At 34.7% G+C, this 63,035-nt stretch overlaps 3 protein-coding genes and 4 pseudogenes across 6 annotated transcripts in view; 3 read left to right on the top strand and 4 right to left on the bottom strand.

Moving 5' to 3' along the window:
• Positions 1–2,316: 2,316 nt before the first annotated feature.
• On the bottom strand, positions 2,317–7,094 carry LOC120198887 (annotated as a pseudogene).
• Positions 7,095–7,932: 838 nt separating this feature from the next.
• Positions 7,933–17,719, bottom strand: LOC120198886 (annotated as a pseudogene).
• Positions 17,720–21,025: 3,306 nt separating this feature from the next.
• On the top strand, positions 21,026–24,784 carry LOC120198885 (annotated as a pseudogene).
• Positions 24,785–27,041: 2,257 nt separating this feature from the next.
• On the top strand, positions 27,042–39,257 carry LOC120198883 (uroporphyrinogen-III synthase, chloroplastic-like). Of its 4 annotated transcripts, none has more exons than XM_039200127.1 (10): positions 27,042–27,343; positions 28,815–28,902; positions 29,313–29,382; positions 29,496–29,602; positions 30,015–30,110; positions 37,308–37,363; positions 37,893–37,978; positions 38,220–38,354; positions 38,734–38,799; positions 38,882–39,257. In XM_039200127.1, the coding sequence occupies exons 1-9, from the start codon at positions 27,116–27,118 to the stop codon at positions 38,780–38,782; spliced, it is 915 nt and encodes a 304-aa protein (XP_039056058.1). In that variant the 5' UTR covers positions 27,042–27,115; the 3' UTR covers positions 38,783–38,799; positions 38,882–39,257. The 4 variants fall into 4 exon arrangements, with proteins under 4 accessions (XP_039056058.1, XP_039056059.1, XP_039056061.1 ...); XM_039200128.1 differs by having other exon boundaries at positions 27,043–27,343; positions 29,316–29,382; XM_039200130.1 differs by lacking the exons at positions 38,734–38,799; positions 38,882–39,257 and having other exon boundaries at positions 27,044–27,343; positions 38,243–38,347.
• A 262-nt stretch (positions 39,258–39,519) lies between these two features.
• LOC120198881 lies at positions 39,520–44,678 on the bottom strand (annotated as a pseudogene).
• On the bottom strand, positions 42,232–43,058 carry LOC120198882 (importin subunit alpha-9-like). Its single transcript, XM_039200126.1, is given in 2 exon segments — positions 42,232–42,293; positions 42,296–43,058. Coding segments are annotated over 2 exon segments (825 nt in total).
• Positions 44,679–60,838: 16,160 nt separating the features above from the next.
• The window catches only part of LOC120198880, a 3,973-nt gene continuing 1,776 nt past the window's right edge, over positions 60,839–63,035 (top strand). The window contains exons 1-7 of the mRNA XM_039200125.1: positions 60,839–61,268; positions 61,372–61,455; positions 61,879–61,983; positions 62,082–62,198; positions 62,400–62,631; positions 62,732–62,889; positions 62,972–63,035. The exon at positions 62,972–63,035 is cut by the window's right edge and continues 298 nt beyond it. Of these exons, the coding sequence (XP_039056056.1) occupies positions 61,396–61,455; positions 61,879–61,983; positions 62,082–62,198; positions 62,400–62,631; positions 62,732–62,889; positions 62,972–63,035 (736 nt within the window). The 5' untranslated portion in view covers positions 60,839–61,268; positions 61,372–61,395. The remainder of the gene's footprint in view (positions 61,269–61,371; positions 61,456–61,878; positions 61,984–62,081; positions 62,199–62,399; positions 62,632–62,731; positions 62,890–62,971) is intronic.

Here is a 63,035-nt window from a genome sequence, read left to right as displayed (position 1 = left end):
CCTATTAGTTATATTCTATCAATTTGTCCTATTTTAATAAATTAAAATAAATTTAATCATCAAACTAGATTGTGTCATATTTCATTAGTGAAGATAAAATAATAATAATATATATATATATATATATATATTTGTATTAAAAAATAAATTATATTTAATAAGTTAAGACAAATAAATATATTTTAAAAGTTAAGATATATAAATATTATGAATTTAAATAAATATTATATACTAAGACACATTATATATTTATTTGTTGTCACTAAACCAATTGGGAGCCTTTGTTCAATGGTTGACACTTAATTCCTTATCTAGTGATCCTTGGTTTAATTCCCTTGCCCCCATTTGTGTGTTGTTGAAAATAAATCTTTTAAAATAAATATAAATTAAAACAGATTTAACCCACTAATCAAATGATGATACATGGCATCATCTAATTCAAGAGTTAAATTTATTTTAATTTATTAAATTAAGACTAAATTAATAGAATATATAAGTAACAGAGACCAATGTGTAATTATATCAAATTTTTAACAATCACGTCATTTTCTTGTTAAATTTTAACAATGAGTGACTTGATTGAGGATTCAAATAGTTAGATGATTTGATTGCCGAATCAAAACATTGATAGTCAAAACGAATGAGAGCTCAACAATGTCACCTGTTATCTTGCATTAAAATGATGTCATTGAGAGGTATTAGCTTAGGCCTCGTTTCATGCCCGGTGGAGTTCAACACTGCTTCAAGTCCGAATCTGCTACTTCCATGGTTCAACTTCAACATATACGTTCTTCTTTTCTCCGTTTCTTAATCAGTTTCATATGCATTTTTACAAAATCTCATTGAATGGACCCGATTTTACATGCCGCTTTCGATATTTATAAGATGAGTTTGAATTTTTTTATCAATATTAAATAACGACTCATGGTCCAACACAGAATACATGTTCTGCAGTTGAGAATTGAGTCTCTGTTTTAACTTTTAATAGATCAGTATAAATGCAAATGGTTTTAATTGTTGAGGCAGAGATGACGAGCCCGCCATTAATGCTTGATCATAAACTAACAAGGACTGGCTGTGACAAGCAAATTACAAGCAGAGCAGCATTGTTTGGGGCAAAGGTTCTATTCATCAGTCAATTTAAGAGGAAGATGGGCCATCTGCAAATAGGTCTGCAAATGATCTCGTGACAGCAAGTTTGAAGCGTCCGATTAAGCAGAGACTTAACACAGTTGGGTGAGATGTTTGTAGACCCCACGCACGTGTACAAAGGTGGCCCCTTCCAAAACCAGCAGCCCATGGGGGAATTTTGTTCATTTTCTTAAAAGGTCAACATCTCAATCATGGAGGCATTATTTTGGAGGCCCGACAGACTCATCTTCGCCACTCAATAATCTCATCCCATCTCTCCAAGGATAATAATGGAAGGGGGAGGACAAAACGAGGCATAAAACAAATATTTCACCTTCAAAACCCATATAATTAAGGTCCTTTATCAGTATTCATTGGGTCGCTTCTTTTTTCTGCTCTTGCCTCTGCCCACTCAATACCTTAGTAAACAGAGGACCTACCTTCTATATATGTTTAAGAATATCCTAAACCCTATTTTAGAAAAAACCTTTGGTTATATGTTTTGCTTTTGGTTTCTAATAACGTGAATAATAAAGGAATTGGGCACTTGCCCTCTTCGAGAACTTGAAAGCGAGTTTCACATGTTTGCTTACTAGAGCCGAACCCCTCCAACCAATCGTTTTTCTACTCGTCCCTACAGCAATACTGGCCCCATCTGTAGCACACGAACACGCAATTCCACTGCGGTGTTCAACATATCTATACTCAGACACAACTTCCAGCTACTAGTTAATACTATCCTTATCATAAAAGATCAAGCTATTACAAATAAATTAAGCATACGTGCACTTCTGGCTAAACGTTTAATCAACCACAGCAGAGCTAATTAATATAAAGTTATCAAAACACTGGAAAATAATACTGAAATTAAGAAATAATGCATTGAATTGGATCAGGAAATAATATTTTTTAATAGGAACAATTATCAACAAGAACAAATTCCATTCAGCAAGCTAATTATACAATGTTTTGCCTAGCTTCCGACAAAAGTGTATAGAGTACTCAACAATTCCCTATATATTATACGCATTACACTTTTAAGTCCACTATCATTTGGTGTTAGTTTTATGATTTGGAGCGACTGGTATACAATGGGATGAACACATGAAAAAAGAATTACCTCATAAGCATGCCACTATGCACTGCCGAGTGCCGAGACTGTGAAAACTTCAGCATATCTTCTTCTTTTTTTTCATTTTCACTCGATGTAAACACCATTCTTCTTACTCAGAACCCAGAAAACAGATATCTAAACACATGTTTGAACTCTGATCTTCTTAATTGGAGTATAGATCTAAATGAATCCTCAGTTGCAAGTGGACCAGAATGCTCCATGGCCCCCAATAAGAATTGAATGAAATTACAATAGTATATGATTGTGATATCTTCCCATTTACGCCCACCTCCGAAACAATTGTTAGTACGCATAAAACGCCACAGTAATTTGGGAGGTCTAGCTAATCACTGTCACTATCATGTCTATCTGAAAACAGGGAAAACATGCAACAAAAATTTTAAAAATAAAAATAAAAGTTCAAAGAGATTTTAGCATAAGTTTGCAACGAACAAAGAGAGGAATGTGAAAATTTTGTCATTACTTCCTGAAGGTCTTTTCCCTTCCATGGCTTCTTTCTTCTCCTGGCAACTAGTGCAGAGGAAAGGACCATTCCAGGGACGCAACTTTACTGAATTAGATGTGCCAGCATGAATTGAAATACCCTCTCCAGGTTTCATCTCTAATTGACAGACTGCACAAGTGAACAACTTAAACATGTTGCACACAGGATATTTTGTATTAAACCTGCATCCAACAGAAAGGTTCCTAATAAGATAAAACTATAAAATACTTAATACGCTCCTTATTCATATCAACCTATATTCCCCACAGAATGGGTTGAAAGGAAAGAAGTCTACAGGCCTGAAGCTTGATCTGACATACGAAGAACAAATAATGAATTATCATGTGCACAAACCTCTCTGAAAGCATAGCAGATCCCTCCTCAAATAGTTCCTCCACCACGTTTTGCTCCATGTATTCTTTATCAGAATGAGAAGATGATTCAGAAGGCTTCTTGCGAAACATGGCCTTCAACTTACCTTTTAATTCCTTCTTTGGGGTGGCAGAGGAGGAGGAGGCTTCTCCAGTGGTAAGATATCAACAACAATGCAGGTTGTATCATCTCGAAGACCCTTTGCCTGTACAGCTTCCTGTTCAGTGGAGACCAAGGAGTCAGAAGTCATTTACAAAGAAGACTGATATTGACATATTGCAAAACCAGAAGGGCATAGTTCTCCCAGTAGCAACATTTGAAGAGCATAGTATAGACTAGATGTGTCCATGGGCTGGACTCGGATGGACATAAAAATCCTTGCACGAGGTCCACCCAACCGTCAGACCTCCAGTAAGATTTTAAAATTTTTATTTTTTAAATATATTTACAACAATAAATAAATAAAAAAATTATTAATAAAGAAAGACCCTTGTCCAATGCCCAGTCCAAATAAGGTCAGGTTTACCAAGGTGCATGGGACAAGTCCAGTGTTAGGAAAAAAGTAATTCAGGAGTATACTTTCACAATCTGTGCAGCTGCAGCATCTGGTGGCATTCCACGACAACAATCAAGAGCTACTTCAGCCGATAACACATCCCAAACACCATCACTAGAGATAATTAGCCTACCACCATCTGTAGACAACTGCAGAAAATAAACCAGTAGGTCAACTAAACTATTACTAAAAATAACAATTAAACAAAAGGTTTTCTAAATTCAGGGGAGCGGTGTGGAACTAGATTGCTTAAACAGCTAGCACCTTTCCAAAGGAAACTGGTTAGGGTAAAAACAAAAAAAAACAGAAAAACCCAAAGCTAAAGCACTTTAATGGGCGAGTGTAGCACTCCAGCTATCACGAATTCAGAAAAGATATTAGCCCCGAGTTCAAGGAAGTCCATTATAGCCAAGTATATAACCAATTTCTCAGCAAGTTGCATAAGGAAAAATCAAACTAAGAAGGTGCTATGAAAGGAAATGTAAAGAACAATATTTAAGAACAGAAATAAAAATAAAGAGACAAAGTTAGGCTAATAACAGACATCAAACAGCATGCAATCAGAATATGAAAGACGAACCTTTACTTGCTTTACATATGGAACAGGAACAATGTACTCCCCAACATCTATGTCGCCAATAGAACGTGAAAGACACAAGCCTCCAGGCCAACATCTCAAAGGACCAATCTACAAAATATCGTTACCAGTCACCACTTCGATACATAAGAATAATCAAATACAGTTCTGTTCTTGATTGCAGATACTGAATTTCTCTATAAAGAAACAATTTATCAGCATATCAATACCATGTTTTTAAATCTGCATTGAAACAAGATAGATACAGAAAAAGATGTTGTCAAATATAATTGTTACAGCTACTGTTAGTTTTACAGAGGAGTCCTCTGATAGTCTGATTCACATCAATTATCTTATAAGTTATTCTAGGTACACTTTCACTATAGAGTAATGTAAACTCTGAAACTAGCTTCTATATTGTGTTTTCCAAATATTGTGTTAGCACATCCATTCACCTGAATATATTTTGAGGGAAATATGGTTCACTAATGGAAAGAAATGACCAAGAATCTAGAGAGTTTTTGTTAATGCACTCAAAAATAAGATGCATGATTGTAATGGGAGTGGAGATACCTGCGCACCACCACCAGTATTTAACCGCCCAACCTCACCACCACTTGCTGTGATTCGCTCCCTCCTAAAAAGATGAAAATAGAAAGTAAGAGATATTGATATGTAGAAAAACTCTTAAAACCGGTAAAACTATGTTAATAGCTTACTCCTCTTGATTGCATTCAAGCCTATGATCAGCTGACAAGTAATATATATCACCTTCAGCTGATTCAAATATACAACGGGAATCACCAACGGATGCAACTGTTACAACCCATCTTTCTATTATCACAAAGGTTACAGTAGTTCCCGAAGTTTTTGCTGGAAAGAGAAACATAACATGTATAAAAAAAATGTGGAATTCAACCCAACAAGAAGTTATTACCCAATTTTTTAAGAATTAAAAGATAAAAGAAAAAAGATACCTACTTGACAATATGTCTCTCTTCATCTCAATTCCCACTTAATGGGTGAAGAAACTATGTGCTTATGCACATAAAAGTATATGCTTAAGTATAAGCATCCTAAATAGGCAGAAGGGAGAATGGTCGTAAATTAAAGATCTTCAGTAATAAGATCATACAAATATAGGACAAGCTGATCTATACATAAATATCTACAAATATGTTTTCTGCCTTTCATCATACAAGAGAAAGTAAACAGTTCTAATGTAAAATACACAACCAAACAGTCACCCCACTTACATGAACCTCACGTAAAACAAAGCAGAGGCAAAAAAAAATTGACAGGGAGAATATTAAAATGTTAGTGGTGAAATAGGAAACAGTGAGATGCAATTTACATGATAGCAGCATCAACCACTCGCAAAATAAGTGTACAAATTTAATAAAATTAACTTTTTCTTTGGAAAAATACTCCGTTGTGATCCAAAGGTTATCCATTAAACTTATAATCGGATATATTTACACACAAAAAAGAACTCATACCTCTCTCTTGAAAATCTTTATCTGTTTTGACAAAGCCTGCAACCAGAGCCCTTGGCAGCGCAGCAACCCATTCATCCTTGTTAAGATCCGCAGGAATAGCACTTAGGACATTATTAAGGAGATTCTCCTTCGTGTAAATAGCAGCAGCAGACCCATTGTGTCCATCAAAGAGCTATAAAAGAAGAAGAAAAAGTTTTAGCAAGACAAACTATAAAAAAGGGTTTCCAAAATCGAAAAGTTGAAGGACAAGTATATTTGCACAAAACCAAACCAATTGTACAGATAATAACACCAATATACCTAAGAGACAAAAGCTTTTAAACATTTATATTCTACTGACGCAAACTAAAGGTTTTTATTTGGAAGTTAGGTGATTTTGCTCGAGCATTTAGAATCTGGTTAGCACATATATAATTAGTATGAGAGACAGAAAATTCATACCCCGAACACTGAGAATGTGGCAACACCATCTCGCATTGCTCGTTGGCATTCTGTTTTTAGCAATGTAAAGTCTTCACCTTTCTTGCTCTGGTTCGCTTGTCCATGTAAAATATCAGGATATTCGATCTTTTCGCTTTCTGATTCCCGTTTCAGTAGAACCGACAGAGGAACCGTTTGATGTTCACCTTTCGAGGACATTGTAATAAAATTTCCAAATCCAATAACCACTCCAGTAGCTAAAACTCCTCCTAAAGCAATGTCTCTAGTTCTCCATGAATTCCATTAACCAAATCTGAAAAACACAATGTAGCTTCAACGATCAAATCTCACCGCGAAGGAATCAAAACAAAGAATTGAATCGATCGATGATCAACTTTGAGATATACAGAGGCAACGGCTGGGGTAAAAACCGAGATCTTCGGTAAAACATTAGAAAATAAAACTAACATGAAATTTGAACGATCAAATTTACATCAAAACCGAAAAAATAAAATGAAAAAAAAATATAAAAAAATGAATCCGGGTCAATGTAGACAATAACACGTAATAAAATATTCTACAAATCAGTTAAACATAAATTAAAAAAACGAAACGAATCTCAATTCGTAAAGAAAATGCAGAAAATATATATTAAAAGGAAAAGAGAAAGAGAAATTACAGCGTGAAGAAAGAGAAGGGAAGGAGAATGAAGAGAAATCGATTGATAGCAGAGGAAGGGGGAGATTACGCGCGAAGATAATGAGGAGACAACGACGCGGTGTTGAACTAGACGCTGCGGTCGAGAAACGCAGATCCCGGCATCCTGCAAAATTTCCTTTATTTCTCGATTGAAAAAGAAAAACCGAACTCTTGAGAGAGAAAAATGAGAACAGAAAGAAAAACAATTAACGCCCCTTGAACTCGTGATTTTGCCTCTCTTTTTTTAATTATCTGACGTGGAGGAGACGGAGCCGTTTTAAGCCGAATGTGTTTTGTTATTTTTATGCTCCTAACCACGAGCTGCGGGGTATTTCTGAACCGTCCGATCAAGAGAGAATAAGATTCGAAAGATATATGGAAAGGGTCTCGGCCTACAACGAGATATATTCGTGGGCCACACTTTTACTCATTTCTCCATTTATTATCTTATCTATAACCATTTCATAATTTATGTAAATTTATTTTTGTAAATGTTTTTAGCATATTTATTATTATTAATTTTTTAAAAGAAAATTGATTTTTTGTTTACTTTTTGTATCTACTTTTAAAAAAAATACGTAAATCATCATTTTGTTACTACAGAAAGTCCCTCTACTATTGAAATACATAATATAATTAGTATGCAAGAATGTTAAATCATTTAGCACGTCAATATTATATTTATTCGTTGTAATTGAATATCATTGGATTGAAATCATATTAAAACTTCAATACTTCAATTTCATTTGAAATACTTAAATTCATTTTCGAAAACTTATCTTTTATGATTGTATTAAATAAGTTATGATCGATTTGATATTTAAAATTCTAAAATAATGTAAAAAATGGATAAATAAATAGAAATAGATAATTTTATTTCAAATGTACGTAAAAATATTCGTATGATTTTATTTTAGATAGAAAATTTTTAAGTCTTAAGAGATGATAAATTTATAATTTTTAGGAGATGAAAAGATATTATTAATAAAAAATATATAAAACTATCTAAAATATATAATATTTTGAATTTCTTAGGATGACTTCCTTTGACCTCTTCACCTTAATCGCTCCTGAATGTATGGTTTAAATTTTCAATTACAATTGAGGGAATGTAACTACCAATTTTTTTATTTTTATTTTTATTTTTTTCATGCGTAGCAGGCTGGAAAAGAAAGTAAGACAGGACTCCGCACCAATAATACGACTTGAGTTAATAATTAATATAAAGTTCTAAAGTAGACAAGAAAACAATAGAATAAGAATATTGACGTTCCTTCACAAGCCTACACAAATTTAGCAGTAGCTCCAGCTATCACCTATATATCTACAAAATTCAGACCACAACAATCCTACCCTTATCCAACATGACTCACTATGTAAATCTCTTGCTAAACAAGCTTAATGGAAATTTCAAGCACCCCAATTTCAGGCACATGACACAGATAACATAGCTCGGCAGGGTCTTCGGTTCCTAATCTCTTACATTTACTAATACGCCACCATGTTCTACAACTTGAAATGTCAACAGAGTCGAGAGTGAAGAGACAAGGTGAATGTCTCGTTCCTAAGAACTTTAGAGGCCATGACCAGCGTTCTTGAAGTAGACCCCGATGCTTGAATACTAATAAACAACAAATTGCAAGTTACGATAGAAAAAATGGATAAGGATTCCCAAATGGTTGTCCTTATCAAGATAGTCAAAACTATGATTAAACATAATTATCGAGAAGGTTTTTAGGTTTTAGCAAAAGTTAACTAAAATTATTATTAAACATAGTATTATTATGGGTAAATTATATTGTTCTTAACTGAACTATACTCTCTTTCTATTTTCTTCACATAACTTTTAATTTTTTAATTTGTTCGTTGAACTTTACAAATTGAATCATTTTATTCATTATTATATTATCTCTCTAACATCGTTAACAAAAAGACTGAGGATGCTATTGTTGACCACCGCAGATGGTGGTAGTTCGGTCTCAAATTTTATGGGTTGCTTCACCTCGACACCGTGAGTCCGAATCCAACTTCCATTTTGTCGGGACTTGCTTCGAAGTCCACAATTTTGAGATTGAAAGTGAGGAAGCGGAAATGTTTCATTCTGGATTCTCAGGTTTTGAGATATTTTCTGGTTAAATAACCATCAGATTCGGACTCATGGGTCGATATGAACCAACCCATGAAATTTGGATCGAACGACCACCATTAACGATGGTGGAAGGTAACTGAAATGAAAATAGTTTTGTGGCCGACGACGTTTCTTGTACTATGTCATAACACCGATAAATAGTTAACGACATAGTGAGAAATATAGTTCAATTTATAAAGTTTAGTAAGCAAATGGATCAAACCTTCTTTTTGTTCATCTTGCACCGACACCGACCCGAAACCTAACAATTGCCAAAATGCAAGTTCAACAAGCTGAAACAATATTCTCTCACTCCCACGTACACAAAGAGGGAGCCAAAGAGGGGGGGGGGGAGCAAAACAAATAATAATAATAATAACGAGGAGGGCAGGTAGTCGTTTTAAATTTTCTAAAAATACAAAAACAGTGCACCTGACAGATACTCCATATAGATGCAATTCCTGAACACTAAGGATCTAGAACACGACCGTGTCAAGCATAGTTCCTAAAGTCTGAACTATGTTCGAGTACATCAAGTTTGAGACATGTTCCTATAAGCTCTTATTGGCATCTTGTCGCCCAACATTTGCAATTGCCAGCTTCTCAGGGGGTAATTCATCTTCCTGCTGCACTGCCTTGTTGTATTTTATAGCTAGATTCAGCATTTCCTGCATCATAACTTATGGATCACCATTTTCTGTATAACAAGAAATTAGTTATTTGGAGGTCACAGTTAAATATTTTGAGCAAATATTCTAAATGCATTTTTTTTAACGAGGGAACTCATTGTAAGGGAAGTTTATCACACTTGGGTCTCTCCTCATATCAATGAGGGGCAGCATAAATTCATACTATACCTTACAAATAAACAACCAAGGGTTCAGCACCATAAAGTGCACATTAAAGCCCTCACTCACCTGAACAGTCTGCTCTTTGGTTTTCGAATGGGTATCAAAACGCCGAACTGTCAGTCCATCTGTCCACTTCTTCTTATGAAGATTCAACAGCATCTTTTCTTCAAGTTCATTCTTTCTGTCAGTCCATCATGGCTTTGTTCTGATGAGGGAATTGAAATGTAAACGTACCATTGTTGGTCATTTTCACTTATTATCGAATCTAGTTCTGAATACCACTTGTTGGAATATAGAGGTATGAAAGTTAAACTTGTAGAGAGCAAGACGAAAATATAATAAGAAACTTTGAAATTGAATTTTTTTATTTACTTCATCACTTATGATCCTTTATTTAGGATTGTGGCTATTAGAATGATTACAAAATTATTAATAATACCTTTTCATCATACATAATCATGTTTTTTCACCATGAATAGTCATATTCATTCGTAATGAATAGTTAAAACTATCATTATAATAAACCAATGAAAAGACATTTATTCACAGAAATGTTTAAATTAAATATTCAACAGTACCATGCTCAAATGGCAGCAAAATGGGGTCTCTTGGGATGGTTTACTTGTGAAAACTCCACCCCGCTGATCGATGTTTTCATGCAAGCAAGCAGTAACATGGTCGACTTCCACAAATCTACTGTTTTCAAAGCACTTTAATCTGAAAATTATCTCCGTATTCAGGATGATACACTAAGTGGATCAGTGACATCTGTCGATATTGCTACAAAAGAAAACTTGGAGAACATTGAAGTTGGGGAAGCTTTGCTGAAAAAACCAGTTTCTAGGGTGAACTTGAAACTTGGAGAACCTTGAAGTTGGAGAAGCTTTGCTGAAAAAACCTAATAAACCCCACTTAGCTGCCTTTGTCGCTTTGTATCTCTTTTCGGCTTTGGAGGGCCAGTCCTCGAGGAGATCACCAGAAATCTTCAAGTCTTGATCATAATTGGATATTAGAAATAACTAAAAGTACAGTATACCCTAGTTGAGGCAAGATTTTAGGGTAGTTGTTCAAGTAAAAAACTTCGATATATTTGGCAGCAAATAAAGGTCGATTGTTTTCATTTGGACTAACGATCATGGCAGCCACCAGGCCGCCCGTGCTAGTCTCTACGATCACATCAAACTAACCTGCTAGTTTTGTATCCTCCCCTCCCAGCTTCTGTGTAATAACCAAGACGTCTATACCAGTTGGCAATAAAAAGATCATCAAAGGACAATGTAACCATTGAAGTCTGTGTGTATTTTCTAAGCTGAACATTGGTAGATATATATAAATAATTAACAGGAAAAGGGATTGATGGAAAAAAAACCCATTTTTCTGGGTTGCTTTGCTTTAGACCCAATATGTGCACCTGAAGTTGGATTCTAGGAAAGCAAAGACGATTCCAGGGATGTCCCTTAGAGATTGATCTAAATTTCATTTGTATATGCTATTTATATATATTAGAGATTGTGCTAGTCAGTACTACTATTAGCTGAGCATTAAGCATTAAACATTAAACATTAAACATTTGGCATCTAAACAACTATGACGTTTGACGTATATATAATTTTTTTTCATTACTGCCTAATTTTAACAATTAGAATGATGTTACAACAAAGAATCAGCGACTAACTGACCCGTTACTTGACACAAAATCAGGTTTCTCATTTTGTCTAATAACAAATTGGTCAACAACCCTGACAGTATTCACTGGATCCTGCTGTCCTGGTGCTGCACTCCACTTGCTAGGGTGTTTTCTTCGATGGCTCAACTGTTGTAGCTGTTTGGGCTCCCCGTCCCATTCGGGATCTAACTTCCATTCCCTGGGAACCTGCAATGTTAAAGGGATTAATGTTCGTCTCAACGATGAAGAAGAACAGAAGAAATGGATAGCAGCAAGTGTATAATTATCAATTTCTTACCTTATCTACCGCAAGAGTGAAAACTTCAAGATCACCATCACTATTGATGTGGAACCGTGTGAATGACTTGTAATTAGCAATTCTAAGAGAAGAGAAGGCCTCGTCAAAGTGAAGATGAAACCAGTTAATGCAGATATATAAGTAGCTCCCGAACACCAAAGAAACCACAGGGGTTGAGAAAACCCAGAAGTAGAGGAAGACTGAAGCGTAATATATGACAGCACCGCCTCGGGACAGCGACTGTATTCCATTCTTGCAAATATTGCTCCGGGTGACAGCCATAACCTGGCAATGTTTACTCCGATTCATCAATGTTATAGTTCACCAGTGACAAGGTACCCATATCTCCCAAACAAGGAAAGGTTTCTTACCTCTGGAACATCAAATGCAGACATGAGATACTTAATACAGGCTGGATAGAGGCCAAATGTCCATTGCTCCATACGAGCTCGAAGTCCGCTGGGATCTGGAAAATGCTCACTTTCCACTGATCGGTACCACTGATACAAGGAGTGATAACCTGAACACAGTAATAAATCGTCATTTAGTTCCACTAAAAGGACCACCTTAAGGCTGGCATCAGCCAAGTTACTTTTACGTGTATTATTCTTGCCGAGCTATTAGATTTGTTTCAACTCGGAAAATAAAAGAACATAAACTAGGACATATGGATTCGAGTTATAGTTACCACCTGAAAGTAAAAAATCTAGAACCGGGTTGCATATAATTGAAATTTTTTAATTCTCCTTCAAAAATATTAAAGGCAAGAAAATGGTAGTTCCAAGTATACTCTTTTCATGATGTTTAGAACAAATTTAAATTTAAATTTAGTTCAGACTTGAGGTGATCACAACAACAATACTAATGATCCCTTGCAGAAAAGATAATTAGAATGTAACTCACCTGAAGTTGCTAATAGTTTATGCCGGATACATGTCTGCAGACCTAGTTCCATGAGCAGCATAAGAATAAGGGCCGCAGCTAGATGTGCTGATACATGAACTACTCCAATCATTGCACGTCTCTTCCGTGATAATTTTGAAGGAACAAATGCAATTGCCATGATCAGCAGCAGCACCACACCAGTTAATGATACAAAAGAATGTTCCAGCACGTATACAAAATTATTCCATACTGTGCCAAAGAAACTCCCTAGATGACCCGAAAATGAATCACGTTGCAATATGTGATCCAGCTTACACTAAAAGAAGAGAAACAGATCAGTTTCAGTAACAATGTAGTTAGCCTGCCCGACAAAGAGTCGAACAATATCATAAAACATGTAAGCATTCCAATTGAAAAGGTTTAATAGAGAGAAAGAGAGAAGGGGATCCTGATAATTAGGCCCTTTAAGATCCAATGGCAGCTAACATTAGAATAACCAAGTTGTACTTAACCAATTTCAAAGAACTTAAAAGATTTTACCTGTGGAAACGTAGAGAAAACCAATATAAAGTATATAACGCCACCAATGAAATCAAACTGCCAGTTCTTCTTCCGAAACTTCAAGATATTTCCTAATGCAATCTGTGCGTCAATAACAACCCCAATAAGAATGAGAAGTCAGGACACGAGAAATGGAACCTAAGGTGCATTAAAGAATTGGAAGAGTACCCTGCTTGAATCATGAAAAGAAGGGTAAGCAGCTTTACACTCGTATGTTTTCCCATAGAATTTATTAAAATTACTAAACACATGAGTGGGGTGTAAAAATGCCCCTCCACACCCATTTACAAGAAGATGTTGCACATGAACTGGACCTTCTGATGGAACACATGAATGGCGCATATAGTGATGCATGTCTCCAGCAATCCGAAGTTTACACCTTCCATTTAGGTAATCACATATAAGGTGAGAAACATTCTGTCCGGAAATATCATCCCAGTACCAATCAAGAAGCCACTGTGGTTCATGTGTCATAACAATCACAGAATCATTTTCTCCAACCTGGAAAGGAAAATGGAGGAGATGGAATTAATTTCATCCATCATTAAGATTTCAACCAGAACTATATGAGATAATAATAAAAAAGAAAAAGAAACTATAAGAGATAAGCAGACAAAGCTAAGCCTCGGAACAGCCAATCGCTAACTGTATCAGACTGAAAACATTATCATATGCTTAAGGTATGCACTACTACAATGGAACCAAAATTTATGCTCCATTCAATACATATGATATTGATCATTATGTATGTGCAACAACGGCAGAATGCTCTACGCATCAAATGCAGGATGGGACACTCAGGTAACATGCACCAGTGTCATTTGAATGTGGATTATCAGGAATGCAATGGTGAAAGAAAGACAATATGACATCAAAAAAAAAAATAGACGAGTCTTCATTAAGTTACAAATGTATCCCCTCCTTTCTCATCAAATACAACTCAAAATGTAAGATCATAGCAAGCATAACAGAAAAGGATAGCTCTTAAATGTAAATGATACCTTGTTCTTTACTAATTCAGAAAAGAACTTGAACTGGTACACATCAATGTCATTATGTAGTGATAAGTCAAGACCAAATACCCACCATCGTTTCGGCAGCTGCAAAGCAAAATAACTCTTCTTTTGGGGCATAAACCACCACCCAACCAGCTCTTGTGGCATATATACCTCATAAATGTATTAAGTCCATCAAACCAATCTGTAAGATGCAGCAAATTTCATACTAGAACTTTTAAATAGAAACAAGAGTAGCAAGAAAAAAGGTTCTACTACGGAAATGCGATCATTTTCAGACGAGGAGAAAATTGCAGCAATATGTACTTGAAAATATCAGTAAATGTTCCTTTGAAATTTTCTTTTAAAAAAATCACTCAAGAATAAATTGTGGCTAGAAAGTAAGACCTACCATGATTTCCAGGAATAAGAAAACACTGAGGTCCATCATATTCCTTGAGTTCAGATACCCCTTCCGGTAACTCAGGCTTGTTTACAGCAATATGATCATGTTTGTACCAAGCTGGAGGCTGAAGAGCATACTCAAAAGGAGAAAAAAGGCGCTTTTCATATGTGAATCCTGATGGATTAGGATACCTACACATCAACCACAAGTTTTGACTACTAAACCATGAATATGAAGTGCTAGTTTATGGTCAACTCATCAACCAAACATTCAAAGAGCTACAGAAGATGCCCAAGCTTCATTAATAATATGCCATCAATATGAAAAAAATGATTTTGTTGACCCAAGCTACAAATTACACACAAGACATAGCATCAACTTACGCAAGATCTCCTCCAATAAGTAGGAGGTCCCCACGTGGTAACTTAAGCACAGAATCCTCTCTAGATAGCCGAATGGACGGTTGAGCAAGCAGCCGTGCTACAGTATACGATGAGTTTCCACCATCACCAGTATCAGCCATGAAATCAAACCATAAACCTTCCTTTTCACTCAAATGATCATAAAAAAGATCATCTTGCTGAGCTCCTTCCTGAACCCTGCTCATTGCAGCCTGGCAGAGGCAGAAAGAAAAATATGGAAAGTCGATCCTCGATGGAATATTTATCAAGAAAAAATTGAAAAGTAAGCTAATGTATAAACAAACCAAATTTAAGAACTATAGTCTATACCTGCATCATGCGCATGTCAAAGCGGCCAACAAACAGAGTCACCGAAACTAGGAGGTCAAAAGCAGTCTTAAACAAGTCAGCTGATGTTCTACAAAATTAGTGATAAGCGCTCTTAATGTCAAAAGACTGAAATCTTTTCACTCCCATCACATTTTGGGGGTGGGTGGGGGAGAGAACATGAGATATCAAAGATAGGGAAACTTACCCTGAATACCAAGGAACCATACCCAAGAAATCTGGTTTCATTTGATTCTTTTTACGGCTCTCATATTCTTCAACAGATAAAGGATGGGTAAGGGCCCACCTGGATTTGATATAGGAAATGCAATGATAGATGAGGATGAAGAATAAGAGGATGAAGGCATAAAGAAGCAATAGTAGCTCAATCCCATAAAAGATAGGATCTTAGACCCAGAAACAGAAAAGTGTCATACACATGATGAATTATATAGAAGCTTGAAAATGGCAATCCACAGAAAATTGTTCATTTAAGGTGCCACAGCAATGAGAATGAACCTCAATGCAAGAATATAGAGAAATCCGAACAGAGGATCCCATGAAAGATATATTATAATTCTCATTCTAACATGGAACAACACAAATATTTCACATATTTAAAGACAAGGTAAATGCCACTACTCACCCTGTTGATCTTTCCACTACGTAATTGGCCATGTAAAGGCCAATAAATGTAGCCCACAGTGAAAATATGGGGGAAATTTCATCTGAAGAACCTGGACATGAACCATTGCAAGCTAACTGCAAATGACATGTAAGAGAAAAAAATGTGGTAAGGAATAAAAAAAATCAAAGCAAACAAAATATTCTCTTACTTGTAGCGGATCAGCGGCTTACCTCACCATAAATGACCCACTTGGATAAAAGAGGATAATCACTCGCAGAGCCAACTGGAGCAAACCAAGATGAGCAGACCTGGTTTTTCAACTCATTCATACGAACAAATTTTGCTAACCATGTGTTTCTCTCTTCTTTCTTCCAAAAGGAAAACCAATTAGAAGTTTTCCGTTCAAAAGGTCTCTCCCTTAACATAGCACGATTGCCACAATGACTATAGAATACACAGCAGGCTATACTAATAACCTACAAAGGCCAAGAGTAAAAAAACACCCATGAGGAAAAGCATCTGCATAGAAGCTAAAACCTGCATTGCGAATATGAAATAATCAATTTTACATTCAACACTTACAGCACAATTCTGGAGAATGGTCAAGATTGCTGGTCGCCTTCCGGCCACACGAGAAACAAGACCAAGATACCATAGGCCAATGAATATAATGTGGAAAACAAGGAGAAAGAGAATCGAAGAGATATATATTGACAAAAACAAAGACAAGTTCATCCTCAAATCCACTCCCATTGACTGAAAACTAGGAAGATGATACAAAGCTGCAACTAAAATCCAAGCTATGTACCTGCAATTACAAGTTATATAATCACAAATAAGTCATGTCTTGCTCTTAGCTTACTACTGTAAATATAAAAAGATCATTTAAAATGCATTTAAGTCGAAGGAAATGACAATATAATCAATCAAGTCACCAGGTTAAAACACTCACCATCTACTGAAATTTGAATAACTTGGTTTAATTGTCTTCCCAATAAAAGGAGATGAAAAGAAATAGAAGAACCCAAGCAAACAGGCATACATAGACCACCATTTGATATTCTTATCCAACTTTTCTATCAAAGTATGCATGTTATCTGATGAGATAAAGAACAGACAACCCACAGCTACTGCAATTATGGCATGACGGGAGTGTTCATGAGGGTAAGGGTATTTATGAGTTAAAATCGTCCGAACCCTCTCCATTCTGAGAGTAGGTAATAATCCAGCCGAGTGCTTATCAGAACCCATTGCTCAAAAAATAATAAATCTTCTGTTAGCTTCTCCAATTTTGCTTAAATTCGATGTCTTAAAAATCGCCCCCTAAGAGCTCAACTTCACCTGCAGGGATAAGTCCAAAAAAAAAGCAGAAAACGGATCAGCTCCAAGGGAAAACATTAGCATTAAATCAGATCAAACTAATTCATAATTCAATAAGATCAAGTAAAGTTCTCCAATCTAGCTAAAATGGTCTATCAAAAAATAAATATGAATAGAACATAACCCATAGGCAAAATTCACAACACTTCTCAGTTAAACCGTAAATTGTCACTTCATCATTAAATAATTAATGAAAACATAAAATCAACATTCAAATTGTACTTGCCTAATTATTTCCTTGATTTTCCCCTCAACAATCAAACAGGCAACTAGGGTTTCGCAACAAATTTATGCTAAAAAGGCGCTAAAATAATCATAACCGCCATAAAGCATAAACTTCATAATTAGAAGACTTTAAAAAGCAACGGGATCATCGTCAGGAAAAGAAACAGGTAAATGTAAAACAGCGCCCATAAAAACCGACTTGATAAACCCGGGAAAAATTAAGAAATAATCAACAAATTCCGTGAGAGAGAGAGAGAGAGAAAGAGTACCTGGATACAGAAATAGAAAGTTTGCATGTGGAAGCAGGGAAAAAGGAAAGGGGGGATATGCAAGGCTTGAAAGAATATATATGGAAGTTTAGAAAGGTAAAAAACGATGGCATCTGAGAGTAGGTATATTCTCTTTCACATCTCTTATTAATTGCATAACTTACCCACTGTTTTCTTTCTCTTCTTTCTTAAGAAATTTAATTGACTTTTGTTTCCAAAGAAATAACAAAAAACTGCGGTTTAAAAGTTTTTTTCAAGCAACGAAGGCCGTTGATATGATGAAGACGGTGGAATTTGCTTGACGTGGATGTTGTGCTGCTGTGGTGAAAGAAAGAGAGTAGATGAACAACTGATGTGTCAATTTGTCGAATGTAAGAAGAATGATACTAAAGACTTGAGGATGTGAGAAGATTCTGTGTCTGTCACTGATCTTGTTTTTCATTTGGCTTTTCACTGATTTTGGTAGAAGATTCATTTTGTTTTTTTCGATTTTGATTTGAGTTGAATGTTACATTTGTTAAAATTAAAATGAAATAATGATGACTTTACTTCTTAAATAATTTTATTATTTTTTTAGTTTTGTATATATTTTTAATCTCTTTTAATATGTTTCTAATATTTTTTTTAAATAATAAAGGGTTTTAAACAAATAACATTTTTAATCTCTTTTAACATGTTTCTAATACGCCAATAAAAAGAAAAAGTTGCAAGCCAACTATGGCTACTGATAATTCTAAATATTAATTGGCAAGATAGCAAGCGTAAGAATCATACTTTGTCACCTTATTTAGGAATATTTATTAAGACCGACCGAATAAAACCTGATTTTAACAATTGGGATAATAAAATTGGAAGCCGTCCCACGAGTGTCACGATGGTCGGATGTCAATTTCGGATAATATGACATCATTTATCTCAAAGTAGGCAATTTGCAATTTTATCTTCTGCCGAATTCAGCCGACCAGACTAGTCGAAACCGACCAATAGCAATCAGCTTTTAATTTACTTTTGGGTTAACTTCGTCAGCATCCTCAAAATATGTTATAGATTTTAATATAGTCCTAAAAAAAATTAAAAATATGATTGAAACCTCAATGTATCAATGTATCAACGTAAACATTAATTGTATCAATGTATCGACGTAAACATTAATTGTTAATTTAAACCTAATGCGGACTTGTAGGGGAGTGCAAATTCGGGTAACCCGATTTTCGGATACCCGATTTTCGGGTACCCGGAACTTCCAGGTCGACGATTTCTCGGCCCGTGTCCCGACCCGGATGTTACGGGTATTCGGTAATCGGGTACTCGGAATTTATGGGTATCCGGTTTTTAATTTTTTATTTTCAAATTATTAATTTAAAAAAATATATACACAAATTTAAATGTTCGAAACTTTGAATTACATACTCTAATATCCGAACATAAAATTTAAAAGTTCGAAATACAAAATATAATAATCCATAATATAAATAATTTATTATATTTTATATAATTATATATAAAAAAAATAAAAACTAACCGGGTACGCGGGTAACCGGGTACCCGGAAAAACTAGATTTTGTGACCCAGGCCCGACCCGGACGGGTAATTTTTTTATAGAGAATTATCTAATTTTTTTAGATCCGGGTCGGCGGGTCGGATCAACCGGGTCGAGTAATTTTACACACCCCTAATGCGGAGTGCATTTACAACCTATAAAATCATATTTTAAACACGTTTATACTTAAATTTTAAATACATTATTCTTTTTATAACAAATCAAATTTCATTTAATATATATGATCTAAATCCATTTATACAATATAAAACTTAACAATTAATTAAATCATTAAATTAATCAGATCTAATAATTAAAACTAAAACTTTCAAATTAAAAATAATTCACTTATTTTTTTAATAAATTAAAAAAATATTAAAATTTAGTGTATCTTCAAGATTTATTTATCATTAACTCTTTTATTTACTAACATATGGAGTATAATGGAAACAAATAAAACCTTAAAAAAGTGACATGATGACAATTTCATTTATATTCTGTCACATCTTTCTATTGTACGAGTAAATAAATATAAAGATGTGGGTATATAATATGTTTACAATTTAACAAAAATAATTACAGTAACCATTCATAACTATTCAATTTTCAATTTTGATTACTGTAGTATGCTGTAGACCAATTGTCTTGAAAATTGAAATTTGGTAAGGGATGGAACCTATATAACAATAATACACTTGAGACCGACAGTGGCGGAACGAGTTCCATTATGCCCAACACTTAAATATTCACTCCCTATTTCTTTTAGCTCATATCCAGCTAGACTTCCTCAGGAAGAAACCAAAGCATCAACCAGATATATTCAGAACCAAAGCTCGTTAGTTTTGGCCCATTAGAGTAGTCTTTCCAAACTATCTTGCAGGGCCGGCGGAGCAGCTCTCGTCTGTTTAGCTTGACCGGTCGCCATTAACTTTTGTTTCGTTTAATACTTAACATTTTTTTTTCATTTTGATAATTAAGTTTTATCTTTTACAAAATTATATTTAGTATTTAATTTGTGTTTTAATTTAGTACTCTATTATTGAAAAACAAACAAAATTGTTGATATGATATTTATTTAATTTTTTAATGATGATGTGACGTTATCTTATGGTGATACGTCAATATCATTATTAATTTTTTAACGATAAGATATCAAAATAAAACTTAAACTAAACATTAAGTATAATTTTAAAAAAAAAAATTATATACTAAAAGAACAAAAAAATAATTTAAGTATTAAACTTGTAATTTATCCTAACTTTTTTACTAATAGGCTTTTAAAGTTCGTAAAGACTATTTTATTATTATCCGAAATCTAACAGGAGATTAACCACAACAATTTCACATACAAATTCTATCTCGTTTTATCGATATGAACGGTTGTGATCAAATCATCCAATCCGAGTATCACATATTCTCATCTAACAATTAAAACTACAACCGCGTTTCATGTTTCTCAGCACCCATCGTTAAATCCTCTGCTTAGACCTAGCCCTACTATCTTTTTATCTTCTATTCTTTTTGTTTCACTAGGAACATTTAGAAGCTAAAACTCATATTCAATTATAATAAACATTGGATTTAACTTTAAAAAAAAAAAAAAAGTAGTTATAGTAATAAAGAGATAAGGATGCAGCAAAATAGTGGTTCGAATCCGCAACCACCAGCGCAACCTTCGCAAGAACACAACCAACGCCAACAAACGCCACCATCGCATCCGCAGTGGGTGGCGATGCAGTATTCGACTGCATCTATGGTAATGCAGCATCAGATGATGCAACCGCAGCACTTCGTGTCGCCGCCACCTCCACCTCAGCACTACCTGTCATATCACCCTCATCATAATCAGTTCAGCACCACCAGGGAAACGCGCAGCAGCAGCAAGGATACAGCGTTGGCGGAGAGAACAAAACCATTTGGGTTGGTGATTTGCACCATTGGATGGACGAGAACTACCTTCACAGCTGTTTCGCTTCTACCGGCGAGGTTCAACAAAATCTATCATAAATATATTTATTTTAATTTGCTATTATTTATATTGAACTCTTCTTTCTTTCTGTTTTTCTTTTCAATGATATTGGTTATTACACTGTCATAGTCGTAGTTTCTCTGCTGTCACTGCATTATCTGATATTGATTTAATTAGTTCGAATTATTGATTAATGATCTGTTGTCTTCTTTAACCCATAAATACACACGCTGGAGTGTGATTGGGACACTTGTATAGTTTATGTAAATATTTTCAAATTAAATGCATCTCAATTGACATTTAAGAAAATCATTGTCGAAATTTACTGAATGGTAAATATTTCTTTAAATAACAAGCTTAACGAGTTCTTCAGGTCTCAGGGGAAAAGATAAGTTTTGCGCTATGATTAAGGCATTTTGTGCCCTTTAGACGGTTGGCACATGTGGCAGTATGCTTGTATAATTGATTGCTCATTGAATGCCACGAATGAGATGACCGTGAACTAATAAACTGATTGACAGGATGTGGGCAATACCTTAATTTGCTATTTCAGGCTTTTATAAAGAAATAATACAAAGAACTGAGTAGAGCCTGAAATAAGCTTGGAACTTGATTTTGACGTCTGAACTTATAGTCTGGGAATGTCAAAAAGTTTAGAGAAGTCATTATTTTAAATTTTATGAATGTTAAGGTAAAATTTAGCGTCAAATTGGGGATAAATTAAAATGATCTTTTTCTGGCTGACCTGAATTAGATGTATCATGTACGCAAAATGTTTGTTGCATTTGAATTAAATGTGAGGTTAGCACATAGTAGTAGTGAGACTGTATAAACTCGAACCAAGCATGGTTGACTTGAGAAGGCAGAGGAACTTGTGTGAAAATAAAGTTAAAGAAATATTGGACTTTGTTTTTAAGTGTTTTAGTTGCTTGCCAAAACTTAAGTCGATTTGGAATATTTTTTGAGCAGATTTCATCCATTAAGGTCATCCGCAATAAGAAGACTGGCCTATCAGAAGGATACGGATTTGTGGAATTTTTTTCTAATGCAACAGCAGAGAAAGTTATCCAAAATTATAGTTGCATTTTGATGCCTAAAATGGATCAACCTTTCCGTCTAAACTGGGCAACTTTTAGCGCAGGAGACAAGCGCTCAGCGAATGGTCCTGATCTTTCTATTTTTGTCAGAGATTTAGCTGCAGATGTTACTGATAGCCTATTGCGTGAAACTTTTGCTAGTAAATATCCTTCTGTTAAAGCTGCAAAAGTCGTAATTGATGCTAATACTGGTTTTTGTGAGGTTTGGGGATGATATTGAGAGGTCAAATGCCATGTCTTAAATGAATGGTGTATATTGTTCAAGCAGGCCTATGCGTATCGGTGTTGCAACTCCCAGGAAATCCTCAGGTTATCAGCAGCAGTATTCTTCGCAAGGTATTTGATTACTTAACTTGCTCTCTCTTCATGCGCATTTTGCTTGAGCTTTCAAGCATTGGTATTTTAAATTCTTAGAACATTGTTTAAAGATTTTCATTTATTGCTTAAGTTCTTACATTTACCACCTTTTTTACTTGTCACTGGTGTATCTTCTAGATGACTTGCCCCCCCTCTTTGAAGATCCCGTGTAATTCTTGATGCAAAAGTTAACTTCACTCTTGCCCACCTGCTCTGACTTAATTTTTGCTCTGATGAAATATCTGATTTCTTTCTACAGTTTACAATTGTCTATTCTGGCTCTTTTTGACTGATTCTTTTTTGGTTATTAGAATGTGTTAGATGTGAAATAGTAGGTTGATCGGGCAATAAAATACTAATTTTCTGTTTGGGGGCAAATTCCAATTTCCCCTTTCCGTTGGGCTATTAGGGTTTAGCTTCTTTTGTTAGTGCTTTCTAAAGTTCTGTTTATAATCACTGTCCTTTTGTTTTGCAATCATGTAAATTGTTTTACCATGATAAATTTCTGAAGGGGAGATTTCAAATTTCTGTGGTTAGCAAAAAAAAAACCCCAGGAATTATTAGAAGAAACTAAGTATAGTTCATCCATTGCTTGTGGTAATAACTAGTATTATGAAGAAATCGTTACAATGAACTGCAGATTTGAAGAAGTGTATAACGGATATTTCATCTACATTGTTTTGTAAAACAGAAACCACCTTGTCATTGTGGTTACAGGCTGTAAACTTCTTGCTCACTTTTTCTTTTTGTAGTCAATCTTAAAATTGTGTAATTTCACATTTGCATTGTAGAAGAATGCCAGTGTAGAGAACACTGCAAACATGCAGATGATTATTTACATCGTTTATAACTGCAACCTTACCCAATTAATTTGGGGTTGCTGTTGTTCACTCTTGTCCCATGAATTTTTTTTCTTGTTATGGTTTAAATCTTTCAAGATTTTACTTCATATTTGCTTTCTTTTATTCTTGGAAGGTGGCCATGCATCAAATGGTGCTTCAACCCAATCTGATGGAGATTCTTCAAATACAACCGTGAGTTTTCATTTCTTTACGCTTTCCCTCTCGGGGTTATAACCATTTGTATCCCTTTGCTAATCAAAACTTATTTTAGATTTTTTTTGGAGGGCTTGACCCTAACGTGACCGAGGAAGATCTCAGGCAACCTTTCTCCCAGTATGGTGAAATTGTCTCTGTTAAAATACATGTTGGAAAAGGATGTGGGTTTGTACAATTCGCTAGCAGGTACAATTTCTAGTTATATTGGCTTTGTCATTAATTTACCGTTTGTGCTATGTATTAGAGGTGTAAGATAAGTACTATTGAGTTACAACCTTTATTGACACTTCGAGTCTAATCAGGAACAATGCTGAGGAGGCGTTGCAGAAGTTGAATGGAACTATACGTGGCAAGCAAACAGTGAGAGTCTCTTGGGGTGGCAATCCAGCAAATAAGCAGGTATCTTTTTTTTTTTATCACCAGTCCCCCAATTTACCCTCCCTTACATTGTTTATTGCAGCATTAAGAAAGCTGTCACTACATGCTTCGCGGAAATGGACGACATCTAAAAAGTCGAGTGGAATTTTATTTTCATTTGTTAAGTCCTCGGCTCGGAGTTTATCTGATGACATTTTCTGTAACACACCTTTGAAAAATCGTGTTATCTATTATTTGAATAAATTACCTCCATTTGATCTTATTATTTTGGGATAATGAAGTTTAGAGCCGATTATGGTAACCAGTGGGGTGGAGCTTACTACGGAGGAGCTGTGTATGATGGTTACGGATATGTTCTGCCATCACCTCACAATCCGGCCATTTATGCAGCTGCATATGGGGCGTATCCATTCTATGGCAGTTATCAGCAACAAGTAAACTGAAATAATAACTGTAGAAAAAAATAGCTCTAGTAAATAGACAACTCACACTGTAGAATTCTTATATAAATCCCTCCAGATGTGGAGTAGAGCTGAATTTTGACCCCTTAAGTAGGATATTTTAGGGTTTGGATTCATCATTTGTTTGATTTTCTCCGAGTTTAGAAGGGAAACTTGGTGATTCGAATATATGGCTTGGGTGAGGTGTGCGGTAGCGTGCTTCACGAATAAATGCGAACAATGGCTACCGGTCGATCAGTTCGACCATATTGGGTAGTCCGAGTTTAATAATCATGATTCATATTTGTTGGGAAGACTGTGTTGTTAACTTGTATTGCTTTTCAGCTGTCTTAAATAACATTATTAAGGGTGGTTTAGTTTTTGGAAAGTGTTTTTCCAAATTATTTTGTTCAGAAAGTTTTTGGAACATATTTTTTTACAGAATTTTCAACAATACTCTTAATCCAACAACAGAAAAATAACTGGGCCTAAATTTATTAGGTTTAAATATTTTGTCTACTATTCAAGTTTAAGTGTTTGATGAAATAGTTTCCGTTTTTAAAACGATAAGTTTTTTTTATTTTTATGAATAGTAAAACGATAAGTTAACAGTGTAGTTGAAAGATTTAGAACATATAAATAAATTTGTGGGTGCGTTAACTAAATCAAGGTGAACTTAAAATACATCCTTTTCTCTGCTCATTCTTACCTTAACCTTTTTATGTTGTTTCTGAATGGACATTTTCCATTAAGTTGTTACTTTTTTGTAGTACAACTCTTGAATGCTAAAAGATATTTAAAAATCATCCGTCTATTTATGGTAATTTTCATCATTAATATGTTTTTTGTTTTTTGTTTTCCACATTCTAATAAAAAAATTACGTATCATTCTTTAAATAATTTAAATTGAACACCTTATCAAAGAAAATTGTTGCGTTCATGCTTTTCTTTTAATATATATACATATATGTATATATTTCATATACTAAAAATTCATTATTTGCATATATATCAACACACTATATGTATATATAGTGTTTGTATTGTTTTTAAATTATAATTTGTAAGAATTTTATATTAAATTTTACGAAAGTCAATTGTATATACCCACATATTTGGTTTACTTAAAATAAAAAGAAGTACTGAAATAAATTATATATATTATTTAATTTTTATATATCAAAATATATGAACGTTTTCTTCAAAATAAAAATTTATATTAATAAAAAAATTAAAAATGGAAGATTTGATGATTTTTTTTTAAATTTTGGAATGCTTAATAATTTTTTTTGAAGAGTTTGAAACAAATAATAATTTCTTTAAAAAAAGTAAAATATTTTAAAATATTTTTTCCCAGAAAATCAGAGACTATAGCCTCTTTAGGCCCTCGCTACGATCTGCCCCGGATTATAATATGCTTTGTATAGCTTTGTAAATCATAATGACGACCATGGCCATGAGACGAGCGCATATAATCACACCAACATAACTACAATGATGATGGGTGTTCAGGGACATTGCTACTCTTGTAGCCCTATGGTGAAGCGAGGAGACAAAACTAACAATCTCCACGTGGTTCCCAATCTATACACCTGACCCCACTCATTCATTTTCACCCACTTACCTCTTTTATGCTTTATAATTATGACCATCCGATATGAATACCGAATCAAAAACCTAGAAACCTTTCGGTCTTTACAATGTCATCCATGAGGAATGATGGAGCTTCAGGGATTACACAACCGAAGAAAAAAACTTCACCGTCTTATTATATGAAATGCTAGTCAATATTAATAGAGATTATAATTCCAATTTTAAGTGGCTTGATTTAAAAAATATGATATAACTCACTCAATAAAATATAATTTAGAAGAAAAATAAAAATTTACTCAATTACAAATAAATACATAAAAATTTTAGTTTTAAAAATTATATATATTAAAACACGTTTAGAATTTATTTATACGTTTCTTATCTTATCTTTTATATTTTGTTGTTTGATATAATAATTTTTTAATATATTTTTAAAAAATCAAATAATTTTTTTATTTTACTATAGAGAATCATGAGTACCTAATACCAAATTCTAGGATGCGACGGCTTCGAATAAAATGAAAAGGCGAGATGCCATTGTGTCGGCGGGAATAAGAACAAGGTTGCCTTGCCTTCCACAAAGCACTTAAACGTGGCGTCCAGTATCTTCTACAGGTGTACCCACCAGAAGCGTCGGTATTATTTAAATCCCGTGAAATAATTAGGGGACTAGCTATATTGGTTAGCGCAAAATAATAATATTTAATTATCATGGTAAAGCGGTTAGTGAACTCAGTAACAGCTGGCCCCCTTTTAGCCCATTCCTTTCACCTCTGCCCAACACGTTTCAATGGCGTTATTTTCTCTTCCCCCTCTCTCTCCTCTTCCTCCGCCATGGCCGCTTTCTTCTGCCTCTCTTCAACTTCAAACGCGAATCTCTTTCTCTCGTACGAGAATGGGAGCTTCTTCAACTTCGTCTAAGTCGACTTCGCAAGTGATTCAGCATGTTGCTTCTTCAAATCCGAAAGTCGTCGTCACCAGAGAACGAGGCAAAAACACCAAGCTCATTGACGCTCTGGTTTATACTTTCACTTTCTTCTTTGATTTCCCCTTTTTAAATGCTTCTGATGATTTTATTAAGCACCATAGAGTTTAGCTTTTATCATTTTTTTATTTGGAAGTTGAAAGAAAAATAGTTCATTTTTTTACCATATATTGAAAATCGTTCACTGGAGTTTGAATTCAGGATCGGTTTATCATCTGTTTGATTAAATGCTGAAACTAAAGCAACTTCTAAGTCATTTTTAATTGATTTAAGCTGCGCAAGTATTTTTTAATGGTTTTTCCCTTATATATTTTCCTTTTGATTTACTTTTCTTTACAGCTCAATACTGTTACAATGAACTTCTTAAACTTCGAGCCTGGATCGTACCAAAGAAAAAAAAGCTAAAACTAAAAAAAGTATTAATGAATCTAGAGCACATGCCGTTAGTATTTCGTAGGATATAGCTGCATTAAAAAAACAATTAATTTTACAATCAGTCGTGTCAAGATATATTTAGGTTCAGAGCTCGTTTGGAATAAATGAATTTTGAAAAAAAAAATTAGGGAATAATTTCTATTTCGCATATTGTGGAATAAAAATCCATAGGAATTTTTTCCTCGGTAATCCTAGTTTATATGAATAATGATATTAGAAGGGGAAAAAGTGATTTCTTGAAATAAGACTTCCCCCTTCCAATATGAACGTTGATAAATTTTAATCGAGTTTTTTTTTTTAAATTTTTTTGAACCTTTTTCACAAACGATTTTTAATTCAAATGCACTATGTATATCTATCTAGGTGCACTCAGTTATCTGAACTTTGTTTTGTGGATCCAATGACACTTATTTAGCTGTAGGAAGTTGAGATTTATGACCTTGAATGGTTGAAAAATTGGGATTTTACCTCTGAAACTATTGGCTGTTCTACTTCTTACTAATGCAATCATCTCTGCTTTCTATTACTCTGTCAGAAGCTGCTAATTTGGATATTGAATGTACGACGTAATGAACTTAATGATTTCTTGATCTCTATTACTTTCAGTTACTTATTTTACCCTTAAAAATGCACAACTTCTGTTGTCATATTTTCTGTGCTTATTTCTCAATGTTCCGATCAATATATATCTGTCCTTTTTCACCTTAGCTTTCATTTAAATATTTGAAAACGGGAAACGTTAGTATACTTAAATGCAAAATTAATTTTTTTATGTCTAGTTGATTGTGCTGAATTATAATTAATGAAATTTCTTCCTCCAATTTATGTTCTATGGATCCTTTTCTGTTTGATTTAATACTGATCATTAATTGTTCTGCTTGCTGATGTTAAATTGTATTGCTGATTCTTGTGTCCCACTGATGCTGTTACCTATAATCGTCCTTAAACATGTTTATTAGGCATACAGGAATGTAGCTAAATCTATCTAAGGAAAATAAACACTGAACGGACATTGCTGTTATATATTCAGCTTAACATTTATTCAAACTAAGATTTAACTAATTTACAGGCTGAACATGGGATCAATTGCTTGGAGCTTCCCCTTATTCAGCATACACATGGACCTGACTTGGACAGGCTTGCTTCTGTTTTAAGGGGTAAATTTGAGAACTTTATGCTTGATATTGACAGTTGTACATAATTTAGTATAGTGAATGGGTTGTCAGTGAATTTACATGGATGTTTGACAATCTCTCTATGGAAATATAAGTCTAGTTAGTTTTAGGATGACGGTCTTTTTTTATGCTTGCTAGATATGATAAACAGGTGTAAATTCATTTTCTGCTAAGCTGTTGCTTGTGTAGCTTGTTGGCTCACAAACTAGACCATGGTATTTGAGGTTTTAGCTTCATTGTACTGCTTCTTCACTTGTCTACCAGTGGAATATCTTGGGAATGGTTATATGTTTATCGAGAAGAATATTATGATTGTAATCAATGCTCCTAAGAACAGTTGGTATTTGAGGTTTTAGTGTATTGTTTGTAAAATATATTTTTTGTTTTGGCAGCAGAAACTACGTTTGACTGGATTGTCATAACTTCACCTGAAGCTGGTTCAGTTTTTCTTGAGGCATGGAAGTAAGTGTTAGAACTTGCAAGCAAGAAACTATCTACTTTTCGTGTTAAAAAGTTGATGAGCATTAGGAATCTTTACTGCTTAAATGAAGCATGGATTTAATTTGTTTCTTTAGGGCAGCAGGATCCCCAATCGTTAGGATAGGTGTCGTTGGTGCTGGTACAGCAAGTATTTTTAAGAATATAAGGCAATCTCTTGATGTCGCTTTTGCACCATCAATAGGTACTGATCTTTCTCCACATAACTCTATTTATGTGTCATATTTGTTAGTGTTTTCATCTGGGCATTTTTATATTTTAATGAATGTATTTTATTTTTTTAATAGTTTGTTATTAGAGGAAAAGTAATATAACTTGTACTTCAAGTGGATCGATTCTTCTAACCAACAAATGGAACACATGGCATAATTGATTTTGTTCTATTCGTTTCAATGCATTACGAGTTTGTGTCATTTTTAGTTTAGAGTATATATGAAAGTCTATAGTTGCTTCTCAATCTGAGATATTTTTCCTACATTTGCTTGGTGCTGCTGCTGGAACATTATCCATCCCTTCTTTTGTGTGGCTGACATGTATTATACAATTGAAATCACGATGCTAATTGCACTATCACATTTTTACATTCAACTCATCAGCAACAGGCAAAGTTTTGGCTTCTGAGCTTCCAAAGGACGGTGATAAGAGGTGCACTGTCTTATATCCAGCTTCAGTGAAGGCTAGCAATGAGATTGGTATGATAATTGCTATAGTTTTCTGATATCATTTTCTTGATTTTTTTCCTGGAGATATTTGGCCCTTGCTTATTTTGAGAACTTCGTTATTTGAAAATATCTTCCATCACTCTGATGCATTAACATCTTAACAGAGATTTGTAAGCAAAAAACATCAACTTATATGTAAATTAATTAGTTGCATTTGATTTGATGTTTATAGATGTAAGAATCACTTGTAGTTAAGGCATAGCATATGGAGTAGTCTTGCTTTTCATTGAAATCAAAAGCCTCAAATTTGATCCGTTGAACAATAAATTCTAAATTTAAAAAATAAAAGGGGAGAAGGCCAGAAGGGAACATTTCCTCGAGGTTGGAGGAAAAAAAGTTCTAAGCTTGAATAAATCCCATAGGTATTGGTTAAAAGCCGCAAACCCCACGTAACAAAGAAATCTATTATTTTATCAATATGGTCAAGTTGTGAGGATCTTCATTCCAAATTTTACAGAGAAACCAAAATACAAAACATCAACTTTTGCCTTTGTCCAGTTTGTTAATGAAGAAGGTCGAAGGAGGGCAATACATCATGTCAATGGAACATGGATTGATGGGAGAAGAGTTACAGTAGGGGTAGCAAAGTATCAAAACAATCGGAAGGGAGTAGCAGTTGAAGGCAGGTCACAGAAGGATGTCATAAAGCCAAAAAGAGTCGAGAAACCAAAAGTAGGGGGATGATGAATCTGTGAGAAGTATAAGGGATGGTAGATCATACAAGGACGTGCTGACAACAGATATCAGAATGAGAAGTGAACCAGTAAACGGGGAGAACAGGGAGAGGTCAGGGAAGGATGCAAATGGGTTGAGGAATGTCTGGGAGATGCACATTCCCTCTGAAGATTCGGACTGGGTGAAAAGGGATAATTAAATCTTCCTTTGAGCAGGAATTAGTACTGAAAGCTTTGGCGAATGAGGGAGTGGAAGTAAAAATAGCGAGATGGGATTATGCATGGAATGCTTGTGTTGTTACATTCAAATCAGTTGAAGATTTTTCAGAAGTATGGACAAACACACATGAGGAGTTACTCTTTTGGTTCGATTGGCTGGCCTCATTGCTGAATGATGAGGGTGTGCCATTGGCGTTTTGTTTGGTGGAATTAATTGGAATTCCTCTGTTATGCTGGAATGGAGTGTTTCTGGAGAAACTTGTTGGGAGGTGGGGAAAGTTCATATGTATAAAGGAGGAATCAAAGAATATATTGGATTTATCGTCGGTGAAAATTCTGATCAGGGTGGCGAGTCCATTTGATGTTCCTGAATCGCTCATGATAGGGTCCTATGGTAGATCATTCAAAGTCAAAATCATATTTGGGTCGGTTATTACAAAACCTGATGATTTCTCTGGGGAGGAGGTGGAAATTTTTCAAAAGAATGGTACAGTGAAGATGGTTTTTCCGAGGAGGAGGACGACCGTCATCCATCTCTGGAAGCAATTGAAAGTCAGAAGCTATCAGAGGATTCAAGGCTTAAGGTGGATACGTGGCTGGATCAAGGATAGTTGAGTAGTTTGAATGGAGTTGGTGGGGGACAATTTCTACAGAGGAAGTCAAACAAAGAAGCTTCTAATTATGGGCTGTCAGATTTCTTTGAAAATGGGACAACTCTTTTAGGGGAACATGTGGGACTTGGGGTGAGGAAAGGAGTGGGCCCAGAATCTCAAGCCCAAGTGGATGATAATTTGGGTTCTAATACACTTATGCATAAAATAATTCCTGTAGGCCCTGTTTACAATTTAAACTGGACTGTTGGTGAAAAAGAAAATATTAAGGGCAGGTATATTCATCAGTTAAATAGGGAATTAAATATTCATGATGAAGATGTGTTACAGGGAGAAGTGGAGTTAGATAAGGTAGTTAAAAGTGGGGAAGAAGCAAAGGTGTAAATTGAAGTCCCTACCATGGAGTTCGTTAAGAACAAGCTGCTGGAGGAAAATCTTGAAATCTATTCAAATGGATCCTGGCGTTGGAGCCCACTATATCCTTTGTCTAGAAGTATAACTATCAGAAGTTTTTCGGTTGGGAGATGGAACTGAGGAAGGTTTTCGAGAGTATATAGAAGATCAAGTGAAAGACGGGTATGGTTCAGTTCGGGTAGAGGTGAAACGTCGAAGAAAACAGAGGAGTTGTGGAACAAATAAGGATGTCGATATTTCCTAATTCAAGCCTTCATTCATGTCCACCTTATTCGGGGGAAGAATCCAATTGTGTAGCCAATGAAGGTATTATTCAGAAGTCCCCAGAGGATCGAATTCAAACAATTCGATGTGTAGAAGATTTTAAAGCAGGTTGTCACTGGTTCAACAACAGAGAAAGATAATAAAAGGAAGAGAAGGATTTTGATTAGGGATGCATTGGATTTGGTAAGCTGTTCTACTGTCTCTTCGTCATCTTTATCAACGTTTTTGGAGGAAGCATTGGCTACGTGGGAAGTGAAGATGTTGGGGATTTCATTCAAAGAGGGTAAGAAGACTTTTATTGAAAAAATATTAAGTCTAGAGAAAAGTTCGGGTGATAAAAGAGATGGTTGAAACCAGTGGAATAGGATTTTTATTCTTTTCAGGTTTGTGGTTTATGGTTTTAATTTGTTTTCATGAACAACCTTAATATTATACCGTGGAATATAAGGGGTCTCGGGAGAAAGGAAAACTCCAGAGCAGTAGCTAGAGTGGTCAAGAAGAATAAGCCGTGTATTCTTCTTATTCAAGAAACTAAATTGGAAGATCGTTCTCTGTCGATTAGAAAAAGGATAAGGGGAAGATTTCTGAAGGGTGCAATTTATTCACCAGCGGTCGGGTCTGTGGGGGGTTTATTGGTTATGTGGAACGAAAATGAGTTTGAAGTCTCAAAAAGCCATATAAGTGGCAGGTTCATAGCGATCTTTGGGAAATTTAAGGAGAATATTTCAGAGTGTGTTATTATCAACGTATATGGCCCTCTATAGAAGCTGAAAAGAAGTTTTTCAGGGAGTTGTTGGATTTTTTTGGTAGTTTAAATCATTCAGTTTGCATTGGGGGTGACTTTAATGCATATCTAGATCCAGCAGAAAAGTTGGGTAAGTCGCAAAATTGGCATGCTATTGATCTTCTTCGAAACTTTCTGCAGTAAGCCAACTTATTTGATCTTTCTTTGGTGGGAGGAAGATTCACTTGGTGTAATTATAGAGAATCTTCAACTTGTGTCAGACTTGACAAATTTTTAATTTGTGGGAGTTCCATGAAATGTTTCCCGAATATGGTGCAGCGGTTATTACCCAAGTCCTTTATGACCATAATCCGATTTCATTAGAGGAAAATTGTTTAAATTGGGGTCCCAAACCTTTCAGATTTTTCAATTGTCTTTTAGAGGAAAAAGGTTTTGAGAATATGGTTAATTCTTCAGTGGCTGATATGTGGAAGAAGAACAATAGAAGAGGTATTTTCAGCATTTTGCAAGGAACTAAAAGGGCAATCAGAAATTGGTCAGGCAGCAAATATCATGCGGTCTCAAGACTCTATTTCAGAGTTGGAAAGTAAAATTACTGCTTTGGAAGTAGAGGCACAGGGTGGTACTCTTTCTACTCAGGAATGGGATCAGTTGTTGAGGTTTAGAAAGGATCTTTGGAGGCTGTATAGGATTGAAGAAAGCATTTGGTTTCAGAAATCAAGATCGAGATGGATCATAGATGGGGATAGAAATACGAGATTCTTTCACCTTTGTGCTCTGAATAGGAATAAAATCAATGTCATTTCTAGCTTGAAGATCAATGGGATGGTAGTTTCAGATCCTCAAATGATTAAGTCCCATATTTCTAATTATTTTAGGACAACATATAATTGCAAATCAACTATGGAAGTGGAGGATTTATGTTTAGATTTTGCAAAGTTGTCGGTGGATCAATCTTCACGTCTTGAGGAGCACTTTTCAGAGATGGAAGTGTGGCAAGCTATTGCATCATCTGACAGTACAAAAGCTCCTGGTCCGGATGGTTTCACAATGGGTTTCTTCAAGAAATGTTGGCCCAGTTTAAAGGAGCACTTACTGAAATTCTTTTCAGATTTTCATTGTGGAAGGGAATGGGAGAATGGGGTCAATCATGCTTTTATCACCCTAATTCCGAAGAAGTTAAATCCGGAGTGTCTGGATGACTTTAGACCAATCAGTCTTGTTGGTAGTTTATATAAAATTCTTCCAAAGTCTTATATAGCAGACTCGGTTGTTGTGTTAATGATATTATTAGCCCTTCCCAGTTTGCTTTTAGTCCTGGGAGGCAGTTGATGGATTGTGCTTTCCTTGCCAATGAAGGTATCGATTATTGGAGAAAACAAGGGCTTGAAGGGGTTGTTCTCAAAGTTGATTTTCGTAGAGCTTATGACACTGTTGAATAGCCAAACTTACTTAGAGCTATGTCAGAGATGGGCTTCGATGAAAGATGGTGTTCATGAATATCACAGTGTTTTCTTCAGCTTCAATTTCGATTCTTGTTAATGGGTCCCCCTGAAGAATTTCCAATGGCAAAAGGGCTTACACAAGGATGCAGTCTTTCTCCGCTTTTGTTTAATATAGTATGTGAGCTGCTTAATTTGATGTTGTCTAAAGCAGTTGAACTGGGTCTTTTTAATGGATTCGTTATCGGAAAGTCTGAAGATCCTTTTCGGTTATCTCATCTCCAGTTTGCCGATGATCTCATTATTTTCTGTCAAGCTTCCCTTTCACAGATTAAAAATGTCATAAGAGTTTTGAGGATATTCAGTCTAATGGTAGGGTTACATCTAAATCTTGCGAAGAGAACTTTTTGGGGTTAATGTTGAATAGTCCATCTTAAATGATTGGGCGTTGGCCATAGGTTGTTCAGTTGGTTCTTTTCCCACAGAATATCTGGGCCTCCCTCTTGGTGCTAAAAGGAATTCTGAAATCCTATAGGATCCGGTCATTAAGAATTTTAACTTGAAACTTCTTGGGTGGAAATCTTCATGTCTTTCCTTGGCAGGCAGGTCAGTACTTCTGAAATCAGTGTTATCTTCCTTGCCTATTTTTTCCTTTTAATTTTTAAAATGCCTAGCAAAATTGACAAGAAATTAAACTCTTTGATGGTCAATTTTATTTGGGGAGATTCTGAGGAGAAATGGAGTACAGTTTGTCGGCCATTAAATCATGGTGGGCTTGGAGTTCTGGATCTGAATCTTACTAATCGAGCTCAACTAGGAAAATGGGTGTGGAAGTTTGCCAATGAGAAGGATTCGTTATGGGGAAAAATGTTGTGCAGTAAGCATAAGGTCAGTTGCAACTCCATGTCTATTTCAAAGGTTTTTTTCTCCTCAGGCATCATGGATTTTGAGAGGTATTGCTAATAACTACCTGAAGAATGATGCGGAGGGAGAGTGCCTAAGATCGAATTCGAAGTTGCAAGCGGGTAATGGTAAGTCCATCTTTTTTGGACGGATGTTTGGTTTGATAACACACCTCTCAAAAATCTGTTTCCTAGAATTTTTGCTCTTTCTCCTAATAAATGGGGTAAGGTAGCTGAGTTCAGTAGTTTTGAGTTGAATGGTTGGGTGTGGAACATATAAACTAGGAGAAATTTGTGTGATTGGGAATTGGACCAATGGGTGGATTTGTTGTTTAAATTGAACAACATAAATTTGACCGATTCAGTGGAAGATTTCCTATCTTGGTCTGCATGTGGTGATGGATTGTTCTCGGTTAAATCTTTCAGAAGGGCCCTTAATGAGTCATATGGGAATAATTATTTGTGGAAGAAATGGGTGTGGTTGGGTTTAGCTCCTCCTCGTGTTGAATCTTTCATTTGGCAGTTATCTCATCAGAAAGTGACAGTTAGAGTAGAGTTGGTTAAGAGGGGGTGCCCATTGGTGAAAATATTCTCTGTCCTCTTTGTAGGTTGTATGAGGAATCGGTGCAACATCTTTTTATTTCATGTTATGTCGCTTGGGAACTATGGAATAAGATTATCAGTTTTTGGAATTTATCTGTAGTTTTGCCAAAGGATCCTCCTTCTCTCCTTAGCTTGTGGTCTGAATTGAGGGTGCATTCGATGATTTGGAAGTTTATTTTGGGTGTTGTTTTTTGGTCCATTTGGAAAGCTAGGAATGCAATTGTTTTTGATAGATCCTCTCTGGACAAGATATCTCTTTTCTTCATAGTTAGATTTAGGTTATCTCAGTGGTTTCTAGCCAAGTGTCCTCAAGATATTATCCAGGAGGATGTGCTGATTGGAGATCCTTCCCTCGCAGATAGTGTCTCTATTCCCAAATCTAAGAGATGTCTTCTGCTTTGCTGGCTTCCCCCTCCATGGGATTTTCTTAAGATGAATGTTGATGGAGTTGTAAGGTTTGATGGGTTGGTCGGAGGTATAGGTGGTATTTTAAAAGATTGGAATTGTTGCACTCTAATTACTTTTTTGGAAAGTATAGGTTAAGGGCCCCTCCAGCTGCTGAATTAAAAGCTATTAAAAGAGACATTGAAATTTTTCTTTCTTCAGTTTGGGTTTCTGTTGGTAGGTTGATTGTTGAAAGTGATTGTAAGTCTGCAGTGGAGTGGATTCAGTCTCCGTCTTCGGCTCCTGTCTTCTTTAACTCTCTAGTTAAGGAGATTTTCTCTTTTTTCTGATAAGGTGTCTTTAGTTAGGTGGATTCCAAGGGCTTCTAATTGTGAGGCAGATAGTTTAGCAAAGGAAGGGATTGGATGAATGTTAGGTTTTGGTTTTAGGCTATTTTATTCGTTTTTGTAGTTTTTGTTTTCTGGTGTAATTGTTAAGTTTTATGTAATGCTATATTAATAAATTAAGGTACTCTTTTCCTCCTTCCGCTAGTTGGTTCTTTCTTTCGAGAAAGGAACCACTATGAGGGAGGTTTTTAATGAGGTCTCCTATTTCTATAAAAAAAACAAAGAAATCTATTATCTATTAATAAATGCACATTAAATTGTGGTGGCATTCTTTATGATGAAAAAATTATCAACCTCAAAAGTCCTTTTTTTTGCGCTTTTGTTCTTCCCTACCATTTGGGTATTACTTATTTGAAAGTTTTATATTGCTTTTGTTTTACCTAGTACATTGTTGAATTTTTTCTTATATTTACTGTATTAAGTGTCATGCTTGACGTTTTATTATTATACTAGGAAATAGTGAGAACATATCTTGACCCTTGGTTTTGTGTATCTATTGCAGAAGAAGGCTTGTCTCGCCGTGGATTTCAGGTTGTTAGGCTAAATACATACACAACTGTGAGTATCTTTGTATTGGTACTTCTAGTTTCAGTTTCCTCTCTAGGTGTCATTCCATTAATGTTTACATTTTTTCACCTTATCCTACCTAATATGAAGTTGAATTGCTTTGTTTTTCTGTTCAATAAAAACTTAATAATGCCTGCAAAGTAATCTGTCTATTGTAATGTTGAGCGCAACACATCAACATAATCCAAAAATTCATTTTACAAGGTCTGGGAAACGCCCCAGATGCATGAGATATTTCAAAGAATAACTATACCCCAGATTCATGAGATATTTCGAAGAATAAATATACCATAGATGCATGAGATATTTAGAAGAATAACTATCTCCTGCAGAATGCTGTTGGACTCTGCTGACATCCCATGAGGGTGGATTGTAGCGTGCAGATTAATCTTGGAAGTAAAAACAAAAAGAATATATCATGCAATTGGACCATGCTTCAAGATTTGTTCCTGGTTCAAGATAGTAGCTTGTAATTGAAGACGGTTTACAACTGTCAATTGACAATGCTCATTCCTTTCAGGTACCTGTTGATCATGTTGATCAAATTGTCTTGGAGAAAGCCCTATCTGCACCGGTTGTTGCTGTTGCTTCACCTTCTGCAGTACGGTATGTAGTTGATCCTTTTCTCAGCAACTGTAGACTGTCTCAAAATATTTTTCCATTTGTTAATCTGTTATAGAGGATGTTCTTCTATTGAGCTTATCTTCAGCCAGCTCATTATCAGTCCTGTAGACACCCTCTGATATGGACGACTTGTGCCTGCTTGGGCCACCTGATTTGGCAAGTCTCTTGTTAGGACAATTTCTTGTTTATGGTAAACTTAGTTCGTGCACCTCCATTGTTACAGAACATGGGTCAATCTTATTTCAGAGCCTGATTCTTGGAGCAACGCTGTTGCCTGTATTGGGGAAACAACTGCCTCTGCTGCAAAGAGATTAGGTCTGAGAAATGTGTATTTCCCTATGCAGCCTGGACTTGATGGGTAACTTTTTTCCGTCTCTAAATTTCTGCATGATGTTTCAGTATTAGAATTTACTGCTCTGCTAATTTGTATTGGTAAGCTTAGGTAACTAAGAGTAGGTTGTGTTTGAATTCCATCTGCTGTTGAAGCAACAATTGTTTTTTGCTTCAATAGCCAGGCTTTGCTAGCAAATCCTGTACTCTATTGAGTATTGACCGAAGTTATCTTTGAGATGAGCTTCCTTGACTTGGCAAAAATGATCTGGCTAGTGTCTTCTATTATGGTCACTTTTCTCTCTTTAATAAACCTTTTTAATCATTATTATTTATCAAGTTAGAATATGTTTTGGGTTCTGACTAAATTAAAGAATCTGATTTCTTGGATTTATATGGATTACCAGATGGGTTGGTAGCATCCTCGAAGCCTTAAGAGCTCAGGACAGTTTTTAGGATTGAAAGATGTTAAGGTATCCATTTTTGCCTCTTTTCTGTAGTCGTTCCTGGAAGTAGTCTCATATTTTCTAATAGAATAAATGAGTTTTCTATTAGGTCCCTGTGGAAGCTTCGACACAGAGTAAAGCAGATGTAGAACCGCAAGCATTTTTAATTCATTGAGGCACAGGCCATAGTAAGTAAAGAAAGATTTGCCAAGTAGAAGGGTTGGGATTTGTAGAAATTTAGTATTTTGAAGGTACATATCCATTTGGAGGCTGCCGCACTGCTTTTCAATGTCAGTAAGAGGAGGCTATTCAATTCACATGATCAGAATTTGTACATGCATTTTCTCACTGTAAGCCCATTATTTTGACTCAATGTCAGTTGTGTTGAAATTGAATGTGGTGCACTTCCACTCCATGAAATCTGATAAGCAGTTAGGAAACTATCAATTGAACTTGTAATCATAGTTACCGTGCCTTTTATGCTGAATTGCATTCCTTTGTGATAATAAAAAAATTTCTTAAAAAAACCTTGTCTAAAATTTCCACGTGTATGTTTATACTGAAATATTTTGAATATTGCTGTCAAACCCTGCCTTGTCAAGAACTGGATGACCTGATAAGGTCAATACTGAATTTTTGGTTGTGAGGGACGAATTCCTTGTAATTTGTCAAGTTGCAATAGAGAGGTTTTGGCAGTCATTATATGAGCTCTGTACGCATTTGGCCTAATTTGTGCTTGGTTGATGCACTGTAAAGTTTGTCTTTATTAGATAGTTGCTAAGATGGAAACATAACAATACTTGTACATACATGTCTGTAACTTTTTTTGAAGAAAAAACTCCATCTGCAGAGAAGTGGTTCAGCTTCTTTATCGTCCATTTTATAGATACGCCTTCTCCTACATGAAACTATATATAGAAAGCATAGGAGCTTGGCAGTAAATTTCTGGAATTTCAGAATAAGATGATTCCCACGCTAAAGTACATACCGGGAGGGTTCCTCTTAGGATGAAGGGCGACCTGGAGGCAGTTTCCCCTGAAGGAAAGATGTGATCATGGTAAGCACTCTTGCTGGCTGGTAGCTTGGAACCGTGTGTCCAGCTCCCCGAACTGTCGTGAAAACCAGTCCCTTGTAGCCAACGACATATCCTCCAATCTGCCACCATTGGCCATGAAATATGATTAAAAGGTTTTGGCCTTGATTCATTGAATGTCGGGAAACAAATCCATATTACCTCACTCGCAGAGTACCATGGCTGCCAAGCAGTCTCTACCGGAAGCTCTAGTATTTCGATGGCATAATGAGAGAATGTCACTGGAACTCGACCATCTGTATCGCCACTGCCACCAGCATGTTTCAGTTAAAAAAAACAGTATATATAATTCTATACCTTTAGTAAATTAATCGAGTTTTTAATCTGTACCTGTATATCCACACCCTAATCACTTTTGCCAACTCTCGTGTTTGAGGAAGAGTAGAACTTGTGCTCTGTCCATCCAACTTCACTGAGCATGGTACATAAGCAGACTGGCCAGAGATATTTGTTTCATCCTCCATAGGATCTTTGATTTGGTATAAATGTTTTTCGTTCGATTAGCTGTATATAATGCAGAAATACTCCATGAAAACAGTTATGTTCAAGGCAAATCAGAGGAATATTTTGCGAATGTCTTTGAAAGGAACAAACAGTGGTCGTGCTTACCCGCATCCTGACCATTTTGTAGTTTTGGCATGAAGGGCTGCTTGTATCTCGGCAACCTTAAGGTAGGACTCGACGTGAATACCAGAGCAGGGATCAAAATTCAAAACCTAACAATTCAATACCATCAGAGAATTTGGTAGGCGTATTTGGTTTGAAAAAAAGCCTTCGTCTCAGATCCTGTACAAGTTTGAATTGAACCAATAGGACAAGTGGGTAAAAGCTTTTGTATCCTACTCATTTCTTCATTGTTTTCTGCAAGACTTGTCATGAAGCATGATTATGCTTACATTACCATCTGAGCCAGGTTTTATGGCCGATAAGTTGCATATAGGGGAGTAAATGCCATACCAGTCAATGTCTCCCATCTCCATTAGTCCCTGATTTTGATACTTATCACATTGGTCCGCAGTGTTGCCTGCATCTTCCTTGTTGGTAACCAGATTTTCACTAGCAAAGTCGCAGTACTTAATAATTCCTTCTTTGGTTTCATCCGAGTTGAGAGCATGTGTCCATAAATAATCAAATATCCCCTTCGTACAGATGTCATCAACTATCCAAGCATTTCTTATCTGCAATATGTAGCCATTACAAATAATCATACATATAGATAAGATTTATGGTGGTAAAAGGGTGAATTTTTGTAGTCAACTTACAGCCATTCCTTTGAGATGGATAATGGTTTGATTTGTGCCCTTGATTATCGAGACAATATAAGAAGCAAGCTGAGGAACATAATGACCGGCATAGCTCTCACCAGTTATGAAGAGATCTCGTGTTTTATACTGTGGAAATCTTTCAAGCCAGTTGGGGAGAAAAAAATAAGAGTCCTCTGCTGTTCTCTTGTCGCCTACATCAGTATAGTCGTTGGAATTTTTTGAATAAGAGAACCCAACTCCTGCTGGTGATTCCAGGAATAACACGTTTGCAACTGCAAAATTTGGAGGATGTTTGAGTAAAATAATCTAGGAGAATTTGAGATTGTGATGGTGTCAAACCGAAAAAGAGGTTTCATGTACAGGTGTTCCATGCATATTCATTTCTGTATAGTGTTTTCCAGTCACTGTTTACTCTGAAAGGTCCTAGCTCTTGCATGGCTCCAAATCCGAAAGATGAACATCCTGGACCTGCACAACAAGGTCAATCGCCTCTTTTCTCTTTAAAACAAAGTCTAAACCCTATACTGCTTGTTAGGAAACTGGTTAAGCATGATATTCAAGAAACATTGAATACTTCTCATTCATTCCAGTAAACGGATTACATTGCTTTATAGCAGCTAACAGAAGCTTAGTTCTAGTCTAGAAGCTTTGTAACTACCTTAACTGACTACTAACAGCTCTAACAACTCTTAACTGACCTTAGCTACTTAGCTATAATATTCCCTCTACTTTCTCCTCCTCCTTCAACAAAGTAACAAGCACATCTTTGCCCTGAACAATTGAAAAGATGAACAATTGAATCGAAAGTGCGGATGCTTCCTTCCGTTCACTTGAATCGAAAGTGCCGATGCTTCCTTTCGTTCTTCTTGAATCGAAAGTGCCGATGCTTCCTTCCGTTCATTTTGAATCGAAAGTGCTGATGCTTCCTTTCGTTCTTCTTATTCACCTTCATTTCTTTCTTCTTCACCCTCTTTTACAAGGTTCTTTGACATATTTTTTTTATGGACTCTTGGTTGTGAAGTCCCATGACACTTTGAGATAAAAGCAACAAAATGAATACAAAATTAAACTTCTGTTTACACACACAAAAGAATTATACTACTATGCTACTTCAGTGGCCAGCTCCTCATTCGCTTTTCGTAAGTGCAGAAGAATTGCATCAGTACTCCATCAACTTTGATAAGCTATGTTGCAGCTTTAGGATCAGGTCCCTTGATAAGGTTTGACAATGCCCAAGCTGTTGTTCTCACAGTTGAACCGTTGTTTGGCAACATCATGCTTGCAAGAGGTGGCAAAGCACTTTGAGATAGCATAACATTTCGCAACTCCTCCCCTTCACCAGCAAGATTGCCTAATGCCCAGGTACACTGCTTGGCAACAGGCAAGTAACTCTTTTCTCCAAGGTGTGCAATGTGGAATGGTAATGCAGGCATCAAAGCTTTTGTTTCTTCCGGTTTTCCTGCTGCAAAATTTGTAAGACACCAAGCTGCCTCGAGCAATTGTTCATCCGGAGATCCAAACGAAAGGCATTGCACAAGCAGGGGAATAGCTCCAGCTTTAAGAGCAGCTTCAACCGGAGAGAACTCAGATTTTGACAATAATCGCCTTAACTCACGTAGTGAATTTACCCTCTTCTGCATTGCACCTTTCCCCTGGTAAGCAACAGCGGATTTTAACTCCTCCACAGCTGTAGAAGTTTGGGCATCTAAAAGAAACCCTGCTTTATCAGTTATCATATCATTTCCCTCGACGGGAACATCGCCGTCACCAGTGGCTCCCACTCTACACAACCGTTTCGCTCGGACCAACGATTCTCTCCTCTCTTTCCCCACCGTCATCGCCTTTTCCCGCCGTCTTTGAGCCGCTACGTTCCCAACTGATGATTTAATGGGATCTCTTCGATGGGAAGTGGAGGAATCATCGGCCATTCAGAACTACTGAACAACCACCTTCTACCCCAACAAGCACGATGAACTAACAAGAACGCCCGTAGCAAGAAAACAGAAGGCTCCAGGAACTTATGGCGATTGATACCATGTTAGGAAACTGGTTAAGCATGATATTCAAGAAACATTGAATACTTCTCATTCATTCCAGTAAACGGATTACATTGCTTTATAGCAGCTAACAGAAGCTTAGTTCTAGTCTAGAAGCTTTGTAACTACCTTAACTGACTACTAACAGCTCTAACAACTCTTAACTGACCTTAGCTACTTAGCTCTAATACTGCTACATACTTGGCAGATTGAATACGAATATGTATTCAATTTCAATTTTTTAGTTTCTTATATACATTTAAAATATCACAATATTCATATTTGTATTCAAACAATATTAAGTACAGATATCAAACAATAATATTTAAAAGAAAAATTAAGAATCTGACTAATATAGACCACGAACAATTCCATGTAACTGCTAATATATTTGTTCCGTTGGGAAAAGTAGGGGGAAAAAGTCCACAACTCTGTTGGGAATTATTTGGAGATAATCTGCATTATAGCTGTTTCAAATTTCACCAATTTCATGGATAGAGGTGTAGATTTTTCCTAAACTCACAGTCCAGGGCGAATGTTATGGAGTTTTCTAACGAAGCAAATGCCACTGTTTGAATCTTCCATTTTCCAGCAGTTTGAAAAGGATTAATGAAACGAAGCTGTCTAGGTACAAATACTTTGAGACCGTACTCCAAAAAGTCGATAACGATATATTCAATTAGTGGGGGGAGCCCACTCAATTATGTATCGGAATGCTGCTTTATTCATCATCAAGCTTCGAGATAACGACAATCATTGGTCGGTTTCGCATCTTTGGCTAATTGTTTGAAGATAAGACTCGGGTGGGATATTATTGTTTCAAGCCAGTGGACGACATTATTTCTGCCCTGAAATAATCGACCAAGGACTGATTTGTGTGTATGATAATCTACCAACACTGATACAATAAACAACGGTTGCAGCGGCATATTCAGGTACGATTTAATATGTATTTTTCTATAACCATGCAAAACAAATGTAAAAATATACCTGTGCATACGGAGTCGATAATTATAGATGAGTTTGAGCAGTTAAATTACCTCCATTTAACCATAAAAGGAGGGGCTTATTCAGAGAATTCACTGATGACTACACAAAATAATAGAACAATGCTCGGTCAGCCGCCGGATCTACTGTTACATAGCCAGCATACTGATCAAAATCTACGCCTCCAGGCTGACCTGGCAATTTGTCGATCTTGTCAGCTTGCATCAACCCTTTCTGAGATCCTACATACACTGGAGAGTTATGACTGTTTCCCACATCATCTAGCCGAGCCCACAACTCAGAGCGAGGTGGGCTCGAGGATCTGCGAGATGCAATCAACCGGTTGAGATTATCAATCTGGTTTCCCATGCATGACGAAATGGGGTAACCAGGAAAGTAGCAAGGAAGTAGCAGCAGCAACCATATTACGATAACTCTCATTGCCGATAACGTAAATTTCAGTGCAGAGTTTGTTGCCTGTGAACTGAAGAGCTTATGCCGACTTCTAGTTCCACACTAGTGTGTCCGTATGTACGTGTATATATATATATATATATATGGAAACTAATGATTGTATATTTGATATTTTTCTCTTCCTTTTTGTTGGTAAGTTGAAGTTTGCAGCACTTGGCCAGGCGAGGGACGGGACCTATAGGGGCCGAGTTGATACTGCCACTTAGGGTTGAATTTTAACCCACTTTTGGATTTGAGTACTTAACCTTATAGAATGGCTTCAATTTGAGGAGTGGTTTTCAACACCCCCAGTAAATTCTAATTGCATGATTGGTCCCTAGAATTATTGCATCCAATCTTTCCCAAAATTGATGAGTGCAATGTACAGCTACTATTTTTTTCTTCAGAGCGATGTATATTCCAATTTTGTTAAGTTGGGTACTTTTCACATGAAAACCTGACATCATCCTTATCTATATTGTTAGTGGTATACATGTGCTGCATGTTGCAGGCAAAAGGAAAGGCACCATCCATGTCATCACTGCAATAATTTAATTAAACATGTCTGGAAAGCACTTAGTGGAGCCACTCCGGATACCTCTTCTTTACTATCTTTATTATATTGCTTATAGGATAAAAAGGAGGAATCGTATACAAAAAATACATATACATGGAGTGTAACATCCCAAAACTAGAGCAAGCGACTAAAATGGAAGTTTTGAAAATTTGAAGTCTGATTTTGCAATATTTGAAATATTTTTTTATTGCTCAATAAATAACTGATGGAATAAGGGGTATAATGGTCATTTGACAAAGAATTTTTTTTTATTTTCCCTTATAAAAGAAGTAGACACGTGGAGAGGAGAAGAAAAATAAGAAGACTCTGGAGATGCTTGGCTTTCTTCTTCCTTTCTTCCTGTGGCTCCATCGGTAAGATAAGATTATGTCAAGTGATTGTTTCCTTTCAATTTGAAGTTGGGTTTAATTCTTGAGATGATAATTAAGCTTAAGGAAAGCTTAATTTGTCTTAAAACCATAAGATGAAGGAGTTAAGAGAGATTAAAGATTAGAAGTTTTTAAATGAAATTTTGGAAAAGAGTTGATAAGTAGAATTTGAAGTTAAATTTGACTTGTCAATAGTTGAATTAAGAGATTTGGAGTGATAGAATTGGATTTAGAACATATAGAAAATTTGGTATGATTCTTGAATCTCATTTGGAAGATAAGATTTCGAGGATAAAGATGTGATAAATGAGTTTAAGCATGAGTATGTAAGTTAAGAATAAGAAAGGGGATGATATATGAAGCAATTAAGATGAAAAGAGTGAATTTTCGTGCATAAAATGGAATTTCTGGGTTGTGTGCATCGATGCATCTTCAATGTGTATCGATGCACTCAAATAAATAAACATCGAATGCAATTAGTGCATCGATGGATAAGGAGTACATCGATGCACCCCCTTAAAATGAAAACATCGAAGGTGATTTGTGTATCGATGCATGGGTAGTGCAATGATGCACATGTTAAGGGATGCATCAATACACTGTAGAATGTACTGATTCACTTCAAGGGGAAATAGAATTAGACATTTCTTTCAGTCTAAGAAGTGATAGATTATAGTATATCAATTGGATATTGATAAGTATCAATACATGATTGTGTAGACATTGATCGAAAGCAAAATTCGGATAGGTCGTCAGAGTAAGATTCGCAAGAAAGAAAAATAACTTGGTAGTGTTCATTGTGACCAGGTGAGTACATGATATTAAGTGTATGTTATGATAAGGAATTAAGACTTGCGACGAGTCTAATTTCGACATTATGTTATAGGGGTGTTGAAGCATAAACATGTAGTGATATGGTGTTAAATGTATTGTATATGAGTAAATGCATATGTTTAATTGTTGAATGTATCTTTATATGTGAACTATGTAAATGTATGTATGTGTGATAATAAGTTATGTGAATACATGTTAGTGTAATAAACTAGATTAAATGTTATAATTGAATGAAGGGATTGTATGAGAACATGTATATGTGAACATGTGTTATGAGATAAAAATCATGACTATAAACTATGTGAAAAGGAATACAAGTAAAAGTGAAAAGCTATGTGATAAGTGAATGTGAATTACATGGAAATATGCTATATGAAAGTGAACTATGTGCCTACGTGAATATGCGAAAAAATATAAAAAGTAATTGTAACACCCCCAACCCATACCCGACCCGGATATGAGTCAGAGATACTACATTGACTTTAAAACACAACTCTTAATAAATAATAGTAAAATATTGGGACTTGTATTAAGAAAATACAATAATATACATACTGTAATATAAGTTTACAAAAATATTCAGAGCATACACAACTTAACTCTTTAATTACATGCCAACTGCTATTTACATAACAAAATAACCTACTGATAAGTTGCTTCTGATCTGATGGTTGCAGGAGTAATACTGTCAAGCTGCTTCACCTGTCTCTTCTATTTTCCTCGGATCCTACGTGTGAAACACTCACACGCTAAGTCATCGACTTAGTGAGGCAACAATAATAAGGCAATGTATTGTAATGAATATGTCAGTATCATATGAGATGAGATGCAAACATGTAACTAATCAATGTAATCAATGTAGTATACTTTAACAATATCCATACCTGTAAGCGTATGACTGTAACATTCATTATTCAGTATTAATAAGTTTATTGGCCCATGATAGCATATTGAGAACCTAAGGTATTTGAGTAATGTGAGGTTGTGCACTATGCTGTCACCACAGCTCGTATAAATGCACCGAAGTGCCCGTAGAATTGCACCGAAGTGCCCGTAGAATTGCACCGAAGTGCCCGTAGAATTATGTCCATAAGGACCACGTAGAATCCTTTAAGAATCATATACATATACTATGGATCAAGTATGTGTCTTTCAAGACTTCACACAGGTTCCAAAGGATATACATATGCCCTAAAGAACCGAGTATACCCTCTACCCTTGGCATGCCAACTATACCTATAGTTCTCATCTACATAACATGGGCTTATACATTTCCCGTAGTTCATATCGCGTAGACATAGTATTTCCATACCTTTAACACATAGGCATATCATTTACATACCTTATCACATAGTGCATAGAACTTTTCTGCATATTCATGTCATGTAATACATATAAGATGAATTCATGTCATGTAATACATTTAATACAAATTCATGTCATGTATCATAATATGGAATGTAATCATGTGTCAAAATATGGAATCTAGACTTATCACAAGTCTAGAACTGAATATACTACTATATTCATGCTATGCATATGCACTCACCTATACTTCTTTGCCTTTTCCTCGATCGATTCTACTTGTAGATTGTTCCCGAACTCGAGTAGGCTCGGTATCTACACAAACATAATTTTTAAGATGATCATCAGATGTCTATGTCTTGAAATTAAGCTTTAATAGCTTACTAATTAAAAGAATTAATAGCTTAGTCTTGCTTTCTTTTCTTTCTTCTTCTTTTTCTCATGGGGGAATCGGTTCCCCCCCTAGGGGTATCGATTCCCCTCAAGCAATCTGGAATTTCATATACGATGAGGGGGTATCGGTTCCCCCCCTGGGGGTACCGATTCCCCTCTAACATTCTGGAAATCATATTCGTTGAAGGGGTATCGGTTCCCCTTGAATGGGTACCGATTCCCCTAACCCAGAATTCATAATTTGAGCTCGGAAATCATCCCATTTCAGCTCAAACATACTTATTTCAATCCCTTTACTACTCTTAGCTCTCATACACTTACTTAAACTAATTATTATCCATTAAATACCTCTAAAACCTAGAAATCTAATTCTCCATATAGCATTTAAGAATCCAATCAAATTTCCAATATGTTCTAATTTGAATTCTAACCCCTCATACTTCTTAATTAGCTTATTGACAAGTCAAAATTCTGATTCAAACATCAAAAACTCATCCATATCAAAATCTCATCTAAAAACTCATTTTCCAAATCATTCTCTAAATCACTTATCTTGTTGCTTTAATGTCATATAAGCTTTCCTTTAGCTTATATAACATCCAAGCTTTCATTTCCAATCTTAAAACATCAAAGAAACTACCAAGTTCAGATTCTTACCTTAATTGCAAGCCCAACGCTGAGAGAAGGAAGAGAAGAAAATAAGGAAGAAGGGAGAAGAAATGGGAGGTTCTGGAATACACGTGTTCTCATATACCCCATAGCATTTTATTTTAATTAAAATTCCCTTGCAAATGACCATTTGGTCCTCACCTTAATCTCATATTTACCAACCTTTATTTTTAAACTATATAACTGTTCTACTTAAATCACCAAATGTTGAAACTTTGCAAATTAATCACTTACCCGACATGGAGGATGTTACAGTAATGGCCATGACATGTGTTATGAGAGTTGTAGGCATAGTTGGCATGCCAAGAGTCGAGGGTTCTACGTGGTCCTTCGGGACATATATGTAATTATGTGGAACATATATGTGGTACTTTGGTACACTTATTTGGTCAATTGTATTATGTATATGGTTCTTAAGGAGTGGTCCTTCGGGACACAGTAGTGGGATTTATACGAGCTGTGGTGACAGCATTGTGCACAACCTCTATGTACTCATTTACCTCAAGTTCTCAAAAGAGTGTATGGACTTTAAAGAGAATCAATAATTGTTATGATGATATGTGTGTCCTTTTGTGATATTATATTTGTGTTATGTGACATGTATAAATGATAAGTTCGAAATCATATGATAAGGGAAATGAGGATAATAATAATGAGAGTATATGTGTCTTTGTGATATGAAGTGTGATATGTGATATATGATAGTAAGAAGATTAAGTATAAGAATAAATAATTAAGAGATAAAAATGAATATAATATATATTATGGTATGAAGTTATTCATAGTAATAACATGATTTGTATAGGTGTATCTTTGAATATATGTAATGTTATATTGTTTTTTGTGATAGTATGGTATTATATGTTAATGATGATTTAAGTATGAATATGATTATGATGTGGTATTACATGAAATATATATATATATATATACATGCATGCATTGGTTAATTATATTGTGTATTTACATGTCTCACTAAGTCATAGATTTAGCGTGTGAATGTTTCACACGTAGGTTTGAGAAGCGAGAATGGAAGTAGCGAGGAGGAAGACAAGTCAGTATCTTCCTTACGAGGATCAGATCAGAAACATATTGGACATATGTATTTTGTTTATAGAGTTTAGTTGGCATGTAGTTACAAGATTTGAATTGAATATGTTCTTATCATTTTAAAGAAACAATTTGATTGTAATTATTAATGTAAAGTACTCATTTTCTTAAATGATGAATTTAAGATTTTGCGGAATTGTAAAGAATAGAGTTTTAAAAAGCTAATGTGACACCTCGGATTCGGATTCGGATCTGGGTCGGATACGGGTTAGGGTGTTACATTTAATGGTATCAGAGCTAAGGTTTAGCCGATTCTAGGCTTAAACCGAGAGTAAAAGAGTTTTAAAATTTTATATGTGCCAACATAGAGTGAAAATTTCGGATCTGATAGTGTAAGGAGTATGTTGTCTTGCTAATAGAATTAGACTGCTAAGTTATAATAGAAGTATGATGATTTCAAAATGAAGTGAGAGGTAAACCTGATTGTGATAGCAATTCATCTGTCCTGACCACGCAGGATGAAGATCGGACACATAAGGAAGTGCCTCGTAAGATTAAATGATGATTTGAGAAGTTGAAATCATATCAAAATAGTGATAGAAGGTATTCATTGTTTTGAATTGGAAAAGTGATATGAAGTAATTTTGTTATTTTGTGGATAAGATAGAATATGGCGAATAAGAGTCACCATAAGAGTGTTAAAAGATCAAATGATGCAGTGAGAATTGGTTGAAGAATTCAAGAATAAGTGTATCAGTGACAAGCGTATAAGATATATATATATATATATATATATATATATAAAGTCAGAGCTTATGAGTTTGAAACGAATTGATAGTATTGTGTATAAGTAAGAGTGTGAATATGATAAGGATTTGCAGTTAAGATGGAAAGAGTTAGCGTTGGCTAACCAAAGTATGTGATGAAAATGTACTGGAATTAGAAGATGATGTCAGGGTAAGTTAACCAAGTATGATGCAGATTTGGATATGGTGGTGTATTCTGAGTATGGAAATGTAAGGTAGTAAAAGAGATAAGGACTCGTATAATTGAGGGAAACATAAGTACAAGATATGATAAAGAATGATGTTTTGTATAAGTAAAGTTGACTATCAACATCATGAAAATGTGATAAGGAGTGATAGTTAAGGATAAATATATGTGAACATGAAAGGAAAGATACGATTTCTGTATAAGGAGATTTCGATTTTGAATGAATAAAGAAATAATGAAATAAAGAATTAAAAGAATTGAGTTTAAAGGATCAAATATAATAAAGGTTATATGAAAATATAGATGATAAGTTTGATATAGAAGTAAGAAAAGTGTGCAAGGTGATGTGAAACGATTGTTTGATTATGTAAAATATATGTTTAATCACATTTGAAGAAGTGTTAAGGTTGTGTTTTTGGTCAAATGACGATGGAATAAGAGTTTGGGTTATTGTTATAAGGTAATTAGAGATAGAATTATGATGTGAAGTGATGAGAATAGATGTTACTGTTTACATGATGAGTGACAATATATAGAATTTTAGAAAAGTCAAAGAAAGATGTAGAATCAAAGGAAAGAAAAGACAAAAATTTAATTGGGTTATTTGGAAGTTGAAGGCAAATCAATGATTATAAATTTCGAAAGGATAAAGTAAAGAAAGCAATATGAGAACATTAGAAGATATGTTCTTATTAATGTGTGCAATAAAAATTCGAGGACGAATTTTCTTAAAAGGATGAGAGATTTGTAACATCCCAAAACTAGAGCAAGTGACTAAAATAGAAAATTTTAAAATTTGAAGTCTGATTTTAAAATATTTTTTTATTATTCAGTAAATAACTGATGGAATAAAGGGTATAATGGTCATTTGATAAATAAATATTTTTATTTTCCCTTATAAAAGAAGTAGACATGTGGAGAGGAGAAGAAAAATAAGAAGACTCTGGAGATGCTTGGTTTTCTTCTTCCTTTCTTCCCGTGGCTCCATTGGTAAGGTAAGATTATGTCAAGTGATTGTTTCCTTTCAATTTGAAGTTGGGTTTAATTCTTGAGATGATAATTAAGCTTAAGGAAAGCTTAATTTTGTCTTAAAACCATAATATGAAGGAGTTAAAAGAGATTAAAGATTAGAAGTTTTTAAATGAAATTTTGGAAAAAAGTTGATAAGTAGAATTTGAAGTTAAATTTGATTTGTCAATAGTTGAATTAAGAGATTTGGAGTGATAGAATTGGATTTAGAACATATAGAAAATTTGGTATGATTCTTGAATCTCATTTGGAAGATAAGATTTCGAGGATAAAGATGTGATAAATGAGTTTAAGCATGAGTATGTAAGTTAAGAATATAAGAAAGGGGATGATATATGAAGCAATTAAGCTGAAAAGAGTGAATTTTCGTGTATAAAATAGAATTTCTGGGTTGTGTGCATCGATGCATCTTCAATGTGTATCGATTCACTCTCAAATAAATAAACATCGAAAGCAATTAGTGCATCGATGCATAAGGAGTACATCGATGCACCCCCTTAAAATGAAAACATCGAAGGTGATTTGTGTATCGATGCATGGGTAGTGCAATGATGCACATGTTAAGGGATGCATCAATACACTGTAGAATGTACCGATGCAGTTCAAGGGGAAATAGAATTAGACATTTCTTTCAGTCTAAGAAGTGATAGATTATAGTATATCAATTGGATATTGATAAGTATCAATACATGATTGTGTAGACATTGATCGAAAGCAAAATTCGGATAGGTCGTCAGAGTAAGATTCGCAAGAAAGAAAAAGAACTTGGTAGTGTTCATTGTGACCAGGTGAGTACATGATATTAAGTGTATGTTATGATAAGGATTAAGACTTGCGACGAGTCTAATTTTGACATTATGTGATAGGGGTGTTGAAGCATAAACATGTAGTGATATGGTGTTAAATGTATTCTATATGAGTAAATGCATATGTTTAATTATTGAATGTATCTTTATATGTGAACTATGTAAATGTATGTATGTGTGATAATAAGTTATGTGAATACATGTTAGTGTAATAAACTAGATTAAATGTTATAATTGAATGAAGGGATTGTATGAGAACATGTATATGCGAACATGTGTTATGAGATAAGAATCATGACTATGAACTATGTGAAAAGGAATACAAGTAAAAGTGAAAAGCTATGTGATAAGTGAATGTGAATTACATGGAAATATGTTATGTGAAAGTGAACTATGTGCCTACGTGAATATGTGAAAAGATATAAAAAGTAATGGCCATGACATGTGTTATGAGAGCTATAGGTATAGTTGGCATGCCAAGAGTCGAGGGTTCTACGTGGTCATTCGGGACATATATGTAATTCTGTGGGATGTATATGTGGTACTTTGGTACACTTATTTGGTCTATTGTATTATGTATATGGTTCTTAAGGAGTGGTCCTTCGGGACATAGTGGTCCTACGGGACAAATTTGTACGCGTCCCTAGTGGGATTTATACGAGTTGTGGTGACAGTATTGTGCACAACCTCTATGTACTCTCATACCTTAAGTTCTCAAAAGAGTGCATGGGCTCTAAAGAGAATCAATAATTGTTATGATGATATGTGTGTTCTTTTGTGATATTATATTTGTGTTATGTGACATGTATAAATGATAAGTTCGAAATAATATGATAAGGGGAATGAGGATAATAATAATGAGAGTATATGTGTCTTTGTGATATGAAGTGTGATATGTGATATATGATAGTAAGAAGATTAAGTATAAGAATAAATAATTAAGAGATAAAAATGAATATAATATATATTATGGTATGAAGTTATTCATAGTAATAACAGGATTTGTATAGGTGTATCTTTGAATATATGTAATGTTATATTGTTTTTTGTGATAGTATGGTATTATATGTTAATGATGATTTAAGTATGAATATGATTATAATATGGTATTACATGATATATATATATATATACATGCATGCATTGGTTAATTATATTGTGTATTTACATGTCTCACTAAGTCATAGACTTAGTGTGTGAATGTTTCACACGTAGGTTTGAGAAGCGAGAATGGAAGTAGCGAGGAGCAAGACAGGTCAGTATCTTCCTTACGAGGATCAAATCAGAAGCATATTGAACATATGTATTTTGTTTATCGAGTTTAGTTGGCATGTAGTTACAAGATTTGAATTGAATATGCTATGATCGTTTTAAAGAAACAATTTGATTGTAATTATTAATGTAAAGTACTCATTTTATTAAAAGATGAATTTAAGATTTTACGGAATTGTAAAGAACAGAGTTTTGAAAAGTTAATGTGACACCTCAGATTCGGGTTGGGGGTGTTACATGGAGGATTGTAGAGTCAATTGACCCAAAAGAAGTAATGGAAAATTTTTCCATTTATATATACTGATTTATATAATTTTCCAATTTTAATCTTATAAAAAATTAAAATAACTTTTTTATAAAAACTTACTTATGTAAAAACAAATCACTCTCTCTCATCCACCAAACATCCAAAAATCTCAAAATCTTCTCTTTTCTCTTGACATAATCGATTTTGTTTTGAATTTATTATTTTCTTTAGAATTCTTATATAACAAAATAATCAATTCTTCAAGATTTTGAAACAGTTCTTCCCAGTTTGATCTGTTCTTTTTTTGTTTTATTGATTAATTCATAGACAATTAAAATTTACTTATGGGAAAATAAAGTTTTTTTTATCTAATATTGGTTTTTAATTGATGGAATGATTTTAAATATCGATTTTGCACAAGAATCTTAATCTTTACATCTTAATTTAGTAATAATTTTTACAATTATCAGTAGAAATCTTAAAAAAGATATGACTAATTGTCTTTATATTCTTTAAAATTTTAACCTTTCTATTTAGAAATTTTTGCTACTAGTGTGACTTTTACTCATCTTATTTTTGATATATTACATTTTCTTAGCAACAAAAGATGACTTACATGTTTTATTTTTGTGAAAAAAATTACTATTGTACGTTAGTTTAAATTTTATATTTATTTTGATTAAATGTTTAACACGTTAAAAATATAGTGAAAAATTATGAGAATAGTACGGGTTAATTATTAAAATTTATTTGGTATTTTTTTATAATTACTGTTTTAGTTCTTTTATAATAAATGTATACATGTTATATTGATTCACCTAATATTAATATTAATCATTAGTTTATAATACTTTTGTGATGTTTCAATTTTTTTACTCCGTTCATGCATATAAAAGTGGGTTTGAGCACTAATATTAGTTAATTATAGAGTTAATTCGAGTCAAATTATACTTTAAATATTTTTTACCGTTCTTTTCTTTATATAAAAAATACAAATTTAATATCTTAAACGAAGCCAAATATATTTAATGATGAAACGATTAGGAATTCCTTATAGGTTCAAATAAATCATGCTATTAATTAATTTATACCAAAGCCAATCGTAAAGCAGCCGAAGAAAGCCCAACAATCCATATTACCCGCAACTCCAACACTACAGCCGTAACTACAATCATAATTTGATAGTATAGTCAATGCACAAGGTAGTTTAAGAATTCCTTTCAATCTTAATCAACTTCTCATCTACTATTGTTTCTTAGGATGTTATCAGATCCTGAGAATCCAGAATGTTGGTTGGCAAGTTTCTACTACCATTAACTCTGCTGGATTTTGACAACATTCAGCACTGGTGCAGAAGCAACACAGAATTTGGCTCTCAAATTCATGGGTATAAACAAATTCCTTTGATGATTATTGCAACACAAGTGCAGGTTGGAAAGCAATAAGGATTTGGGGACTATAAAGGAAAAGGTGGTGGTGGGTTACTGTGCCCATTCTCAAGTCTTCGCCATTTCAAACAGAGGCTACGTCACAACCATCCAAAATTAAAACTTACGCTTTTGGTCTTTCAATCTTTGCCTTCAATGATGACTAGAAATACAAGTTCATCATCTGTTATCTTAATGGAAACGTCAATCAGTGCCAAAACAAAAAACTATCGTACAAAGTGCTTCTCAATGGAAACCATACATCTCCGGTTCCTGTCGTCGGACATAAACACAGGCTGATTCTCGGGGAAAGAGGTGCTTGCCTCTAAGAGTGGAAAATGAAGCAACCGATTTCTATATATTTTATTTTCTTGGTCATACAAAGATTGGGTAAGGAATTTGATATGTCATCGGTTTTATAAAATATGGTACTTACAAAACGATATCACATCAAATGAGTTTGTCAGACACCAACTCTAATATTTGTTAGGGACTAAACCTTGGTGGTGGTGGTGGTGGTGGAAGCCATATCTACAATGAAGGTAAAGTCAACTAGATACGAGGACCAAGAACTGGCAAAACCAGAAACAAGGTCTAAGCTGACGAGTTGACTTGTTCATGTACGGCACAGCCAGCTTTTTAATTGTCTTGATCTGGGCATTTTGTCCTTTTCCTTGGCTTATTATTGATCGGTCTCACCTGGTGAAAAACTAGCAAAATTATCAAAGATAGACAAGTTGGAAATGCAAATGTTTTTATAAAATGATGTGGGATGTTCATCTCTGTTTCTTTCTACAGTGAAACTTTTTTCTTTAATCTTTCAGTTTCCTTTCCGACCAACCATCAATGAAGAAAAGAGGCTCACCTTCCCTTTGAGATCTAAAAGACTGGATCCAAAATGTTAAAAGCCTTTGCATCTATGTTTTTGGTTGAGACGAATAATGCGCATGTACATGTAGGCATGGATTTTTTAAAGCCGCACATTTCTTGTCCTTTGATCAGAAGACAATACCTCAAAGGAATGATAGTGACCAGATAGGCTAGCTGGCTCAGATAGCTTTCCCTTTTTCTATGTGAGGGCCTAATGGGACATAAGTGACTGCTTTTTCTCTCTAGGTGAAAAATATACCAGCTAGCTGGCTCAGATAGCTTCCCTTTTTCTATGTGAGGGTCTAATGGGACATAAGTGACTCCTTTTTCTCTCTCAGTGGAAAATATACCAGCTCTTCTAATTGCACAAGGAATCACTTTTTTTTTTAACATCAAAGTATCCTGATTAAGCATCTAATCTCCACCATTCTCTAATGGAAAATGGTGATTGCCACTTCAAATGATGAAATTAATGAAACCCAAATGCGGGGCAGTGTGAAAAGTTATAATAGTGAGTAGACTCGGAGCTCCAAGCCTAAGTGGGTTTTGATTCAATGCCACTTAGTTTACTAAAGATATATTACCTTTTACATGCAGCTGCTTCCCCCCTTCTATCAGGATCTGGACTGCTGCATAAAATCCACGGTTTGTCCATTTTTCTATTTTGGCCTGACTTCCCCCACTTAAAAGTTAAAACTGCAGAAACCCATGGTTGAACATGAGCTGATCTCACAGCTTCCATAGATGGTAGGACAACCAACCACTAGTTGATCAATGTGCATTGAAGTTTATGGTCCATTACCATTCACAAATGTGCATTTACTTGAATTATTATTTAATTCCAATCTTCGATCATTTTATGTGGGCTTTTCATTCCATTTACTTTAAGATTATGTAGGTTGTTAGTGCAATGATTGTTGCAAAAAAGAAATGCTCACACCCAAAAGCTTTAAAACCCATATAAAATGTGAATTTTTAAGAAGACACGACTTGCATATAAAGGCATATGTTTCAGTGGATTTTGGATTTATGGTAGTCATCATTGTTAATATGAACATTTCATAAATAAAAATCAAAATTTGAGTGACATTTTCGTCCCTGCCATCTGTAACTTACCAGACCCCTACGAAGTACTAATCAAGGAATTGAAGGGTGGAAGAAACTGATGGGATTGTTGTGGAGAGCCACATTATTAACTATCAATGTTTCAGTAAACATATTTCTATGTCGGGAGGCCTACCTACGCTTTCATTTTCCCACGTTTCGTACTTGTTACACCAATCCTATCCTTTTTTACCAGATCAACAATTCATGAGCAAAAAAGTCTAGTTAACACAGCTCAGAGTCAAGAATGTACGAGTAGAAGCCTAATTTTTTCAAGTATAGGGAAAAAGAAAGAGCCCTCCCAGAATGGTTAAAGCATTGAGGTGCCATGCCAACTAGAATTGGCGCAAAGCAGCTGTCAAATGAGAAAACAAGTCAATATAGGAAGAAGATGATGGTAGTTGGTAGGTCCTAGTGTTTTTGTTGTATAATGGGAAATAAATAAAAGAGAATGGTTGGTAACAGATTCATCCAAAGATTTGGAGAAGAGCATGGCCCATGCAGATGCAGCACTGGAGAACTGGAAATCATCTCCAATCACGAGCGGCGTTCTGAATCCACATTTTCAAGCACCAATATCCTTAACTCTCTACGATTAAACTAAAATTAAATAAACTATTCCACGGATTAAAAGAACCACTAACCCATAATAAAGAGTTGTGAGGAACTGAAGCAAGATTTGATACAGAAAGAGAGGAGACATTTTATGTATTTTTCCACCCTTTTTGTTGTCTTGATGCTATGGCAGATGAGCAATTGCTAATTGTTATTATTTGCAGATGGTCTTCGTCTACGCCGACACTCGTTGCGGTGACCTATTTTTTAATTATCAATCTCGATTTTAATTAGTCATGGTTTTTGTTGTATTGTCAATTATGGAGTTTGTGATGAAATCCATCCGGCCTTAAACAGATTAATATATTCGATTAATGTCAAATCAGAAATTTCGATCTGATTAGATTTTTTAGATACCTCTCATTATCTAATCGACTAGAATGCTCAACCCTCCCTAATTCCTCTTTTTTATATGCAATTAGAGGCTTGTTTATCTCTTTAAAAAATTAATTATTTTATTAACAAAATTACATCGTTAATCAATAAATTTTAATAAATGAAACATAATTTCTTTTAGTTATGATAGTATTTTTTATATTACTTTTTAATTAATGATCCATTAATTTTTTTTAATAATACAATAATATTGTTTAGTGATGTGTGTTAATGTTAAATTTTTTTATATTTATATGACGTGATAATTTCTTTTCTTTTTTCCATTAAAAAATAAGATATTTTTATACTTTTAACTGTTATTAAAAACAATCTTTCTATTGAGTTTTGTATGATTTCCAAAATATCAATAAATTCGTTTAATCAATTTATTGATTTATTTTTTTAAATATCTTTAAAATTTATAAAATTTAACAACAAAATTATCATACTTTTTAGTATTTTTTCGGACTAAAGAGGTTCAGAGCGATCATCCAAGAATCTAAATGGCGATAAATATTATTATGAGAGATGAATAGTATATGACATTAACCATTCATAATTTGATGATTAAAAGAATAAAATCTAACAAGTTTAATAATATAATTAAAAGAATTTAGTGTTAAGTGAAAAATGAAAGAGTGACTAAAATTTAATAATATAATTTAATTATAGGTTCAACTAGCATAATTATGGTAATGGAATTTCTGTATTATAATAATTGATATAAAAACTTTAGATATTTTATCTTGAGGTTTAAATATAAAACTCAATGCTCATTGTACTAAAAGTAGACGACGTCGCATATCCACAAAGCGGTTCTTCAATCCATACACATACAAGTTTTAATTTTTGTGGGATAATACAATGAGTTGTTTTGGCTCAATATTCAACCAAACAAAAATTAATTATATATATGATATTGAAATCCGAGTATTGATATTAGATCTGAGTTTTGCTTCCTCTTCATCGGCTTCTTCCACACTTTTGTCATAATATAATAACTTTTCTGATTTGCCGGTGGTCGTTGACTACCGCCTTGCATTTAAGCGGTAGATTCTGTCCTCCATGACATTTAGGGAAATTTTCAAATTAATTTTTATGCCAATGGCTAAATGGGTATAGTATAAAAATGATTCCCGACTATATAGTATTATTTTGTTGAGTATTTGAATATTAAAAAGTTATAAAATAGTCATGTAATTATAAGATGATATTTGTTGGTCATCTGATTATTAAAAGTTATAAAATGGTCATCGATTATTCATATGATCCCATAACTGTTTGAAATATATTTTGTGGATCGAGTCTCCGTTTATATCATGTATCGAGTCAATGTTTGAAATATTAGTCGTCAAGTCAGTGCTTGAAAACAACAACGGTGTCAATAGACATCATTAAAATATGATTTTATCATATCTCAATCAGTAGGTTAACGTCCAGCTCAAACGACAATCAACTTTTTAACAGAAAATGATGAATTTGGAACATATAAGTAGTCATCTAAGTATTTCGTAAATTTTAATAATATAGAGACTCAACAAAATAATTACCTACACTCATGAGATCATTTGATAGTTTTTAATAATTAAGGGATTCGATAAAATAAGTCCTACAATCAATTGTATACTTTAATTAATTTTCAATACAATGATGAATGAAAGTACAACCCAAAACAAGAAAAATATTCTTAATCCAAATTGATTTAAAATCACAAGTGAGATTGACCCAGCAACAAGAACGGGAAAGTGAACTGTAACATATCATGTGTCTTATTAATTAATAAGCACATATTAATTAAAATGCATTTTCCAGAAAATGAAAAGATGTTTAGTTGGCAAACACGTGATGTGTGCAGCTTTTGCCTTCAAAAACCATTCCATTACTTTCCAAAATAACAAATATTTACTTCCAAAAATAAAAAATACTTCCTCATCCTATGAAATTGTCCAACTTTTTAAAAATCAATAATTTTAAATTTTAACTATAATTATTTTAAATATTTTAAACAATCAAATTTTATAAAATATATATATATTTTAAAACTACTTAATAGAAAATTTTTAAAATATATTTTTTCATATTTTTATCAATAGTAAAATTTTAAAAAAAATAGATTTAATAGGTCTGAAAGAATAAAAGAAAAAGAAATGAAATTCCAATTCGAGCAATTAATATTAACCTTTTCTCATTAATTTCATAATTTCTTTTTAAAAAGGTAGTAGAATTACAAATAGATAAGATCAACCCCAAGAAGAAAAATAACCCATAATCATATCATATATTACCAATTTTCTTTACATGATTTACAGGTTAAAAGGGGGTTGAAGAATGCATTAGTAATTTATTGTAGTAGTTAGTGAAGTGGGAAAAAAAGGGACGATGCGTGTTGGTTCACGATGACACAGGCAAGGGAGTGTTTGTGCGTGGAGTTTGTATACAGCTCTATCTTGTTTTGCCTTTCTTACTTTTTCCACATCACCTGCCACTACTTCTGATACTCTTCCTTTGCTTTAAATTTGTATAATACAATCTTCCAAACAAGCCAAGACACTGCTGCAAGCCTAGTTAACCTGCTTTCTTGCTCTCTTTAGAATTGGTGTTTGGGGTGTCTGCTTCATTTTTAAATTCCCAAGCTTTGTCATTTTTAGTCTCTACTTGTTTGGAGAGAGATATTGAAGTTTGTCTGTGTTTGTTATGGAAAGTTGAACTTTTCTTTTTTACGTTGAAGGTCCGAATCTGATCAGTCTTTTTTTCTTGTTCTTGATGAAGATTTACGTTGTTATTGTTGTTTATGTGATCTTTGTTGAAGTTTTTGAATTGGGTTTTCGCAGATTTGGTAGTAGAGTGTTGCAAGGATGAGTACCAGAGTCAGGACGTCTGTTCAGTCCAGGAAAGTTTCTGGGAAGAATGAGAAAGTAATTACTGATCACTATCTTTAAGAATTTTAATCAATGGCCAAACTAGGGTCCTGGATTTTCTGGTTATTATAATACTACTATCTGTTTTGAAAAACGGTTTCTACTGTAGTACGTATGAAGGAATGTGATTATTCCTTAATTGTCTTCAATTTCAAGAAAAATGCCTCTCATCCCCGGAAAGTTTTTGAAAAGTAAGCTTCTTTGATTGGAATCCAATGCCGGTTTTAAAATTTTAAATCTTTGATGAAAGAAGGTTTTTGTATTATTCCCTTGGATTATTCCAGTCAATTGTGGGTTGGCTTCATTCACTATTAGGCAACTTTGTGGTTTCAAATTCTTCCATTGTTATTTGATTCGTCCAACTTTTTGTTATTTTATGATTGATCAAGCTAACTGTTTGCAACTTTTTTCTCTTTGAAGGAGAAGGCTGAAATGCAGGGGACCAAGCCGCCTATTGTTGCCACAAAGACGATGAAGAATCGACGAGACTCGAGCAAAGAGAGAAAAATGGCCTTACAACAAGATGTATAGCCTTCATTCCCCAGAGTTGCTGCAAGTTTTTGGATTTATTACACAAAATTTACTGTAGTTGCTGATTGTACTAAAACTCCAATGTTCGTCAGGTCGATAAACTGAAGAAGAAGCTTAGACAGGAAGAGAACATTCACAGAGCTCTGGAGAGAGCTTTTAACCGACCCTTGGGAGCTTTACCTCGTCTTCCTCCATATCTCCCTCCTCCTGTAAGTAATCCACCATCTCATCGAGTCCTTGGGTGTTTTTTTTTCACTTTTCAAAAATTAAAGAAAAAAATCAAGGAATCCGCATCGGTAAAGGCGTCATGCCGATTGCGGTTAGAGAAATTTGGAAGCAGTGGAAGCGATCGGATGGCACATTCGGACACTGTCAAATAGGAATTTTAATGTCGGGTTCTAATTTTGTAGACATTGGAGCTTTTAGCGGAAGTGGCAGTGCTGGAGGAGGAGATTGTCCGGCTCGAAGAACAGGTAGTGCACTTTAGACAAGACTTGTATCAAGAAGCTGTCTATACATCATCCTCGAAAAGGAACATGGAGAGTTCAATTGATTTGAGTGAGCCTTGCCCGGATAAACGTCTACAACCAAAAACTTTAACTAGAAATACATCCATGGCAAGTCATATGCGATCCCTTTCGGGTAAGGTTTTGGTGTTTTAAATATTCCTCATGCCATTAACATTTGAAACATGTATTTGAAGTGAAAGTAGGGTTCGAGCTTATTGATTTTGTTTTTCCAGACGATGGGAGAGGAAAAGAGAACCAGTCTTGCACTAATTCTTCAAAGAGCAATAAGGTGTCCTTGGTGGATAAAAGCCAATTACTAAGAACACCTGTGAAGGGACCTTTGATTGATTCAAAGCCTTCAGAGAAACGTTTAGATCCTGAAAAATTGCAGGCATGAACCAGTGTCATTCCCTTTTCAGTTACAGTAGACTTTTGTACAGTTAAATGAGTATCGACTTGTTTTACATGTTCAGCTAGAATGCAGAATGAGAGTCCAAGATAGTGCAGATGCGCCGAATCTTAGCACTTCAGATGAGA

Source organism: Hibiscus syriacus, unplaced genomic scaffold (genome assembly GCF_006381635.1).
Source record: "Hibiscus syriacus cultivar Baekdansim isolate YM2019G1 unplaced genomic scaffold, ASM638163v2 tig00004973_pilon, whole genome shotgun sequence".
NCBI classification, from domain to species: domain Eukaryota; kingdom Viridiplantae; phylum Streptophyta; class Magnoliopsida; order Malvales; family Malvaceae; genus Hibiscus; species Hibiscus syriacus.
This window is presented reverse-complemented; position numbering and strand designations above follow the sequence as displayed.

What these genes read in the sequence shown, in the direction of transcription:
- LOC120198883 (XM_039200127.1), top strand. Translation starts at nt 27,116, where the DNA reads ATGGCGTTATTTTCTCTTCCCCCTCTCTCTCCTCTTCCTCCGCCATGG. An exon ending in CCAAGCTCATTGACGCTCTG is followed by an intron (nt 27,344 to 28,814) that starts GTTTATACTTTC and finishes ACTAATTTACAG; the next exon opens with GCTGAACATGGGATCAATTG. An exon ending in GAAGGCTAGCAATGAGATTG is followed by an intron (nt 30,111 to 37,307) that starts GTATGATAATTG and finishes TATCTATTGCAG; the next exon opens with AAGAAGGCTTGTCTCGCCGT.